We start from the raw sequence: 71,617 nt of genomic DNA on the forward strand, positions 1-71,617 counted from the left end.
CAGGAACAGAGGAGACGGGCACACAAGCACTGTGACCATTTTCTAAGAAAGATCTCATGCTGATTAAACCTTTCAGAGCATATTGAGTTTGCACAAGGAGACCTGGTTGATAGCTAACTCAGAAATCTTGGCATCATGACAGAACCAATATTTTCACAGAGGTGGCACAGTCTTAAACAATGTTGTCAGTGTGCAGGACACAGGCAGCCCTTCGATCGGCATCCAGCAAGGGTAATTTTTCCTCCACCTTTTCTGGAGAAAGGGGCTGATGAAGGGTTTGGGATGGGGGATGAGAGTGAGAAGGGTAGGCAGGGTGGCGGGGAGTTTGAGCGCCCTTCAGCACTGTTTCAATAGACGCAGCCACAGCCACAACTCACACAAAGCTGGCCCAGCCAGGTTCAAACAGGTTCAGGGATCTTGCTGACACCAGCCCCGCAGCTGTTTGGTTTTCCTAATATGTGTAGAAACAGCTACACAGAACTTGGCTTAACCTCAATTTAACCACATAAAGTCAAAAGCATGTTGCATTTCCCCTCAGTGGGAGGCGGGCCAGCAGCAGCATCTTTAGAGCCCCTGGGCCTTAATGGACCAGGGCCGCCAGAGAATGGCCCCTGCCTCTTCCTTTCCACCGGCCTCTGAGTCTCCCATCGGAGGGAGGGGTTCAGATGCTGACCCACAGAGGGAATGGCGCTTACACAACCTGGAGACTGCTCCTGGGACCTGCCAAGCATGAGGAGGGCTCCGTCACACGCCATCTGGGCATAGGCTTGGGGGTCAGGAGGGTTCAGGATCCACCCCAGAGCTCCTCGTTGGCACCTAGAGATTCACACGGTCCTCTTGGCAGTTTCCTCCTCAGGCTGGCAGGTCCTGGCCTGCCTCCCTGGGAGTGGTTTTAGAACAGATCATGTTCGTGAAGCCAACACACTGCTTGCTGAATGGCTGGTACTCAGCAAATAGTAACTGTGAGGGTTGACTCATCACTTCCCATGGTCTCCATCCATCCAAAGGTGTCCGCATCCCCAGCCAGGCCAACGAGCCATCGGGGGCTCCTGACATGTCAACAGAAGCAGAGAACACGCGATAGACATCGGCCATCCCTTTCTGGTGACTCTCACCCTCTCTCCCGGAGCCCACCCACTCCCAGCTGGAAAGGAGCGAGCATTTCATTTCTGACTCCCTCTCTCTCACACTCACAGCCAAGCGGCCTTCCTTTGCAGCAGCCTTCATCCTCCCATCCCTCTCTTTCCCCTTCTTCCAACTTCTCTGGTCCTTCCTCAGCTTGAAGCCCAGCACACTGGAAAATTCACACCCTGAAACGCAGGAGACCCAGGTTCCATCCCTGGGTCGGGAAGATCACCTGGAGAAGAAAATGGCAACCCACTCCAGTATTCTTGCCTGGAGAATTCCATGGACAGAGGAGCCTGCCGGGCTATAGTCCATGAGGTCGCAAAGTGTCAGACACAACTGAGTGACTAATACTTTTTTTCTGCACTTGTACTGAGTCCCTCCCCTGCTACACACCATCAGAATTAGGCAAGGATGAGAGAGCAGTCAGATGTCCAGGAAGCACTATCCAGGGGAGGCGGGCTGGGCAAGAAAGCCCTCACAATGTGGATCTGACATCGCTTTCTACTCAAGCTGCCCTCCTCTCTGCAGCTGAGAGTCACTCAGGGCCCTTTTCACCCATCAGACGCCCTGCCTTGATTTCTGGCCCACATCTCTAAGTGTCCAGGTCCTACCCAGCAACCCTAATGCAGGCTCACCCAGCCCATTTCAGACTTCTTACTGTGGCTCAACCACAAATTGGTCCCTATTGTTACTGACTTTCTATGTAAATAGATCTTCCCTTCCAGCTGGGAGGCAGGGTTGCTGGCATCACACAGAACCTGGTTCTCAGGCTTTGGTCTCAGCTGTGATGGAAAGACAACCCTCTGCAGGAAACAGCCCTGCTCCAACCACTGTGCCCACAAACCCTCAGTTTAGTTTGGATGGATTTCTAGCCGAGTCCTCAACACAGTGAACACCCTTATCGGGCAGGAGGCAGACTGACGAGAGAGCTGCTTCTGCTCCATTTGGAAAGCTTCCCGCTCCCTGTGAAAGGCCTGGCCGGTCCACCAGACCCAGGCTCCATCAGATTTGGAAATCCCCCTGTCACAGCATCCTCTTTCCACTCTCCCATCAGGAGGTCATCTAACTTGTCCTTGAATTTCCTCACGGATGGAGTATTCCCACCCGTGGGGGCAGGTCCTTCCATTCTTAGACGTTTCCCATTGCTAGGAGGAATTCCTGTGTATTGAGCTCACAATGGACACCAGCAAGTCTCAGTGCCTCCCAGCAGATTTTTGACTCATCGTTCCTGGTGTCACCATGGGCCGCCTCCCAGCCTGGCATTACCAGTATCGGTATCATAAGAACAAGCTGTACGCAAAGTCTCACTTCTGCTGAGGTGTCCCTGATACTACGATCCACATGTTTGACCTGGGGCGGAAGGAGACAAAAGTAGGTAAGTTCCCACTGAAGCCCTGGAGGCTGCTTATATTTGTGCCGACACATACCTGGTGAAAAGCTGTGCCAAAGATGGCTCTCGTATCTGCGTGCAGCTCCACCCCATCCACATCACCTGCATCCATAAGACATTGTCCGCACTGGAGCTGATCGGATCTGACAGGCTCCAGACAGGTGTGCGCAGTGCCTCTGGAAAGTGTCAGGGTGCGGTGGCCAGGGTCCACATGGGCCAAGTCATAATGTCCACCCGCACCAAGCTGCAGAACAAGGGGCAGGTGATTGAGACCCTCCGCGCAGCCATGTTCAAGCTCCCTGGCCACCAGAAGATTTTTGTCATGGGGATTTATGAAGTTTAATGTGGATGAATTTTAAAACATGGTGGCAGAAAAAGTGGCTCCTTTGAGATGGTTGTGGGGTTAAATGCATCCCTAATCGTGGCCCCCTGGACAGATGGCAGCTGTCCCTTCCTTACACCTGCCTGCATGCTAAGCTGCTTCAGTCGTGTCTGACTCTGTGTGACCCCATGGACTGTAGCCCGCCAGGCTCTTCTATCCATAGGATTCTCCAGGCAAGAATACTGGAGTGGGTTGCCATGCCTTCCTTCAAGGGATCTTGCCAACCCAGGGCTCAAACCCAAAGCTCCTGCCTTGCAGGGAGTTTCTTTACCATGAGTGTCGTCTGAGAAGCCCCTCTTTACTCATGTCCACCAACAAATCCTACCTTCCTGTCAAAAAAAAAAAAAATTATTGAGCACCAATTGCATGACTGTGAAGGGATAAAATGGAAAATGAGAAAAACTTAGGTTCTGTCTACCTAAGCTTACCATCAAGGGATCATTACAAGGTAAGAAAATTATTGTGTAAAGAAAAAAAATAGACCAAAACAAAATACGCCAAAGACAAATAGCAATGAACTTCTGGTTGTGAAAACACAAGAAGTGCATTTTCTTCTCTTCTTTTTGCTTTGTTTGTGTTTTTAAATATGGAGCGATGATTATTTCTTTTTTCAGACGTAAACTTCTGATTTAAAAGGCATGTGCCCCCCACGTCACCACCTACCCCCACCCAGGGTTTCTGGGAGAGCCTCCTGGTGCCAGGCTGTGGGCCCAGTTCAGGGATCAGCTCTGGTTCCTCTCCTAGCAGGTCACAGGCTTTAAGGAAATACCCCCATGGGGGCAAGCAGTTGAATGAAGAGGGCACACAGCCTGGCAACAGGGCAGAGCTGAGTGTGAGTCCCAGCTCAGCCTATCCCCTAGCAGGGTGACCCTGGGTGTGAGGGTCCCCCAGCTCCTCTGTCCCTCCACTTCCTCTCCCACAGGTTGAGCAGCCCTGCAAGTGGTACAGACCCACAGATGTACCACATGCCGTGGGCTCCCCACTAGCAAAGGTGATGGTTTGCGGGACTTAGTTGAACCCCAGCAACTGCCCTCATCCCATCTCTCTGTTTTTTCTTCCATCTGACAAAGGTCACTAAGCCCATTTATCAGACTACCTCTTAAGGGTAATGCCAGGGTGTTTCAGGGGTGTTTAACGTTTAACGTTGGCCCATTAGGTGGTGTAGATGTGGCCTGTGAGTGGCTGTGTTCCTCTCCAGAGCAGGACAGAGGACAGGGCTGCAGGAGCAAGACCCAGGTTGAGGCGCCCTGGTCCAGGAGGGACTCAACAAAAGCAGGCATTCCAGCATTTTCCATGGCAGGCAACAGTGCTTATCCTACCCTGCCCGCCTCCTGTGACCCTCACTCCACTTCACCAGGAGAAAGTACTGGTGTGATTGGAGCCGCAGGTCCCAGAGAACATAAACAATGCCGGCGATGAGGGTCATTCTCAGATGAGCCGAGATAAGCTCGTTGCCTGTTTTCCTGACCTTCACAGTCATTCACACACAGTGGATGGATGATAACATTTAACTGTTTCTAATCACTGCAGACAGTGACTGCAGCCACAAAATTAAAAGATGCTTGCTTCTTTGAAGAAAAGCTCTGACAAACATTGACAGCATATTAAAAAGCAGAGACATCACTTTGCTTACACAGGTCTGTATAAAGCTGTGGCTTTTCCAGTAGTCATGTGTGGATTTGAGAGTTGGACCATAAAGAAGGTTGAGCACCGAGAATTGATGCTTTAAAACTGTGGTCCTGGAGAAGACTCTTGAGACCCTTGGACATTGAGGAGATCAAACCAGTCAAGCCTAAAGGAAATCAACCCTTAATATTCTTTGGAATCACTGATTTTGAAACACCAATACTTTGGCCATCTGATGTGAAGAACCAATTCACTGGAAAACACCCTGATGCTGGGAAAGACCAAGGGCAGGAGGAAAAGAGGGCGACAGAGGATGAGATGGTTGGATGACACCACTGAATCAATGGACTTGAGTTTGAGCAAACTCCAGAAGATAACGAAGGACAGGGAAGCCTGGCATGCTGCAGTCCATGGGGTTGCAAACAGTTGGACATGACTGAGCAACTGAATGACTGAACAACAACAGCAATGACTCCTCCACACAGCAAAGAGTGAACTTAAGCCATTTCATTGGGAGACTTTTAGGGTTTAAATGTGTTGTGTTCTCTGCATTAGGCATTTGTGAATACAAAATGAACCTCTTCTTTTCCTTTCCTATTCTCCGAATGAGGACAACCCCAGGAAAGCATCACCAGCGATGTTCAGATGGGTAGCCTACAGTTAGCCCTGTCTTGGATAAGTCTCCTTTCCTCTGGGGCCCCAGTTCCCAGCTGTGAGATGCCTGGTCTGGACCAGCTCACGGCTCAGTGCCCTTCTAACCCCACAGCAGTAACCTCATTCCCCTCCCTTCACTGTGGTGAGTCCGTCTCCAGTTTTTCTCTTCGCTCTGTCAACGCCACTTAATAAGTCACCAGGCGCTCCTTCCCGTCATATTTACCTGCTCAGTAGACAAACTCTGCTAAGAACGTACAGTGCCTGGGGCAGAGGAAGCCAGCAGCACGTACTCCTCCCCAAAGGCAGACCAGAGAACGAGGTTGTGAAGACAGCGAGCCAGACAAGTGCTAGGTCCCAGACCACAGGCTCCAGACCCCTCTCGAGACCCAGCTCTATCTGCCTAACTCCCAGCTGCCCCAACCCTGGGTAACCAGCAGCAAGAAGTGACATTTCTCTACCTAGAGATTGACATCTGTATTGATGTGCCGGGGCTGCCACGACAAAGCACCACCGACCAGGCGGTTTAAGCAACAAGAATTTATTCTGAGACTGGAAGTCTGAGATCAAAGCGTCGGCAGGGTTGGTTTCCCTTGAGGCCTCTCACCTTGGCTTATAGACGCTCTTCCTCTCCCCGTGTCCTCGTGTGATCACCCTTCTGTACGTTTCTATGCCCTAATCTCCCCCCACTTATGGTGGGTTAAGCCCACCGTGTGACCTCACGTTACCTCAGTCATTTCTTTAAAAATTCTGTCTCCAAATACAGTCAGGTCTGAGGTCCTGGGAGTTAGGATTTCAGTCTGTGAATCTGGGGGAGACAACTCTGTCCATAATATCATCCACATTATTACTTTACCCATGAGGAAGCTGAGGCTTTCCCCAGATCTCAGAGCAAACTGGGAAGGAAGGGACACAGGAAGAAAGGAGGGAGGGAGGAAGCAAGAGACAGGTATTAGTATATTTTTTAAATCCTCCATTTGCACCTTGATGTTCTGTTTTCCAGGGCTTCCCGGGTGGCTCGATAGTAATGAAATCCCCCTCCAATGCAATAGCTGCAGGAGGCCCAGGTTCGAGTGCTGGGTCAGGAAAATCCCCTGGAGGAGGAAATGTCAACCCACTCCAGGAGTCTTGCCTGGAGAATCCCATGGACAAAGGAGCCTCGCGGGCTATAGTCCATGGAGTCGCAAAGAGCTGGACACAGCTGAGCACACACACATGCACGCACCCGTGCTGCTTTCCTGTGTCTTTAATGCAATGTGGAGATAAACTGAGTCACCCCTTAAGATAGTCAAAGAAAGGCACCTGCAAGCAAAGTTCCCGGGAGGCGGTGCAGATGGCGTCTGCCGGGCAGAGAGGACCCGCGGAGCTGGCTAAAGTCCTTCCCGGCCCGCATTCCACTTTGTGAGTCAGACCCAGCCTTCCTGTGGCTGGAATGTGTGGGCCTGCGGTGCTTATTCCTTCTCCACTTTGTGATGAGGCTTCTGATAAGGGTGACCCTCCCTCCGACAGGTGCGATCCTACACCCTGGCTCACCCTCTCCTGTGGGTGTCGGACCCAGGACCTCGCACGTGCCAGCCGCTGCCCCCCTTTCCAGCCTCCCAGGACGACTACGCCCATCTCCTCGTGGCTGGGAACTCGGCAACTGGGCACTGCTGGTGTTTGTTCGAAGGTTCGGCATCTGAGACTCATGACTAAATTCAGTAATAACACCACAATTTCACCAAAAAAGCATTATAGTGATTACTGAGTTATATTAGGAGCTTATTTAAGATAACATCTTATTTGCACAATGTAGTTCAAATAGATGGTTAGAGCAGAGAGTGCAGTTGTTAAACTCCTGTGTACATTAGCATAATCACACTGGAAGTGTGTGCCACTTTTAAACATATGAACAGCTAAAAGCGAAAGCATAAATATATGTCTTTTAAGGTGGTGGCACAGTTAGAATAAGAGGGTTTAGGTTTATATGTAAACAGGAATTTAGTTGTCTCTTTAGCACAGAACAGTAGGATGTAAAAATCTCTCCCAGACAGGTTTGTTAAAGAAGCCAAATCTCTCATCCCAAACTGCTGCATTTCATTAATAGTAGTTTCCGTTTATCAGATACTTTCTCTGTGCCAGGCACAGTGCTGGGCACCTTACATAACTCTCTCATGTCATTTATTCCTCCTTGCACGATAGCAATAAATATTATTATCCCCATTGGAAAGATGGTAAAATCGAGGCTCCAAGAGGTGAGATGACTTGTCTGAGGCCACACAGCCAGAACAAGAATTCAGACCTCACTCCCTGTACCTCTGCTGTTGCAGTTGTTCAGTCGCTAAGTTGTATCCAGCTCTTTGCGACCCCATGGATGGCAGCACGCCAGGCTTCCCTGTCCTTCACCATCTCCCAGGGCTTGCTCAAACTCTGGCCCATTAAGTCGATGATGCCGTCCAACCATCTCATCCTCTGTCACCCTCTTCTCCTCCTGCCCTCAATCTTTCCCAGCATCACGGTCTTTTCCACTGAGTCGACTCTTTGCATCAGGAGGCCCAGATATTGGTGCTTTAGCTTCCGCATCAGTCCTTCCAACGAATATTCAGGGTTGATTTCCTCCTGTGTTACCTGTCAAAAAATGGGCCATGGCCAGCCAGGTTCCAGACAAGGCTCAGGGGTCTCCATCAGCCCCCAGGGCTCTCTAAATGACCCGGGTTGCAGAACCCTCACTCAGCTTCAGAGCATGGAAGGAAAGCAAACCCAGAGCCTAGCCAGAGAGGGCAGCCTTCTGCACTGATGCTCTGCCCCACCCTGAGACCCAGGCAGCGCTGGGGGTGCTCCATGACGGAAACCAACGGCCCTCAGGGCACGTGGGAACTTCCAGGGAAAGATTGAGGGCGGGAGGAGAAGTGGGTGACAGAGCCCCTGTCCCCTCAACTTGCTGCCGCCCACAATCATCCCACTCAGAAGCCTGCACGCTGCTCTCACCTGGTGGAGAGTCATCCCTGCTCCGTGTCGCTCATCACAGCCTAGCAGACAGCTTTCTGTGCTGGACTTTGTGTTTCTTAAAAGAAAAGCATGACCTGTGACCCCTGAGCGGCTCAGGTCAGCTCCAGGCCACACGCACACCAGCCCACCAGCCTCCTAGCTCCAATGCTGTGCTTGAGCTGCCTTCAGACCAGCACATCTAGGACTTCTTCCCCAGTCATTCAAAAACACAGTCATTCTCTCAGTATCTCCAGGGGATTGGTCCGAAATTCTTGGGTGCTCAAGTCCCTATACAAAATAGCGTAATACTCACATATAACCTATGACTCCTGTCTTAGATGTGAGGTCACCTCTAGATGACCTGTTGTCCGCATACAATGCAAATACTGTGTCAACAGTTGCCCTCATGGCAAATTCAGGTTATGCTTGTTTGACACTTTCTAGAATTTATTTTTTCAAATATTTTTGATCCAAGATTGGTTGAAAACACAGATACAGAATGAAGAAAATGGAGGCTGACTGTAGTCCAAACTAGTGTAGTCTAAACCCTAGGCTCACCTAGGATTCCTTCCAACAACAGCTTCCACGTGGCTCCTCCCTGAACTTATGAGGAATGGTAATTAGTCAGCTCCATGGCGGAGCCTGGTGGGCTGCCATCTATGGGGTCGCACAGAGTCGGACACGACTAAAGTGACTTAGCAGCAGTTGCAGCTCCACTGACTAATTTGAGTTCAGCTCTGACCCTCTGGTTAAGAAAGCTGTATGACTGGAAACTTACCAATATATGAATTATACAGTATATACTTAAGCATGTACTATATGACACATATAGGGCTTCTCTAGTGGCTCAGACAGTAAAGAATTTTCCTGCAATGCAGGAGACCCAGCTTCAGTCCTTGAGTTGGGAAGATCCCCTGTAGAATGGATTGGCTACCCACTCCAGTATTAATAAGCATGCATGAGTGCTAAGTTGCTTCGGTAGTGTCTGACTCTGTGCAACACCAAGGACTGTAGCCCACCAGGCTCTTCTGTCCATGGGATTCTCCAGGCAAGAATACTGCAGTGGGTTGCTGTGCCCTCCTGCAGGGGATCTTCCTGATCCAGGGATTGAACCCCACTACATCTACCTGCATTGGCAGGCAGGTTCTTTACCACTAGAGCCACCGGGGAAGCCCCAGTATTTTTATATATATAAAAAGTATACATATAAATGTATATATATACATATACTTACTTGTGTTCTGTGCTTAGTCATTCAGTCGTGTCTGACTCTGCAATTCTGTGGACTGTAGCCCACCAGGCTCCTCTCTCCATGGGATTTCCCAAGAAAGAACACTGTAGAGGGTTGCTATTTCCTTCTCCAAGGGATCTTCCCTACCCAGGGATCAAACCTGCATTGCAGGCAGCTTCTTTACCCATGGAGCCATTGGGTAAGCCCATATACTTACTTAATCATGTATTGTACATAACATAAATTCATGTCATGTCACACATTGATTTATACTGCAGAGAAGGAATAAATCTGCTAAAGTTTCTTTCAAGTGTTTTCTTTGAGCATACAGAACATGCCACAGTAATGTTAATCCTGCTCTAGAAATGGAACTGCCATACGACCCAGCAATCCCACTGCTGGGCATACACACCAAGGAAACCAGAATTGAAAGAGACACATGTACCCCAATGTTCATCACAGCCCTGTTTATAATAGCCAGGACATGGAAGCAACCTAGATGTCCATCAGCAGACGAATGGATAAGAAAGCTGTGGTACATATGCACAATGGAGTATTACTCAGCCATTAAAAAGAATACATTTGAATCAGTTCTAATCAGGTGGATGAAACTGGAGCCTATTATACAGAGTGAAGTAAGCCAGAAAGAAAAACACCAATACAGTATAATAATGCATATATATGGAATTTAGAAAGATGGTAACGATAACCCTGTATGCTGCTGCTGCTGCTAAGGCGCTTCAGTCGTGTCCGACTCTGTGCGACCCCATAGACGGCGGCCCACCAGGCTCCCCTGTCCGTGGGATTCGCCAGGCAAGAACACTGGAGTGGGTTGCCATTTCCTTCTCCAATGCATGAAAGTGAAAAGTGAAAGTGAAGTCGCTCAGTCGTGTCCGACTCTATGCGACCCTGTATGCGAGACAGCAAAAGAGATACAGATATATAGAACAGACTCTTGGACTCTGTGGGAGAGGGCAAGGGCAGGATGATTTGGGAGAATGGCATTGAAACATGTATATTATCATATGTGAAATGAATCGCCAGTCCAGGTTTGATGCATGAGACAGGGTGCTCGGGGCTGGTGCACTGGGATGACTCAGAGGAATGGGATGGGGAGGGAGGAGGGAGGGGGGTTCAGGATGGGGAACACATGTACCCCCATGGCGGATTCATGTCAATGTATGGCAAAACCAATACAACATTGTAAAATAAAATAAATAAATAAAATGAACTGGGAAAAAAAAAAAATCCTGTTCTGTCTCTGCACACACTGCCCCAGTGGATCTTGGTAAACTGAAGGAACACCAAGATCTCTCTTCAGGTCCCAGCTCCACCCTCTCTCAGCTGTAGGACCTGGGCTGAGGGGCTGGCCCCAGGTGTAAACTGAGACGAACAGAGTGGGGACCCCACAAAGTGAGTGTGAGGATGAAAGCCCCGAGCAACGTGCCCAGCACACACAGGACACCAAGCTGAGAGGAGCTGGAGTTCATATTAGACACACTGGAGTATTTCTCTTGGAATGTAACCTACTGTGCACAGCTTACTCTAAGGGGCCGTGTCTACACAGAGCATACCTGTAAAAACTCCCTCATCAGCTGTCCCAGGCTTTCTAATATCACTGCATCCCAGGTGTCCTGGGACAGTGACGGACAAAAGCCATCCTCACAGTCCCCGAGCTGATCGAGGTGAGCCATGGCAATCATCTGTGTCTGTCTGCAGTCATTGGTGTTGGCCCTGGACAGAGTGCCCTACCACAGCAGTGTCACACTCCTTCCTTTGTCTCTGGATGCTCTCACGGGGTAGCACAGAGGACCCTGGCAAACACTTATTACTGGATAGACATTGCCAAGTTTGCTGATGGCTGATGACTTTTTTATTTTCCTTATTTATTGTTGTTTGTTTGTTTATTTATTGGCTGTGCTGGGTCTTCTTGCCATGCAGGCTTGTCTCTCTTTGCAGAGAGCCACTTTCCCATTGCCCTGGCTTCTTTTGTGGAATATAGGCTCCAGGACACGTGGGCTCAGAAGTTGCAGGGCATAGGCTTTAGCTCCGAGGCCTGTGGGATCCTTCCAGACCAGGGATCGAACCCATGTCTCCTGCATTGGCAGGCGATTCTTCACCACTGAGCCACCAGGGAAGTCCAGCTAATTTAAGAAGACAGACAGATTTAAATACAGGTTTCGCTTTGTTTCCCCCAGTAGCCAACCAAAGGTAGATTCTAACCTGGTAGACACACCTGTGTGTAGCAAACGGGCTAGTGCACCCAGTCCCCATGCTGGCCTTGGACCTGTCAGCCTTATAAAAATAATAAGAGGAACTGTGAGTGTGTTGAATGCCCACAGGCACTGCACACTGCAGTGAGGAGGGGGGGAGAAAGTACACATGGTCTGCGGGCCCATCCTTCCCCCATGAGATAGGCAGTGTTAGCCCCATTTCACAGATGAGCAAACTGACACCCAGCAAGTCTCATTTGCCAAAGGTCACACAGCTGCTCAGTGTTTATCTACACTTGAAAGGAGAAAGATACTGATGTCTGTTCTAGGAATTAGGAACATCGATGCTGAGAACACTTAAAAATAGCCCTGTGCATGTTCCCATTTTTGAGACAGGTTTACTAATCAGGGACACGGCTCAAAAAATCCAGCAAAATGACTCAGTTCCTAGCAAAATGTCACGGCTCCCCATCGCTCTGGGACAACCCCAGCAAAGCCTGCGAGGAGAGACAGAGAGAGAAGAAAAGAACGCATCGGCGCGACGGCCAGAGCCATTTCCTCACCCTGCAGCAGCCTGTCCATCAGCTGAGTGGGAGGGGCTCACAAGGTGAGAACGCCCGCAACGTAAAGGCAAGGGCAGGCTGGAGGGCTCACTTCCTGTCTTCTAAATATATTCTCGTTCTGATGGTATCTCGCCCCCTGCGTCATGGAGCATGATCGCCCTTTATGGTGCAGATAGCTCAGGGACTCCTCAGCCAGGAGGAAGCCAGACTTTCTAAAGGCCTTCAGGAACAGTATGCTCAGGCCCACTCAAGCACTGGGCAGTCTCTTCCCCTGCTCCTCTCTAGCTCTTTTTCTCCCTCCTGCTCCTCCCCATTCTGCTCCTCCCCCCTCCTCCCCCCATCTTCCCCCTCTTCCCCCCCATCTTCCCCCTCTTCCCCCATCCCTCCTCCTCCTCTCCACCCTCCTCCTCCTCTCCACCCTCCTCCTTCTTCTGTCTGTCCTCCCCTCTCCCCTCCCCCCTCCTCCCCAGCCAGGCACTTCCAGCCTCAGGGTGGGCAGCCACGTCCAGCAGCGGTGCGCTCCGTGAATGTTATCAGAGGAAACACTTGAGACCCAAGAAGCAAACAGAAACCATCCACACCTGGGGCTCTCCGCCTCCGGACGCCCCAGCCTCCACCCAGGTGTCCTCATGGGAGAAAGGGCCCATTCAGGTCTGCGGCTGGCCGTTCGTGCGCCGCAATCCTCAAACGCAGCAGAAAGAAAGGGAACACGCAAAACAGGAGGTGGCAGAGCTTCCCAGCAGACCAGGAGCGAAGACCGGCCAAGCCGCGCGCCTGACGCCCGGCCCTCGGCCTCGAATCATCGGTCCACTGGGACCTGCGGCTCCTAAGTGAGGTGAAGTCCTGAACCAAGTAACACGTGCTCGGCACTGGGCTGGGAGAGGCTGGGTCCCCACAGGTTCAGAGTGGGGATCTCCTTCAACACTGACAACTGGGCTCCTTCCTTCTCACGGTCACTATCAGTAACTGCGTCCATTTCATTGTTCCAGATGGGAAATCAAGGCTCATGCAGGTGAAGGAACCTGGCCAGTATCACAGAGCTTGGAAGCGGTGGGTCTGGAATTCTAATCCGGTGAACAGAGGCCCATCTGCGTCCTTCTGCTGCTCAGCATCTGCCCCCAGGCAGTCCATGCCCCTGGCTAGTCACAGAGGCAATATTCTCAAGGGTGCGATGGGGAAAGAGGCTTAGAAATGGAGGTCGGGCGCCTGCGTGTAGAAGGACACACGTGACTGCCTCGAAGCCTGCACAGTGCCAACACCGAAGAGACGGGCCAGGAGCGGGGTGACCAGCATGGATGTTCCCTTCCCGACAAGCCAAACTCCCCAAATACTTAAAGACACCTCAATATTCAGAGACCACCAACTTTAATATAAATAATACTGCTACTACTAAGTCGCTTCAGTCGTGTCCGACTCTGTGAGACCCCATAGACGGCAGCCCACCTGGCCCCACCGTCCCTGGGATTCTCCAGGCAAGAACACTGGAGTGAGTTGCCATTTCCTTCTCCAATGCATGAAAGTGAAAAGTGAAAGTGAAGTCGCTCAGTCGTGTCCGACCCTCAGCGACCCCATGGACTGCAGCCTTCCAGGCTCCTCCATCCATGGGATTTTCCAGGCAAGAGTACTGGAGTGGGGTGCCACTAGGTAGCTTATATTTACTGATTTCCTGTTACATGCCAGGGGCTGTACACATGTCAATAATATATTCAAGTATCCACAATCACTTAATCCTCACCACAGCCTTCCAAGGTAGGTTCTAGTGACCATCATCATTTGTATTTTGTAGGTGCTGGAGAAGACTCTTGAGAGTCCCTTGGACTACAAGATCAAGCCAGTCAATCCTAAAGGAAATCAACCCTGAATACTCACTGGAAGGACTGATGCTAAAGCTCCAATACTTTGGCCACCAGATGCAAAGAGCTGACTCATTGGAAAAGACCCTGACGTTGGGAAAGATTGAAGGCAGGAGGAGAAGGGGGCGACAGAGGATGAGATGGTTGGATAGCATCATCTATTCAATAGGCATGCATTTGAGCACACTCCAGGAAGTCGTGCGGGACAGGGTAGTGTAGCGTGCTGCAGCCCATGGGGTCACAAAGGGTCGGACATGACTTAGGGACTGAACGAACAGCAAGTGAAGAAACCGAGCTAGAGAACAGAGAAGAGACGTGGTTAATACCACCCGGCTGGGAACTGGTGCGGCCTGGGGTAAAGTCCAGCCAGCTGGGCTCTGGCATCTGTACTTTAATCCATGTGCTATTTTTCTTTGTAGGATTGTGTTTTAATTTTTCAAAGGATGACGTGGGGATGGGCTCCCAAGGGCATCCATCCCACTCTGGTGGAGAGTCATTTCCTATAGGAGTCCTTCATGACAGGTCACCGAGGTCAGAGGCCAGGGGTCACCCTGCTTCCTCCTCAGGCTCACCCCGCTCCCTAGGGCCGGTGCAGCTCAGCCGCACTGATAAGAGAGGTTTCTGTGGTACTTCTCCAGTACTCCAGGGACCACCCTGAACGCCCCCTGCACGACCTGGACAGCAGCTCCTTCCTGGGTCGGGGAGAAGGGAAGGGGGCAGGCTGTCCCTGAGGGAGAGTGGGGCGCAGGGGGATTTCTCCATGAAGGCTGGGGGTTCGGGGTCCTCTCCACGTCTGAGGCCAGCACCCCTTCTTGTCCCTCTGGCCCATGCGGGGAGGAGAGCGGCTGAACGCCATGCTCTCTGAGGTTCTGAGAAGTGAGAGCTTGTTCTCAGAGCTGAGGCAAGAGCCTCGGGTGGGCAGTCACTTGCTGTGTGACCTTGGATGAGTCCCCGAGATCACTGGTACTGATAGGAAGTGGTTAGGGTGACACCCTAAAACCATGCCTTCTGGAAAACAGTCAACTCAGAGCACCCACCTCAGGGTGACTTGACTGGGCCTCCTCAGGGCAGGACCACTGAGTCACGCAGCCCATGTTTCCCTGGTCCCAGTGATCCTCAGGCTGCTCCGTCACCTCTCCCCTCCTCTCTCATGAATGATGGGGGACTGTCACAGATCGGTACGGCCGTGGACCACCCCAGTCAGTGTGTATGGAGCCAGGCCTCACCCCATCGCTGTGGCCATAAGTGAGCATCTCTTCCCAAATGGGCACTCAGAGATGTCTCGTTGGTACCTTGGAAGCAGCTTGGTGAGAGTATTTACACCACAGAAACGGGCAGACGAGGACTTTGTTTTTGTCTTTCCTTCGGTCAATTGTTAAACATTTGCCAGCATGTGGTTGCCACTCACTAGAGCCCATGAGTGGACAGGCAGAGGGGACCCTGCACTAAAGGCTCCATTCCCCTCTCTATGACTCCCAAGGGGACAAGACCCTTTGCTACTGCTGGTCGAGGGCACAGGACCTGTACAGCGGCACACAGGTTCCCCTCCCAGCCCCACCGTGCCCTGCAGTCCTTAAAGTATCATCCTGAATGTCTCAGAGCTGACGGAGCAGTCAACTGCCATCTGCAGAAGGAGGTCACCACTAGAAACGGCAAACGAGACAGGGCCTTCCTAGACACCGTTGCTCCAGCAACAATCCACTGTTGCTTGGGTTTTACCAAGCGTTCTGCAAGTTTTCTTTCTCCTAACTTGCTTTGATCTTCATGAGCTCTTAGAAACCTCCTCCAGAGAAGGGCACTCAAAGTCTGGAAAACCCAGAAACAATGGGTTGCTGTTCACAGAAGGGCTCGTTAGACTTGCCCGACTCAAGACCCAAAGCCTGAGCTGAATACTCTGAGCGAGTGTGCTCAGTGGCTCAGTCGTGTCTGATTCTTTGCAACCCCGTTGACTGTAGCCCGTGAGTCCTCTCTCCATGGGATTCTCCGGGTAAGATTACTGGAGCGGTCGCCACTTCCTCCTTCAGGGGATCTTCCCAACACAGGGATCAAACCCACGTCTCCTGGGTCTCCTGAATTGACAGGCAGATTCTTCACCATCAGCACCACCCGGGCAGCCCCTAAGTGGAGTTACCCTCAGGAAAAGCAAAACCACATGTTCCTTCACACTCTTCCAATCTCATCCGAGTCATCTGATTCAAGGACTGATTCAGATCCTCTTCCCATTTCTGCTTCGCGTCACGTCGTCAATGACCACCTCCAGTTTGTGAACATTATTAGAAACATACGTCAGTTTCTATAGCAAGACAGGGAATGATTTTCCTGAGAAGTCAGTTTCAACACTGCCCTCTGGAAGAAGAGTCAGCAAGAGAATCATGAATATTCACCAAGTAAATGTTCTGAGGATGGGATCTGGCCGTCCCAGCTCCTGCCCCTGCCCACACTGGCACTTCCCTGGGTGAGCCCTGCCTCCACCCTCCATGCCCAGAGTCCAGGCACTAGGGTCTTCCCACACACTCAACCTTCGACTCGGCTACAGGTACCCTGTAAATGGCCAGGCCCCCCACAAACAGAAGCCCCAGGGCTCTCCCCAGACTATCTCCTGAATCAATTCTCTCATCTACTAATAGCAAATTGCATCCCCTGCTTTATTTGATTTTAATTAAGTTTTTTAATGGAAAAAGTCACATACACATGTGGTAACAAAAAAAAAAAGAGTAGGAAAGGATATACAATAAAAAACGGAGCTACTCTCCTCTCTAAGATCCCACATCTTATTCCCCAGAGGCAATTACTATCACAAGTCCCCTGGAAACTCTGCCTATGGAGTTCTTTACATGCAAGGGGCAAACGCTATTTGCTAGCTGACTTGACAGCATTGTTAGACTCTTTCCTTGCTCTCATGCTGCAAAGCCAGATACTCACTTTCCCAGCCTTCCCTGCAGCTGGGGATAAGCAGGTGAGACCCTGTCCTGGACAATGAGATATGGGGGTGAGATGGCCCACGGAGGGGGAGGAGGAGCCAGGGGGCAACTTGGAGTCTCTCAATTCCCAGATTTAAAAAAAAAAAAATACAATTGTATCTGGCAATGACCAGCACCCCCTTCTCATTCTTTATACTTAGACGTGATCTTCAGAGCCACAGCAGCCATTCTGGGGCCGTGAGGAAACTAGTGTAAGGCTCTAAAAGCCAACACCTTTCATGAAGGTGACATGGGAAAGAAGGAAACTGGGTCCCTGACAACCCTGGTAAGCAGCAACTGCTCTCCTTCAGACGCGGGATTATATAAGAGAAACAAACATGCAATTTGTTCCCACTAGTGTTAGTCCATTGGATCCTACAGGCCTGTCTTCTTTTCAATATCGCCAGAGTACCCCACGGTATAGTATGTATTTCAGATAAACCCTGATCCCCTTCTAATAATGGACATTTTTGTTGTTCCGATTTTATCCCATTACCCACAATGCCTCTGCAAGCATCTTGGTAGGTGGATCTCCATATGCATGTGAACACCCATCTGTGGTCATTTGTGCAATGGATCCTGTTCTTGCTGCCACTGCCTCCCTTGACTGGACATTCCGAGCCCCTCTTCCTCTCCCAGCCCATCACCAAGGGTTCACACTCAGGGTCCCCTTTTCCTTCATTCACCCCCCTGCCCAGCCCTGAATCCTGGGACACCCACGGCCTTGGCCAGTGTTCTGAGTTCCCACAACCCAGTGACCCAGTTTGGGTAAATACCTTTAGCTTTCCTCCTCTGGGATGAAGACCCAGGCTTGCTCTAAGCTGGCCCTCCTTCCAGCCAAACCCCCATCCACCCCCCTCCCTGTTCTAGACCAGAAGAGCTGCAGACGCCCAGGTCGGCTCCTCTAGCCCTACCCCGGAGCCCTTTCTGGAGTCCATCTTCCCCATCGGACCCTCTCCTGCTCTGGAGAAATGGCCCACGTCCAAGTCTGAGACCCGGCTCCCACAGGAAGCACCCTGAGCAGCCACACCCCACCCCCAGCCAGGCCCTGGCCCCAGTTTCAGCACCTGTACCCAACCTCAGAAATTCACACCAGAAACCCAACCTCACACCCCAACCCAAATCCCACTCATCAATAGAAGCTGACAAATACCACTGTGGGTGGAAATGGACGCACAGAGATGGGAGACCAGATAACTAAGAACACTCAAAACGCCCATGCGCCTTTGGTACCAGTGACTGCAGACACACTTCACATTCTATGAGATCAGACTGGCTTGGGATCTCCAGCCTGTGTCCAGCCAGCCAAGGCACACTAAGAGCTGAAACATATCTGAGGGTGGCAGGGGCCAGTTGGGGCTTAACCCAGACATGCTGATAACATGTTTCAGTATAATGTTTTGTGTTCTAGGGCAAAAAGCCATCTTCTTTGATGGGCAGATTTGCAAAGCTGATTCCAATATGAGGCTAGGGTTGGCCACAGGCCAGGGTGCTGGGCTCCTAGGGCCATGCCTGCTGACCCCTCCCCCATCACCCATCCCCACCCATCTGGGACCACAAGGAACATCAGGAAGGGGGGGTGGTCTTCCAAGATCAGCAAGTCCAGTGCCCTGATGTTGTAGTTAGGGAAGCAGGGATCAAAAGGTGACAATCACGTAGCAACAGCGGGAGGGGCAGAAGGGACAAGATGCTTGTCTGAGCATGGCTATGCTGTCTCTACGGCTACACGGGTCTAGAAGGCTTCTGCGAGATACTCAGGGCTGTCTCCCTCCCACAGCTAGAGACTGGAGGCTGGCAGAGGTGAAAGTACTCATTCTAGCTCACACATCTGGTGAGGAGCAGGGCTTGGACATGAACTCAGCCGCCCAGCTCTCCATCCAGGCGCCTTCTGCCATGGATGGCCCCCTGATGCCACTCCTGGCACCCGAGTGAAAACTGGGGGTCGGAGAGCAAGAGAGTGTGTGTTAAGGAGAGAAATGAGTGGTTATGATTAAACAACGAAAATGCAAATAAAACACCTAAAACCATCCAGCAGGTGTTCGTAAAGCCCTGCCCTGCCTTTCTTCTTAAGTAAGCAAGAACCTGAAAACCAAAACGACGGGGCATTTCAGAGAAAGAGAGAGAAGATACCCTGAAAGAGCTCCCACTGCCCAAAGCTGGATCGTTTGTGAGCAACAGTGTAAGGAGCACGGTACTGGATCATAATCCGAAGCTTAAATATCTCAGAGTCTACACCAACATAAATAAAACATACTAAGTAAAGTCAGACAGAGAAATAGCCTTGTATGTGGAATCTAAAAAGAAATGATACAAAAAAATGTATTTAGGAAACAGACTCACAGAATTAGAGGACAAAATTATGGTTGCCGGGGTGGGGAAGGATGGGAGGAAGAGATGGGTAGGGAGTTTGGGATAAACAGGTACACACTGCTATATAAAAAATGGATCACCAACAAGGAACAACTGAACAGCACAGGGAACTCTGCTCAAAGTCATGCAGCAGCCTGGATAGGTGGAGAGTTTGGGGGAGAACAGCAACATGTGTATGTATGGCTGAGTCGACTTGCTTTCTACCTGAAACTATCACAACCTTGTTAATCTGCTATGTGTGCCTGAGTGCTAAGTCGCTTCAGTCGTGTCCAACTCTTCGCAACCTCATGGACTGTGGCCCACCAGGCTCCTCTGTCCATGGGATTCTCCAGGTAAGAAAACTGAAGTGGGTTGCCATGCCCTCCTCCAGGGATCTTTCTGACCCAGGGGTCAAACCTGTGTCTCTCATGTCTCCTGCATTGGCAGACAGGTTCTTTACCACTACCACAACACCCAGGAACCTGCCATATACCAATATAAAACAATAAAACTTTTTTTAAAAAAAAGATCCATGGCGAATAAATAAATAACTGAAAAAATAATCAATGGGGAGAAACTATTTACCCTGACAGGAGAATTCCACAGACTTCATGTAGATACGCCCCCTGCAAGAGGAGGAGGGGGACCACCTGCCGTATGTGGGTTCTGCTCTGCGACGTGCCTCTGAAGAACACAGTATGACCAGAGGGGTGACATGACCGTGGAGGAGCCTGGCGGACTCTGCCTCCGTCAGCCAGGTGATCAAGGCCAGTGTGGCCGTGATGAGTCATAGGACAGGAATGAATACAGACTTCACCTTTGTGGTCTTCCTTCCAAAACGCATACCCTAGTCTAAGCATGAGAAAAATATCAGCCAAGACCAGAGCACGGGGCTGTACAAAATAACCTGCCCTCAAAACCATCAAGGTCACACACAACAAGGAGAGTCTGAAGAAGCAGCAGAGATCAGAAGAGGCCGAGGAGGTGTGACCGTTAAATGTAAGGAGGTTTCCTGGAGGGGACCCTGGGACAGAAAAAGAACTTGGGAGGGGGGAAACCCCAATAACCCATAGAATCTCACTGATAGTAGTGGACGGATGCCGCTGACTTCATTGAGACAAATGACTACAGCTTTGTCAGCTGCCAACAAGAAGGGGACAGGTGTGGGGGGTGGATGCTCTCTGCACCCTTGCGATTGCTCTGCAAATGCACAGCTCTTCTGAGCAAAAAGCTTATATTCACAGTAAATAAAGATGCAGAGATGCCTGGCAATCCTAACAGAAGCTGGGCTTCGCTCACCACCCATTCGATGGATTTGGGGATTTGAACCCAAATCCCCACTGGGGATTTGGCTGGACCACTCCAGCTCAAGTAAACCAGGGTCTCCGAGCCTGGGGCCTGAAACTTGGACGTCCACAAGGTCCCGATGAGTGTCCCGTGCCGTTTGGGGGTAAAACCACTTGCCAGGGTGAGACAGGAATCAAGTCCTAAGGGCTGCCGTGGAGGCACATGGAATTCTAAACAAATACTGGCATCCTCGACGAACGAGAAAGGACCGCACTGAATGCGTTTCCTCCCCGGCCCGCCAGACCTCTAAAGGTCTCATTGTTGCATCTCCTCCGGCAGCTACACCCCCAGCCCAGGGAGTGCTGTACGGCTGTGGAAATCAGGTGGTGGAGGGGTTCAAATTTCTGCTCAGTGTGAAAATGCAAAGTGACCTGGGCTAGCGAGGAAAAGAGCAGGTGTCCTCTTTCGTCCAGCTGGGGTCACTGTCCCCTAAGGGGCCCCCTGGCCGGCCCTTCCTGCCACACCGAGGTCTCGGACTTGACTGGCTTGAGCTCCCAGAGGGGGACCTCAGGAGCACTAACACTGCAGCAGGCCCCGGGAAGACCTGAGCTCCGAGCCCCGAGTTTCTCGGCGAAGAGGGGAGCCATTTCCGACTGGGGAGGGCTGGCCCCAAGCCAGCAAGTCCCCAGATGCCTTGCAATGCACACCTGAGCGGGGTAAGAGAATAGGTGTGTGTAAACAGTATTTGAAAGAGAAAATAGCTGTACAAATACAGCACTTGTTAACACAGGTGTTTATAGGTGGAATTATTTTTCCAGGGCTGCTGTCTCCCAACCTTCTTTGTAAGTCACAGATCACACCTGCAGGGACTTTCCTATGAAATGAAGCCACAAAGGGGAAATGGATAGTCCATATCGACTTTACGAAGCAGGAGTCCAGTGATCGGCAGCAGGCCTGGCTTGTTTTCAACCAGTTTCTCCCTTGCTGGAGTTACTTTCTTTTTTTTTTTTTTTTTTACCTGCTCTAACAGGATCCGGCCTGTTCAGGGCTTCCTGCTCAGCTCTGAAGCTGCCCATGACCACCCGAGGGCAGTCTCAGCGAGATGGAGGCTTCCCCAGGGCCAGCGGGCACTGGTCGCTTCCTCGGCAGTATTATCTTATTCTACTCTCTCTCTCTCTCCCCCGGGGAGAGCCTCATTGTTCCTATTCTGTGGACAATGAAACCAAAGACACTTGTCCGAAGTCACTGAGTTGATAAGTGGAGGACTCCAGGGCAGACATCACCTCCAATGGGAGCTGAGTCCTTAGTTGCCAGGACGGGATGCCCCTGGGGACAGGGCTCTCTGGAGAGGCAGACTCATTCAGCTCAAAAAGTAGAGTTTATTGGTTTGTTCCTCCTCTTAGAAGGAGGGCTTCCTTGGTGGCTCAGACAGTAAAGAATCTGCCTGCAATGCAGGAGTCCCAGGTTCGATGCCTGTGTAGGGAAGATCCCCCTGGAGAAGGGAATGGCAACCCACCCCAGTATTCTTGCCTGGAGAAATTCCATGGACAGACGAGCCTGGAGGGCTAGAGTCCATGGGGCCACAAAGAGTCAGACAGGACTGAGCGACTAACACATTTTCATAGAAGAAGGCAGTGCTGGGCAGTGCTGTCAGGTGGCGATGGGTTTACAAAGCATTAAAAGTTACAGAAGGTGAAGGTGAAGTCACTCAGTCGTGTCCGACTCTTTGTGACCCCATGGACTCCGTCCATGGGATTCTCCAGGCAAGAATACTGGAGTGGGTTACCATCTCCTTCTCCAGAGGATCTTCCCAACCCAGGGGTCGAACCCAGGTCTTCCACATTGGAGGCAGATGCTCTAACGTTAAAAGTTACAGAAGAGAAACTTAATACCACCCAACGGCACCCTCAAAAACAGTGAACTGAAGTGAAGTGAAGTCGTGTCCAAGTCTAACTTAAAACTGAGAACATCCTATTCTGCATGAAAATCTAACCCAAAGGAGGTGAGTTTGGTTTTCAGTGAGTCCGTTTCTGGTAACACCCAGATTTTGTATCTGCACCCAGCTCTGTCCCCTGGAAAGACTTCCTCTTAGAGGAGCCTCTTATTCATGCAGATGTGAGGTGAGAATTTCCCCCACTGTTGGGGGGAAGCCCTCAAAGGTGAAACAGCGCAAATGCAGATGGTTCAGAATGAGGTGTGAAGGGCTCCAGTTCCCAGTCTCAAAGGCCGGGAAGGGTGAGGAGGGAGGTGGGGGCGGCAGGGCTGGGGGGGGGGGGCGGGGGGGGAAGGGAGGGCGGGCCGCAGCACACTTGGCTTGGAGGAAGGAGGGCAGCCCTGGGTACAGGATGATGGGCGTAAGGAGAGTGAGCAGCAAGGGGACCGGGAGCAGCAGCAGCCACGGCGCGGGCCCTCCCCTAGCCCTGCTGTCCAAGGAACGTGGCAGCTCTGGGGACCCTGGGAGGCTCTGTCTCTCTTGGAGAGGGACAGGGAGGAAAGAGCAGGCCAGCAGACGCTGTGGCCAGCTGACCAGAGGCCACTGGTGAGCAAGCCCACGCGGCAGCCTGGCCGGAGGTGCCCAGGGCTGAACAGGAGGGGATGGGGAGGCCTGGGAGAGGCTGTGTCTCCCACAAGCACCCAGACAGGGCTCAGACAGTGCTGGTGGGACTCAGGATGTGTGATCCCCGTGGCGAGGGAGGAACTGGGCTCCTTTGCCATTAGTAGCTTTTGATGTCACTGCATCTGCAAATCAGGGGAAACTTTATTACTTATTAAACTTTATTACTTGGTTTTAGCAGCAAGGGCTTCCCTTGTGGCTCAGCTGATAAAGAATGTGCCTGCAGTGCAGGACACCTGGGCTCTCTCCCTGGGTTGGAAAGATCCCCTGGAGAAGGGAAAGGCTATCCACTCCAGTGTTCTGGTCTGGAGAATTCCATTGACTGTAAAGTCCATGGGGTTACAAAGAGTAGGACACAACAGAGACTTTCACTTTTACTTCAGCAGCAAAGCCCTTTGACTCGCCTTAAGGAAAGAAGAGGCTTCTGGAAACTTTACGAACCATCACTCTGCTCCAACCTCCCTCTTTGACCTCTACTCTCAGGCCAACTCCATTTTACAGATGAAGAAACAGAGGGTCAGAGAGACAGGGGCTTTCACAAGTGGCCCTGGTCCTGGAAGGCTGTCTGGGGCTAAGTCCAGCTGTCCTGGTTTCTACTGTGGCTCTTTCACCCTCTGTGACACTCTCTCCCAGAAAAATGATGGAGCCTGGCCTTCCCTACAGAGTCCTCCAGGGTCCTCCCTGGACCATCTCCACCCCTGCCTCTTCTTCTGCCTGCAGTTGGTGCCAAGGAGGACCAGCACACGGGCCTGAGCACCCCCTGAAGGCCAGTGGCTAGTCTCACCTGACACTTGCCAAAGGGACAGAGAGAAAGAACACCAACGGAGGTTTTCAAAAGTCACCACCGAGAAGCTGAAAGATTTTCCATTTGAATCTATGACAAGTCTCGAAAAGATGGGATGATACCTCGTTAGTCTTTGTTTTACGCCATTCTAATTAAGATGACCTCATAGGATAATTACAGACCCGCTCCTCCATCACTTGGAAATAACTGGGATGCTGGGCCATACTCTCCGCCCACCACACTGGAAGCTCCAGGCTTCACACTGACACCTGCACCTCAGTGGCCTCTTAAAGGCGACCAGAGTCAAGGGCATCCAGCGGGCATCTCTGTCGTCTCAAACACTAAGCTGATGTTTAGTGAACTCCATGGGCCAAGAAGAGGGTCATGTAAAAAATGGATTTTCATCACCGCTGAGCACTATTCCTCTTATCTCTGTCAGTTGAGCAGCTGCCACCATTGTGCAAAATGCACACGTGCACGCACACACACACACACACACACACACACACACACACACAGGGCCAGTAGTCTGATATGAATGCCCAATCCCAACCTTTAAACAGAGACCACACACACACCAGGCCCCGTCTTCTGACCCTTTTCTCCAGTGCTAGTTGGAGCAGCCTGGTTTCCCTGTGGATGCTTGTTCAACCATGATCACCTGGAGCGCAGCATCTTCTGGGGCTTGTCATGTACGAACCATCTCTGACTCTGTGGTCCTGAGGGAGCATCTCTCCTGAGCTGCCTGACTGGGAAGACCACCTCCCTTCCCTTCCACCCGGGGCTGCGGCCCGCACACCAGCCACAGCCCAGAGGTGCCCCTGGGAACAAATGAGCCACTCCTGAAAGTTTACAGTGAATGATGTCGGATTCCTGATCTCCCAAGAAGAAGATTTAGCTTTGGGACCAGGGACCAGGCTCGATCACTCAAGAGCTTTTGTATAGCAGAGTTTTATTAAAGTGTAAGTAAGTAAGGGAAGTCGCTCAGTCATGTACGACTCTTTGCGACTCCGTGGACTGTAGCCTACCAGGCTTCTCCGTCCATGAGATTCTCCAGGCAAGAATACTGGAGTGGGTTACCATTTCCTTCTCCAGGGGATCTTCCCTACCCAGGGATTGAACCCCAGTCTCCCACATTGCAGGCAGACGCTTTAGCCTCTGAGCCACCGGGGAAGATTATTAAAGTGTAAAAAGGACCAAGAAAGCTTCTGACAGAGAGTGCCCCACTGGCTAGTCTTAGCAAGGGAGCTATATACGCTTCAGTTGGTTATTAACAATAAATCAAAAGAATGTCTCAAGGGTGTAAAGCTCTCACCAGAACTACTCCCACAGTTTACATTTTAAGATGACAGAATTAGAACGAACAATAGAAAGATCTTACCAGACCCACTCCCATAATATACATTTTAAGATAACAGGATTAGTCAGAAGGTTCTCAAGAAGGAGAAACATGGCCTCAAACAGGGTACATTGTTGTTATATAATCCTTGCTGCTACTGCTAAGTAACTTCAGTCATGTCCGACTCTGTGCGACCCCATAGACAGCAGCCCACCAGACTCCCCCATCCCTGGCATTCTCCAGGCAAGAACGCTGGAGCGGATTGCCATTTCCTTCTCCAATGCGTGAAAGTAAAAAGTGAAAGTGAAGTCGCTCAGTCGTGTCCGACTCTTCAGGACCCCATGGACTGCAGCCCACCAGGCTCCTCCATCCATGGGATTTTCCAGGCAAGAGTACTGGAGTAGGGTGCCATTGCCTTCTAGAGTTACACTATTACAATCATTGATCATATATCGAACTATACATTTGATCAACTGCTTCAAGTATAGTCATCATTTCTGTTGATGGCTCAGTCATATACTTGGTAATACAAGAAATAATAATCTCGTGAAACAAGCAAAATACAAGTGGTACAGTTAATAACATTTGTGGAATTAAAAGTAAATTTTTTTTTTGAAGATTGTCAAGACTAGGGAATGGGTCACTTAGAGCAGAAATCTGATTTTTCATGTGGTTCAAATGTGTGACATTAAAGGATTTATCAGGTATAAAAAATACAGCATTCAGTTTGAATTATAGCACAGATACCTCCCTGAGATGCTGTAAGGTGTCAAGGGTCTTGCAGTTATGTAGCACTGCCTTTCTCATCATAGAGATATGAGAATTCAATAGGCTAATAGCCTGGTTACTATCATTTAAAGCTTATGAAAGTTGTCAAGGCTTAGATATGGTCAATTACATCCTCCAACCCCATCGAAGGTGCGAGCGCACACACACACACACACACACACACACACAAGCTGCTAAATGGTCATACCAGTAGAATACAGATCTTTGACCCACTGGGATCATATCAATGGTAGATTGGTTGGGGTTACCTGTAATTTGTTAACATGTATGACCTTAAATTCATGGGAATCCCAGGCTACACCTTCGTATCATCCCTGTAGATGTCAAGGCCATAAATTAGTGCTACAAATCCACTGAGTTCCATGCCAATCACTCTCTCTAAGGGTGATAACAGGCACAGATCATAAAGCACCCAGCCTTGTCTCATAATTACCAGGTTGATCATTTTTGGTATGATTTTAACCATTTCCAACATAGAGGAGCCTTTAAACTTAAATGACCATAGCCTGGTGTTAACCATGTAGATCCTCCCCATAATTGTAGGAGTTTTCCTTTTAATAGATGAGAAGTTAATTTTTTATTGAGACTTAGCTCATCACTCCAATTGAGTTTAAATGACCCTAAGAGAAAACTTAAATCTATGGCCAGCCTCAGAGCAGGTATTTTTAATTGGCCAGGTGAGAGGATCCCATCTAGAATTATTATGAATAGATAGAACAGGACTGAACACTCATCTAAAACAAATTTTTAGGGGGTATCCAATCAGAGCCCTAAAGAACAGAAATCCACCAAGGTAACCCAGAAGTAATAGTAATAATATAATCCTTAGTACAGAGTTTAAGCCGAGTTGCTTTGTTGTGTAATCAACTCTGAGCTTAAAGAAAAAAAAGTTTGTCCTTTTCTCCTTCTTGAGAGCTCCAGACACCTTTCTCCTCCTTGGGGACCCCGGACTTCTTATCAACCTGCCTAGGAACTGACTCTCTCACTCCCTGGGCGACAGCCATCTCTCCCGTATTTCAGGGTCGAGGGCAGCTCACTCCAATTTATCCCTTTTTTTCGTATCTCTGGGCACCAACTTCTCACTCCGTGATGTGGTGACACCCCGTGTCCATGAAAAATCATGACATAAAGGGAGGCAATTAATATTCAGCCTTGCCAGACAGAAGCATTTGGGAGGAACCCATCCTGTCATCAGAGAGGCCGCCACTTGTCAACCGGAGGGCAGAACTAATGAGATGCATCAGCTGCTCGGCTCCAAAGCGACTTCCACGGGATGACCAATGCCGTGTGGCACAGGTAGAGACAGCCCGCACACAGGCAGACCTTCCATTCTGCACGCACATCCTGAGCACGGTCGGGCCACGATCAAGTTCAGGGCCAGACACAGCCAGGCCATCCAGCTAGTCCTTTCCCCCTCCTCGGAGTCAGCCAAGTGAGATCAGTCTTAGCATAGCGACAGGGTAGTGGGGACCACATAGGCTTGTCCTCCCTCTGCACCCCAGAGCTGCATCAGCCCACCCCACCTCAGACCCTAGCCCTTCTCAAAGCTTAGCTCCACTCAAGGGTTGGGGAGGACTCCACAGTCAATAGGCTGGGGGACTGATGCTGAAGCTGAAGTTCTAATACTTTGGCCACCTGATGTCAAGAACTGACTCGTTGGAAAAGATCTTGATGCTGGGAAAGATTGAAGGTGGGAGGAGAAGGGGACGACAGAGGATGAGATGGTTGGATGGCATCACTGACTAGATGGACATGAGTTTGACTAAACTCAGGGAGTGGGTGATGGACAGTGCTGCAGTCCATGGGGTAACAAAAAGTTGAACACGACTGAGCGACTAAACAGCAACAGCAACAGGCTGAGGATGGACCAGCAGGTCCAGCTGAGGGTGGGAGAGGGAGGGGATGCCGAAACGAGGCAGGAGTAGTGGGGACCTAGGCTGGAGGCTGAGAGTGGGCATCTGGCTTTGGTATAGGTCAGCCGGCATCAAGACTGACATATGGAGGCAGGTCCATGGACTGAGTCCTCAGGGGTGGGTGGGATCCTTTTAAAGCCCGTGAAGTAGAAGCTGGTACAAGAGCTCAGCAAGCCACCAGCAACAGCTGGGGGAAGGGTCTCAAATAGGGCCTCCCTCATCGGCCTCTGAAGGAAACAGCCCTGTCGACACCTGGATCCCGGACTCCAGCCTCTAGAGCTGGAGTTTAAGCCCCCCTGTCTGGGACATTTTGTTACGGCAACCTGGGAGCTATGACAACCCCTGGTTCGCAGGAGAGGAAACCGGGGGAAGGGGATGAAGGACTTTGCCAAGATCGTACCGCCAGAGTGGGGCCTAGCTTTGTGCCCCCGTCAAGAGCCTGTGGGTTCCCAGGTGGCACTAGTGGTAAAGAACCTGCCTGCCAATGCAGGAGGCAGAAGAGATCTGGGTTGGGAAAAAAAGAGACCTGGGTTTGACCCCTGGGTTGGGAAGATCCCCCTGGAGGAAGAAACGGCAACCCTCTCCAGTGTTCTTGCCTGGAGCATCTCATGGACGGAAGAGCCTGTTGGGCTGCAGTCCACGGGGTCACAAAGAGTCAACACCACTGACCCGGTGAACTTCGGCCTGGTACTTGTCTCTTGACCTCCCCGAGCAGGAGACATCCAGTCCCGAGCGGCCTGGCCATGCAGCTGACCCCTGACCATGGTCACCCCTGTGGTGGGAGCTGAGTCAGGGGTGTCATGCCCTCCACCGGGTGGAAGGGCACCCAGGGGCTCACAGCAGGAGAATCGGGAACTGGGGCCCCAGCTGGCAAGTCCTGGGAGGGTTCTCTAACCGCTGCCACTTCCCCACTGCTCACCCTTCTGTAACTGCCCTTCTGTCCTGTGTGGCTGTGAATTAACCCTTCACAGAGGCAGAAACCTGCCTTAGGGGTCAGCCAGGGCAGGAGGTAAAGGAGGGCTCTGTCCTCTGTGAACCCAGGCCCGCCCGGAAGGGGAGGGAGGTTGGAGAAGGCAAGGCAGCCTTTGCAGAGGGATTTAGGGGTGAGGGGGGAAGCCCACGCTTGGAGCCACTGCACCAGAAATTCCCTGGGTCCCCAGCACCCTCTGAGCATGGCCTGATGAACCAAGGGCGTCAATGAAGTCTCCCTCCCTGGGGGACCCAGGGGCTACTGTCCACCCTGGTGAGCTATAGAGGGAGGAGGGGATCTCCAACCGTGGACACCGTTCTACTGCTGACCTTCTCCCCCTGTGAAGCCAGCTGTGCCCCTTCTCCTCCTGTTCTATGAGAAATCCTCTCACTCTGTTCACAGGGGTGAGACAGGGCAGGGCAGGAGACCAGCAGGGACCCCAGCAGGCCGTCCTCCGGGCTCTGGACTCCAGGAGTTCAACCCAGGCCAGGTGGGCTTTGCTCCACACCAGCAGGTGCACTGGGAAGCAGGGATCACAGGAAGGAACAGAGCGCCCCCAGAAACACGAGTAGTTCACCCGGGCCAGAGCCATTGCTCGTGCACACGCGTGTGTGCTGGAGCAACAGCATTCACCTGGAGTTTCTGAACTAAAAGCATGCCTTTACATACATGGGCTTCCCTGGTGGCTCAGATGGTAAAAAGTCTGCCTGTAATGTGGGAGACCTGGGTTCAGTCCCTGGGTTGGGAAGATGCCCTGGAGGAGGCAATGGAAGGTGCCCTGGAGAAGGAAATGGCAACCCATTCCAATATTCTGGCCTGGAAAATCCCATGGACAGAGGAGTCTGGCAGGCTACAGTCCATTGGGTGGCAAAGAGTCGGACACGACTGAACGACTTCACTTACATACATGAATCCCTCTGATCCCACGAGGCCGATGTGGCTGTGTTAATACACTGATGGGAAACTTGGGTCTAGACTGGCTGGGTGACTGGGCTGGCACTCAGACCTGTGGGCAGCTCAGGTGGTGCCCTCAAGTGAAGGGCACCCCCATCATCTTCAAGGTACAATTTACAGCCACAGAGAGCACCTGCCCAACTCTCAGAGTTTCTGCAGAGCTAAGCCCTGCTGGAAAACCCTCTTCCTTGCCATTAACACAGCCCTTCAATCTGCATCCGAACCTGTTTCCAGGGTTCTGTCCAGAGCAGAGGAGAGAAGCCCTCATACTGTAAAAGCCCTCTTGAACCTGCAGACGTAACACCCACCTGAAGTGTCAGCGTCTCCCAAACGCCCCTCGTGCTTTAACTAGGGCTTTCCCTCTCTAGGGGGATGGGTTCAGAGTGGGAGGCCTGTGGTTGGCACAGAGCTTGGTGCAGAAGTCAGGGGGCATCCCTGGGCTCCTTTCTCCCCTTGGTACCAAACCCCGACTTTAGACAACACACCAAGATGACCTAGAGCCCAGCCCAGAGCTGGCCTGGGAAAGGCAAGCAGTGGACAGGCCTGCTCACCTCTCTCACTCTCCCACCACGTCTGCCATTCCCCACAACCAACGTGGACTCAGGGCCTTTGGCCCCCAGGCCACCCCACCCACACGGTGGTTCTCAGCAAAACTTGACAAGGTTCCATCTGTGGTCCCGGGTGTGGTGACACCATCAGTGGGCCTGGGCCCTGGGAAGTCCCACTGAGCCCTCTGGGCATGGCTGGCCCTTGGAAGGCCCTGGTCCACCCAGCTCAGAACCAGAGATCAGGGGCAGGGAGACTGTTGCACAGGGGCAAGCAACGGCCTCACGGAGCTCCAGATAGATGCCATCTATCACTTCCCTGGGATCTGCAAGCCTGTCGCTGCCTGGGAAAATGAAATCGGGGAGAAGTCCAACCAGATACGCAGTCTCTAGCTCGCTTCTGTCTGCAACCCGTGGGCACAACGTCAAGTGCGGAAACAAGCAGGCGGGCCTCCCTGTGCCCGGCTCCCTCCCCATCAGCCTCAGCTCTCCCCTCAGCTTCCCAAAGTGGCTGCCCAGCGGGGCTTCGGGGTCTGCTGTTGTCCAGTCATGGTCACCACCCCTGGGTTTTCTGGAAAGAAGCTCAGTCCCATCCACGAGTCTCTCACAATGAAAGGCCCCACACAGCAACGTGAGCCCTGCCCCCGGTCCTGAACTTTGCTCCCCAGAACAGGTGATTCGATGGAATAAGAAGGATGAATGCTTCCTGTCCCGTTTGCATTTCACCCAGCTGGGAGAAACTAAGAAAGAAAGGGTCAAGTGCAAAGCATCTTTGCCTGGGGTCTGATGGCCAGTTCTCGCCTCTGGAAAACCTGTGTCTCCTGCCTGTCAGCACCTCGGGAGCAGGGCTGGGACTTCAGCCTTAGAGATGATGGAACCCCGAGGGCTCACCCAGCCCCTCAGCTGTCCCCCCGCACCCCTGCCAGTTCCAAGGCCCAGAGTCCCCCACAGAAGTTTCCATTTCAATCCAAGCTCCAGGAGCGCCAGGTCGGGATTTGCTTCCTTAGCTGGCACTCCTCCAATCAGGCCGAGTCTGCAGGGAGTAGAAGCTCAAGGGTCCAATGACGCTGAGCCCTGCCTACGGGGGCACCAGCCTGCCCGCACCCTGACCTGTCCCTCTCCCTGGCTATGAAGTCACCAGGAGTTCTTCGTCTCCAAACCCAGCCTGAGATGAAAACACCCAGCTCGGGCAGAGGTTGTCCTCTCCCAGGGGGCTGTCATCTCTCGGGGTCCTCCCAGTAAAAGTGGGAGAGACAAAGAAGGGCTCCCATAGTGGGGAGGGGTGGGTGGAGATTAACGCTGACAGTATTTCCAGCCAGGTGACCCTCCAGGGAACCCAGAGAAAGATGTGCAGTAACCACCCAGCCCTCTCCTGCTGGCCATGACCCAGGGCTTCCTGGCCGCCTCTGATGAAAAAAAGAATCCAAACTCTTTGAGCAGAGAAAAAACTGAATCCAAGTGGGCTGGAAAAGTCCACGTGTGAAAAATACCCAACTCCTTTCATCCTGTGCTTTAGTTTGTGACGTCTTCTCCTGCCCCAAACCTACTGCTGCCGAGTATCTGGAATATTTGGAAATTCTCAGAAAATATTACAGCCCTGCTCCCTCTAAGGGCTTCCCTGATGGCTCAGCTGGTAAAGAATCTGCCTGCAATGCGGGAGACCTGGATTCAATCCCTGAGTTGGGAAGATCTCCTGGAGAAGGGAAAGGCTATCCACTCCAGCATTCTGGCCTGGAGAAGTCCATGGACTGTGTAGTCCACGGGGTTGCAAAGAGTCGGACAGGACTGAGCGACTTTCACTCCTTCCTCCAAACACACGTTCTCATCTCTCTCTTCCTCTCATTCTGTCGGTCTTGCTCTCCTTCCTTCCTGTCTCCTTATCCTCGCCCCATCCCCACCCCAGATACTTCGCTCAGTGTATACTTTTGTCTGTGTGTGTCTGCTGCCTGTCTCTGCCTCTGGCCTCCATCTCTCTGTGTCTAACTCACTCCGTGTTCATCTCTCCACCACTCTCTGCTGTGTATGTCTGTCTGTGTCTTTCTCTGGCTCTGTTTGTCTCTCCATCTGTGTGTGTGAATCTGTCTGTCTGTGTCTGTCTCTTGCTCCGTGTTTGTCTCTCCATCTCTCACTGTGTGTGTGTGTGTGTCTGTCTGTCTGTCCCTAGCTTTCTCCTCTTCTTTTTGGGTATCTCTCCTACTCTGCCTGGAGGGAGTGCTACTTCTGTGGCCCCTGTCCCCAGATGAATGTCTCAACATCTACAAATATTAACTTCATTAATTTGGGAAGGACTTATCGGTACAGAGGTTAATTGTCTTACCCTGACATGTTTTTACGGAATACATCTGGGTGACAAAATTAATTTCCTCATTAGCTATTTTTAAAAGTGGAACAAGCTAGGGTGGGGGGCGGGGATCAGTGCACAGAGACTCTGCAGTGTGAGCTGTTCTAGCCTGTGCCCAGGCCCCTTCCCCGGGGCACCAAGGTCAGGGATCAGAGGGACCCTGGAGGCAGGGCGGGCCTGCAGGGAGACCTGAAGGCTGAGCTCCGGGGTGAAGCTCCAAGGAGCCCACACCAGGTCCAGGCGTGCTTACAATGGGGCCCTGCTCTAAGGGGTGGCCCAGGTGAGTGGGCAGAGTGCCAGCCTCCTCAGGTGCCCAGGCCCAGATCCAGGGCAGGGTATCTGGGACTCCTTGAAGGAAGGTCACCAGCTGGGAAGCTGGGGAGTTCAGCAGGTGAGCGCCATGGGTGCTGGACCAGCCAGTCAAGGCCTGAGGCCTCTTTCCTGGGCTGTGAAGGCAATAGCAGGCCCCTGCCCCCACCACTGGCTCCCAGCTCCCCCTGCCTTGAACTCTGGACCCTGAGACTCCAGCTCCAAGGTCCCGATCCTCCACGCTGGAGGGCTCCACCTTCCCAGCCCCTCCGCGTCCTCTGTCATCTGCTCCCTTCAGAGCCACCCTCCTGGCCCTCTCACTGATCGCCTGGGAGAGAGGTGACCAGAACATGCAGCCCCGGCAAGACTCAGAGCTTTCTTGAGCCAAGGCTGCTCCCTACTTGGCTTCTTCCAGGCAAGTACTTGAGCCTCCTCTAGAAGAAAAGAAAGCGGACACCCAGGGGCCAGACGCTGCCCTGGGACAAAGCCAGGCCACGAGCCCCTTCCTTCTGGTCAGGCCCCGTGTTATCTGCCCCTCCTTTCTAGGAAGCAAGGCAGCCTGGGATGTGGTGCTGATATGAATCCTGAATTTCCTGTTTCCCTAAACAGAGACAGCACACACATACTCACACACATGTACACATACGCGCACACACACATGCACGTATACATGCACACACACACATATACACACACCCATGCACATGAGCAACACTCCCCAGCAGCCACTTCTGACCTAGCCCTGCATAGTGCGGAAACTTCAGGAACAGGAAAAACCAGACCCAGGGAGCTATCTGAATGTCACCAGTCATCAGCCCCGGGCAGGAATCGGATGGGCTGCCAGCGCCTCCCTCCCCGTCTTTATCTGCTGTTCAAGAGGGCCTCTCCTTTCTCACGGCCTCCTCGGCTTCCTGAAGGCAGCAGCTCAATGCAGGCATAGGCGCCCTGGCGTGAGGTCACAGGCAGGCCCTTCCCTTCACTCCTGCTTCTCCAGCTAAGCCCCCACTGGGCAGGCTTGTGCTTGAAGTTTATTGAGGGCCCTGCAGGCACCCCGCCCCCCGCCGCCAGCACCCTCCTCACCTTCAGAGAACACTCCCTGGGCTCCTGGAGACACCAGCAGGGGCTGAGCACACACACAGAGCAGGGAGCACACACAGAGAGCGGGGAGCACTCACACAGAGAGCAGGGAGTACTCACACAGAGCAGAGAGCACACACTGAGAGCAGGGAGCACTCACACAGAGCAGGGAGCACACACAGAGCAGGGAGCACACACACAGAGCAGGGAGCATACACACAGAGCAGGGAACACTCACACAGAGCAGGGAGCACACACACAGAGCAGGGAGCACACAGAGAGCAGGGAGCACACACAGAGAGCAGGGAGCACACACACAGAGCAGGGAGCACTTACACAGAACAGGGATCACACACAAAGCAAGGAGCACACACAGAGAGCAGGGAGCACACACACAGAGCAGGGAGCACACACAGAGCAGGGAGCATACACAGAGAGCAGGGAACAGCTGAACCACAGTCTGACTGGCTTGTGTTGAACTCCCCGTGATCCTTCCTCTCAAGCCCCAAACTGATGTAAATCTGAAGTCATCTCCACCCGCCTCCAGCCTCCTGACAGCTGTCCTTCCTGCTTCCAACCTTTCTACCCCGGGTTTCCTGGGACAGGGACTCCAGACCTCCCTCTGAGAAGGGGGAGCCTGGGAGTAAAGTTGGATGAGGCACTTTCACTCCTGCTCTCCCAAGTAGAGATGCACTCCAGCCAGTCTGCCCTGAGAGATGATGAGGAGCAGGCCTTGGGGTGCCCCACACCCCCTGATGTGGAGCCTGAGGATGGGGGAGTACAGGGATCAGGGAAGGCTCCCCGATGAGGATGATCTCAGCACTGGGTTCTGAAGGATGAAGAGAAGTTTGCTGAGCTGGTTGGAGGGAAAGGACAGACGAGGAAACAGCATTTGCAAAGGCCCTGGGACTTGAAAAAGACCTGGCCTGACCAAGGAACTCGGAGCTGCCACATGCGGCTGGTAAGTATACATCAAGTCAGAGTGAGTGGGACAGAAGGAGACCTGGATGTCTCTGCCCATCGGTTCTTAGTAGGAGTTGAGCAGGACACTGGCAAGACCCAACTGGGGGTTGGGAAGGGCACCTGGGAGGCCAGACAGGAGCTGTGAGAGCCACAGGTTTGCTTTCACTAGAAACCAGGAGCACTTCTCCTAGTGGGATCACCTCCTCTCTACATAGTCAAAGCTATGGTTTTTCTAATCGTCATGTAGGGATGTGAGACTTGGTCCATAAAGAAGGCTGAGTGCTGAAGAACTGATGCTTTCGAACTGTGGTGTTGGAAAAGACTCTTGAGAGTTCCTTGGACTGCAAGGAGATCAAACCAGTCAATCCTAAAGAAAATCAACCCTGAACATTCATTGGGAGGACAGATTGAAGCTGAAGCTCCAATACTTGGCCACCTGATGCGAAGAGCTGACTCACTGGAAAAGACCCTGATGCTGGGAAAGATAGGGTAGGAGGAGAAGGGGGAAGCAGAGGATGAGATGGTTGGATGGCATCACTGGCTCAGAGGACATGAACTGGAGCAAACTCCAGGAGAGAGTGAAGGACAGGGAAGCCTGGCATGTTGCAGTCCAAAGGGTCAGACATGACTTAGTGCAACAGCAAGAGATGGCATGAAGACAGTGCCAGATGGATGCTCAGAAAACCTCAGAGAGGCAATAGGAGGGTCTGGTCCCAGGGCCCAGTAGACAGGCCAGGTTCCTGACCAGTGAGGTGGTTTGCCCATGAGTTTTGTGGAACCAGGAAAGTTTGATCTTGCCCCGTTTTGCAGATGGTGCAGCAAGATAGCGGCAGGCATCGTATCACAGCCAGTCAGTGCCTGGGCCAAGAATAGCGCCCGCTCCAGTGGACTCCCACACTGGGCCTCACGCCTTTGATGTGGGCGCAGCAGCTGCACGCGCCTTCCTGCACACACACCTGCTGGCCTGCGTCACCTCCAAACGTGGGCATCCGGGCGCGTGGAGGTGCCCCACCTGAAACATCCCCCTCCTTCCGACACTGCAGATAGAAAATCGTCCAGGAAGAAAGCCCTAAGCCAGAAAGGAAACCTGTCGGGGAGCCAAGGCAGCCCTGTCGGGCTCTGCAGGGTCCAGGTGAGAACCTTGGCTCACTCTAGCCAGTTCTCATCCCTGCCTTGGAGCCAGGACCTGCCGAATCCTGCCCCTCCCACCAGAGAAGCGCTCTGAGCAGAGGCATGAGAGTGCCCAGCGGTCACATGTAGAATGCACCAAGCACTTCTGTGCAGAGGCTGCCTTCAGATGGGAGGGAATTGAGATGGAGTGGCCCCAGAACATCCTGGGGGGTGGCAGTGGCTCCCCAGGGCTCGCCTCCCTGGAGCCCACTTCTCTCTTCTCTCCAGGTGTTTTCTGTCTTTGAAAAGAACCCATCCTGGCCAGCCATCCACTCAGCATTGCCCAGAGCCACTCCGGCCAGTGTGTGCAGAAAGTGGGCCATGGGTGTCGGGATGTCCAGATCCAGTCCTGCCTGAGGACAGCGGGGTGTGTCGGCTACCCCGAGAGGCACGGGCTTGGAAAGCCAAGGTTTTCTTGTAATCTGGGCTTTGGGACTTTTCAAGAGGGAAAAAATGAAAAAGTGTTGTCTGCGGTTTTGTTCTCAATCCAAAGGCACGGTGCTTTGGAGAGTGCTCAGATTCTGCTTTTGGCGGATCTTAGGATCCAAAAATATGATGATGCATGGAGGAAGGGCAGTACTTTTTAGGATTTAACATATTTTCTCAGACACATTTTAAGCTTGATTATAGCTTGAAATACTAATGGTGCGTGTGTCTTAAGCTCAACAAAGAGCTTCTCTCTGCCTAAAGGTACTAGGCCTTTCTAGGAATGATTACAATATTCTTCTCATCCCACTGTCCGGCTAAAAACCTGCACACCTGAGGGTGCCCCATTGCCCGCAGATGCAATCATTGTTATCATCTTTATAGAGATTAGTGAGGGCCGTGCTAAACAAGTGGCATCTATTACCTCATGTAAGTCTCAAAACAAGCTTAAAAGGAAATAGCATTCGGCCCATTACACAGAAGAGAAAACCAAGGTTCAAAGAACTGTCAGGACTTGTCTGAGCTCACTGCACACACAGTATCAGTGCTGGGATGAGCCCCAAACCTAGCAACACTGTCTTCTATCCAACATCTATGCTCCCCTTCATCTACTTCCTATCCTGATGGAAGACTTTAGGCCTCACCCCCTGCTCCTGAAGCCCCTCCCAGGCACCCTGCCCACATCTGACTAGGAAGCATCTCCAGAAGAGGCAGCATCCTTGCTAACTTTACCTGCCTGATGCTAGGTGGTCCCTTGCCATGTCCAGCACAGAACCTGGTGCCCAAAAGGGGGGCAGTAACTATGTGTGAGAGCGAAAGTGTTAGTCGCTCAGTCGTGTCCGACTCTTACAATCCCATGGACTGTGGCTCACCAGACTCCTCTCCGTGGAATTCTCCAGGCAAGAATTCTGGAGCGGGTTGCCATTCCCTTTTCCAGATCTTCCCAACCCAGGGATCGAACTGAGGTCTCCCACATTGCAGGCAGATCCTTTACTGTCTGATTGTGGAGTGAATAATTTAATTCTGCACTAGAGCATTGTTTTCACTCTTGACAACTGTGTCTATCAAGAAAATTAATAGCATCTACCAATGGGCTCTGCATCTCCCCAGGCTTGACGGTGAGAAAGATGACCTACAGACGCAGGTAAAGTTGAGACCAACACTCAGAGGGTGGGCTCAGCAGGCCAGTCTGGCTGGAGGTTTTGTTTCTGTTTTGTGTTTTGGTTTTGGGGCCATGAGGCATGTGGGATCTTAGTTCCCCACCCAGGGAATGAATCCTCACCCCTGCCCTCACCCAATTTTAACCACTGGACCTCCAGGAAGTCCCAGGCTGGAGGTTTTACATTCAGACAGTCTCCCAGGTATACTGCCGCTGGCCACCCTGGCCTCACCGTGCTTGAGAAGTGACCATCTAGCCAATTAAAAACACTTAACATGAGGCTCACCAACGTTTTGGACAACTTCAAAACTCTGGCTCAAACTTGTGGTTACCAAGAGGGGAACGGGGAAGTGAGATCACTTGGGAGATTGGGACTGACGTACACACACCACTGTGTATAAAATAGATAACTAATGAGGACCTTGCTGTTGTTCAGTCGCTCGGTTGTGTCCGACTCCTGGTGACTCCATGGACTGCAGCATGCCAGGCTTCCCTGTCCTTCACCATCTCCCGGAGATTGCTCAAACTCGTATCCATTGAGTTGATGATTCCATCCAACCAACTCATCCTCTGTGTCCCCCTTCTCGCATCAGGAACCCTTCTCAATACTCTGTAATGAACTATATGGGAAAAGAATCTTAAAAAGAGTGGATAGATGGACACATATAGCTGATTCACTTTGCTGTACGGAAGAAACTGACCCAACATTGTAAAGCAACTATACTCCAATGAAAATTAATGAAAGAAAACCCTCTGATCACAGCCTGAAAAAAAAAAATGAGTGAGCACCTTCTCAGTTTCCTACTTGAAGGAGTCATTTGCTACGGTGGGGGATTTTTCTCTGCACTTTCTGAAATGCCAGGAAATACAATTTCAAATGTGACTACTCTGTCCTCATCCGGGCACTACAAGCTCACCTGGCTGTACCTCAGAGGGCGCCCGGGGCTCCCCGCCAGGGCGCCAGCACCCAGCTTAGAGTTACGTTCTGACTCCTCTGAACATGACACCCCATCCTTCGGCACGGGTGCACTCAGAAAAATTCCCGTAGATCACACGCACGCACACACATGCCGGGCCCCACACACGTACACACGCACACACACAGCCTCAGCTTCCGGTTGGCGATGAATGTGCGGGTGTTTCTCTGCTTCTCACTCGCAGGAACAGCCCACGGGGACAGCGCAGGTGCTGTCCCTCCGCGAGCCAGGGAGATGTCCACTGGCACCAGGGCAGCATCCCCGCAGGCCCGGGGCCAGTGAATCACGCAGCCTGGTCCTTCCCCAGTTCCCAGAGCTGGCAGAGCTGACTGAAAAACCAGTAGCAGCTGGCAGGAAATGGGTGCGAGCACTGACCACAGATAAACTGTAGGGCTCCACAGAGCCACAGCAGAGAGACCCTGCGACAGGAAGTCGAGCCGTCAGGCCGCAGCCCCATGCCTGCTCACGGGGCACCCCGGGGGCCACGGAGGACTGCAGGCCCCCGATAACACTGGGGGACACAGCTGTGGGGTCACGACCACGGGAGGCGCACGGGCGGCCAGACCGGGAGGGCCCGCGGCCCCGGAGGGAGGGGAAGAAGTGGCCAGGAAGGAGGAGGAAGCAGAGAAAAACCCCTGACTGGGAGTTCCAGGCTCTGCCTTCAGCAGCAGCAAGGGCAACGGTCCTGGCTGGCAGGGTCGGTGATGAAATAACAGCCGGCCTTGGGCTACCCTGTCAAAGTCAAGGCTGCGAAGGCCCACGCGCATTTCTTATCCAGGGTCCCTGCTGCAAAACAACCCACTCCCGGGAGTAAAGGGCCCCACTGAGCACAAGAAGCAAAGAAGCACCGCTCTGCATACAGTGTGCAGACTCAACACTTGCAAACACTCTCAAAGCTTCTCGGCCAATTCAGGGGACAGACCCTCTCAAATACATCATGACAGAGGGATCAATGGCCAGGCAGCACACAGATCTTTCCATACATTATCCAGCTTAATGCTCACAGACATCCTAGGAGATGGGTCGGATCACACCCCCATTTTACAGATGGGTAAACTGAGGCTCGAGGAATTAGCCCACCTTGCCCTGGGTCGTGAGCTTATGAAGGACAGAGCCCTAATTCAAGGTCTGACTTCAGTCTCCATGCTGGGCACCACGTTCAATATCCTCCACTCACAGGGAGAGCCTGTAGGTGCTGGAAGTGTGGAAGAGAGAGACGGGGAGGCTAGCAGACCTGAGAGTGGGGGCCTGCAGTTAGCGTCCAGTAACATCCTCCCACAGCCCGGGGGGGACGCCAGGCCAAGAGGCCCAGTGAGAGGGGACCAAACATCTTTGCACCCCAAAGCAGACCCAGGGGTCCATCCACAGACAGCCAGAGCAGGGTGACGCTCTGGCCACTGGCTCCTCGGGGATATTTTTGGACAAGCTCTAGCTCTGCACTTGAACTCCTGAACCGGGTATCCGACTCCCAGGGAAAGAGAGGCTGGGTTGAGAAGAGCCGACGTGGGCATTCCCAGGCCTCTGTCTGCCTCTCCTGCGGGTGGCACGCTGCAAGGGGCGGGGGTCGCCTTCCTGGCTCTGAGGAGCAGCCCAGGGCACCTGCCCCAGGGGTGAGAGCGGCCCCCTCTGCTGGCCCCGATTCGGGCCCGTCTCCCCGTCTCTAGCGAGACGAAGTTCAGCTGGGCGACTGACTCACCCTTGTTCCTGGAACTGTCTGAAGGCGGGAGAGGATGCTGTGGGTAGATTCTAACTGTATCATCTGGGCTGGGGCCGGTAGCAGATGGTCCTTAGGAAAAAAAAAAAATACTTCCATGTGGGCTTAAAATAGCTCAGCACTCACCATCAGCTGAATGGGGAAATGTACGAGCTCACGGGTCACGTGGGGGTGGGCGCTGCAGGTTGGGACACGGAGCCCTGGGGCACAGCCACAGAGGCAAGGCCCAGAAGGCGGAAAGGAGAGGCCACAGCACCCCAACCCCCCGCAATCCGCCCAGCCTGGAGGAGGAGGCGGCGGCCCCCTGACAGTTTGGAGTCCACGTGACCCACGGCCACAGAGAGGACCAGGGTCTGAGACCCACAGCTGGGGCGCGGGCACGAGGCCTGGACCTCGGAGCCTGCCCGGGTTAAATCTCAGATCTGCCACTCGCTGTTTCGTGCGCCCTGGGGCAGGTCGCTTCCTCTTTCTGCGCCCCAGTTCCCCCATCTCTGAAGTGGAGCAAACTCAGCAGCCTTCTCTGGGGCAGGCTGGTGGGGGGAGTGGTGTCTGCAGGAGCCCAGCCCCCCGGGAGGGGCTCTCTAAGCTGGCTCACAGCTCGGAGGGCTCACCCAGAGGCAGGAGCAGGTCCCCTCTTCTTTTCCTGTCCTTATTTAAACAGCGACAAGGGACAGCTCTGACAGTCTGAGTCTCAAGTTACACCCCGGGGGGCCAATGCCTGTGCCCTGGGAGGGCCAAGTGATGACAGGAAAGACACCCCAGGCTGGGACAGGCAGAGGAGGCCAGCTGCCCCAGAAGCGGGCAGCAGGCAGGCAGTCCGGCTCAAGCCAGCAGCCCAGGACCTCCAGGGCTGTCTCCTGACCCCCCAGAGCCCAGCAATCAGAGTCTCCCTGTCCCATGGTGGTCTCTGATGAGTAGATCAGATCAGATCAGTCGCTCAGTCATGTCCGACTCTTTGTGACCCCATGAATCCCAGCACACCAGGCCTCCCTGTCCATCACCAACTCCCAGAGTTCACTGAGACTCACGCTCATCGAGTCAGTGATGCCATCCAGCCATCTCATCCTCTGTCGTCCGCTTCTCCTCCTGCCCCCAATCCCTCCCAGCATCAGAGTCTTTTCCAATCAGTCAACTCTTCGCATGAGGTGGCCAAAGTATTGGAGTTTCAGCTTTAGCATCATTCCTTCCAAAGGAATCCCAGAGCTGATCTCCTTCAGAATGGACTGGTTGGATCTCCTTGCAGTCCAAGGGACTCTCAAGAGTCTTCTCCAACACCACAGTTCAAAAGCATCAATTCTTTGGCACTCAGCCTTCTTCACAGTCCAACTCTCACATCCATACATGACCACAGGAAAACCATAGCCTTGACTAGACGGACCTTTGTTGGCAAAGTAGTGTCTCTGCTTTTGAATATGCTATCTAGGTTGGTCATAACTTTTCTTCCAAGAAGTAAGCGTCTGTTAATTTCATGGCTGCAGTCACCATCAGCAGTGATTTTGGAGCCCCCAAAAATCAAGTCTGACACTGTTTCCACTGTTTCCCCATCTATTTCCCATGAAGTGATGGGACGGGATGCCATGATCTTCCTTTTCTGAATGTTGAGCTTTAAGCCAACTTTTTCACTCCCCACTTTCACTTTCATCAAGATGCTTTTGAGTTCCTCTTCACTTTGGGCCATAAGGGTGGTGTCATCTGCATATCTGAGGTTATTGATATTTCTCCCGGCAATCTTGATTCCAGTTTGTGTTTCTTCCAGTCCAGCGTTTCTCATGATGTACTCTGCATAGAAGTTAAATAAACAGGGGGACAATATACAGACTTGACGAACTCCTTTTCCTATTTGGAACCAGTCTGTTGTTCCATGTCCAGTTCTAACTGTTACTTCCTGACCTGCATACAGATTTCTCAAGAGGCAGGTCAGGTGGTCTGGTATTCCCATCTCTTTCAGAATTTTCCACAGTTTATTGTGATCCACACAGTCAAAGGCTTTGGCATAGTCAATAAAGCAGAAATAGATGTTTTTCTGGAACTCTCTTGCTTTTTCCATGATCCAGCAGATGTTGGCAATTTGATCTCTGGTTCCTCTGCCTTTTCTAAAACCAGCTTGAACATCAGGAAGTTCACGGTTCACATATTGCTAAAGCCTGGCTTGGAGAATTTTGAGCATTACTTTACTAGCGTGTGAGATGAGTGCAATTGTGCGGTAGTTTGAGCATTCTTTGGCATTGCCTTTCTTTGGGATTGGAATGAAAACTGACCTTTTCCAGTCCTGTGTCCACTGCTGAGTTTTCCAAATGTGCTGGCATATTGAGTGCAGCACTTTCACAGCATCATCTTTCAGGATTTGGAATAGCTCAACTGAAGTTCCATCACCTCCACTAGCTTTGTTCGTAGTGATGCTTTCTAAGGCCCACTTGACTTCACATTCCAGGATGTCTGGCTCTAGGTGAGTGATCATACCATCGTGATTATCTGGGTCGTGAAGATCTTTTTTGTACAGTTCTTCTGTGTATTCTTGCGATCTCTTCTTAATATCTTCTGCTTCTGTTGAGTAGAAGACCTCCCAACTGTAGGGCAGAGGAATAGTACCCTCCAAGGGAGATAGAGGCCTTAGGGCCATTTGTCCAAGACAGAATGTCGGTCTGGGAATGGTCGGCTTCTATACCAGTACACCTCTGTGTCCTCGGGGTAAGCAGTGTGCTGCACTGGTAAATGTTGAATGACCAGCTCCGCAGGGGATTAGAAAGTGGCTCTGATTTGTGCCAGTCTTCACGGTGTCAATACCCCAACCCTGCGTAGCTTGCACACTGAAGGTGGACTTTGGGAAGACACGGCAGGGGGCTTCCACCAGCTCCCACACCCGGCCACGATCGCTGAAGCACCGAGCAGCGTGCTAAGGGAGAAGACAGTGCTTTCAGTCAGACTCTGGGTAACCACCGTTCACCCATTGAACTTGGTTCAGTCCTGACTGCTCTTATTAGGCTGGGTGGCCTTGGGCAAGTGACCCACTTACGCTGGGCTTCCCGTGTAAAGCAAGGCTCAGAAGCGCCACCCTCCATATGAGGGTAAGGGGGGCGTGGTAACGATGCCTGCGCAGTAATAGTTGTTACATCGGGCGCACACCTGAGGACCCGCACGTGGCTCTCGGTCATCAGGAGCACTTAGAGCCTCGCCCACCCATCGCTGCTCAAGCAGCTGTCTCCCCGCAGCCCTGCATACCCTCCTTCCCCTCATATGCTCCTTCAGAGTGCTGCCAGACCGGCCCCCACTGCCCCTTCCTCCTGCCTCTGGGTCCACCCAGGGCTACAGCCTCAGCCCCTTCACCAGCTCCCGCCAAGGTCCCTGGTGACCTCACTTTCTAAATCTGTGAGATGTGCCTCAGTCATCTTCTCTTCCACTTTTCAGCAGCACCAGGGGGGGCGGGCAGGGGAGGATGCTGCGGACCACCCAGCTCCCCTTCCGTGGCGGCTCCCTCTCCTGCCAACCCTCCCCAGGCTTCTTTCTCTACTCTCCCTGCCTGGGCATTTTTTTTCCTCTGCTGTGGACAGTCAGGCTGCCTCGAGCCTTAGGTGGGAGTGTGCCTCTCCAGAGACGGTTTCGCCAGCCCGCTCCAGGGGCCCCTGTACCCTCTCCGCATCTACCAGCCTCTCCCAAACTTGCCTCCACCCAGGCTGCTGCTCTGCCCACCTTGGCATCGAACCCAAGTCCGCTCCACACACCTCCTCGGTTCTTCGTCCAGAACCCAATGGACCACTCCCTGCCAGACCTGTTCTGCTCCCGGCATCTGTAACTTAACGACTGCCACCCCCCTTAACCCTGCTGTCACCTGGTCCTGTTTGCCACTATTCTCCCCCTTGGCCCCAGATCGAATCTCCTCCAGACCTGTATCTCTCCAGGCATCTGGCCAGCCCATCCCCTTGGTCTTCTCTCTTCAGTACAATCTCCCAGTGCAAGCGAGTGCCACTTCTGGGGACCTGGCCATGCTGCCCCATCTCACTGGCCTCTCCTCCAGCCTTGCCCTCAACTCCATCCTCTGTATCCTTCCAGGGTGATCTTTTGAAATCTCAGAGGGGGTCAGGCCACCCTCAAGTAGGAAGTGAAAGTGAAGTTCGCTCTGTCGTGTCCAACTCTTTGCGACCCCACTGACTGTACAGTCCATGGAATTCTCCAGGCCAGAATACTGGAGTGGGTACATTTCCCTTGTCCAGGGGATCTTCCCCACCCAGGGATAGAACCCAGGTCTCCTGCATTGCGGGCAGATTCTTTTACCTGCTGAGCTACAAGGGAAGCCCAGGAATACTGGAGTGGGTAGCCGATCCCTTCTCCAGGGGATCTTCCCAACCCAGGAGTCGAACCGGGGTCTCCTGCATTGCAGGCAGATTCTTTACCAACTGAGCCACCAGGGAAGCCCCAAAATCTCAGAGGCAGTTAAGCCACCCTCAAGTAGGAAGCTCAGAAAATCTCAGCTTGGCTTCTCGGGACCTGGGGGACCAGCCTCAGCCTACTTCTCTCTCTCCCCGTCTGTCTACCTGTCTGTCTCTACTTCCTCTTATCACCCCCTCCTCACCCCACACTCCTGCCTTTTGATTTCAGCCCAGTCACTGCTCCCACCTTCCTTACATCACACGCCCCTGCACCCCACGCGGGAGAGGACTGAGTCCTACACCATTGTCTTCATAGCAGTTAACGCGCTTTGTGATTATTCACCTCCTTCTGTGGTTAATTGATTAACATCTAAGTCTCCCACTGGGCCAGTTATTCCCAAAGTGGAATTGGCTGAAGTTTTGAGCTGGGTAATGCTTTACCCTGCTATTGTCTGTGGCTGGCAGGAGGGCCGAGCCCCACCCACTAGATGCCTGCGGCACTCCCAGCCGTCGTTCAGTTCAGTTCAGTTCAGTAGCTCAGTCCCGTCCAACTCTTTGCGAACCCATGGACTGCAGCACGCCAGGCCTCCCTGTCCATCACCAACTCCCAGAGTTTACTCAATCTCGTGTCCATTGACTCGGTGATACCATCCAACCATCTCATCCTCTGCCGTCCCCTTCTCCTCCCGCCTTCAATCTTTTCCAGCATCAGGGTCTTTTCAAGGAGTCAGTTCTTCCAATCATGTGGCCAAAGTATTGGAGCTTCAGCTTCAGTCTCAGTCCTCCCAATGAGTATTCAGGGTTAATCTCCTTTAGGACTGACTGGGTTGATTTCCTTGAAGTCCAAGGGACTCTCAAGAGTCTTCTCCAGCTCCACAGTTCAAAAGCATCACTTCTGCAGCACTCAGCCTTCTGTATAGACCTGAGACTGTCTCAAGTCAGAGGGTTTTAGATGAAGAACTAGGGTCTAAAGTGTAGACAAGATGCCATAAAACCCTGAGAAGAGAGGCCAGTGTGGGTGGGAGCAGCACAACAGAAACTGTAGGGGGCTTAGCATCAGGTTGGCCCTTAAAGGATAGACTAATAATAGCAATAATAATTAATAATTGAAGCTAATGTTTACTGAGCACTAACACTGTCTTGATCGATTTTTATGGATTATCTCACTTGATTTTCACCATCATCCCAGGACACAGATGTTAGTCATACTCCCATTTTACAAAGAAACTGAGGCTCATAGAATTAAATAATATGCTTAAGTTTGCACAACTCACTATTGGCAGAGTCAAGATTTGAACCCGTGTGCTCTGGCTTTGGGAACAACGTGCTCAGACACTGTCAAGAGGATTTGGGTATATCAGCTCCTCTACACCTGTGGGGCACAGGTCCCCAAGTCTGGCAGCCTAACCCAACATAGATTTATCACCTCACAGTTCCGATGGGTCAGGAATCTGGGAGTGGCTTAGCTGGATCTGGCTCCCAGGCTGTCAATCAAGGTGACAGCCTGTGGTCACCTCAGGCTCCAAGAGCGGAGGGTGTGGCCCCAAGCTTGCTCACGTGGTTATCACAGGCCTCCACAGGTGTCTTGGCTGGCACCCTGGTGGACTCCTTGCCCCGTGGGCCTCTGCACAGGGCCGCCAAGTCATAGTCCCCGCAGAGCCTCATCACCCTGGAAATGACATCCCATCACTTCTGCCAACATCGATTCTTGAGAAGCAAGTCCCCAAGCCCAGCCCACACACCCTAGGGACGAGCATTGCACAAGTCACCGGCTCCGGAAGCGGGGCCCACCGCGGGGGGGGGGGGGCGGTGCTCGTGGAGGAGCTGGGCACCCCCAAACAGCATGGGGTGTAAGCCCATTGTCTCCCTGCTTGATTCCCCAGCCCAGGAATTCTACGTGTGCTTCCTTAAGTAACAAGAATAGCCTCAAAGCGAGTTAAACTTGATTCCCAACCTGAGAAAACGCTTCCTCCCATTCTTCTCAGGAAGTGAAGTGAAGTGAAGTGAAAGTCGCTCAGTCGAGTCCAACTCTTTGTGACCCCATGGAATTCTCCAGGCCAGAATACTGGAGCGGGTAGCCTTTCCCTTCTCCAGGGGATCTTCTCAACCTGGGGATCGAACCCATTGCAGGCAGATTCTTTACCAACTGAGCCACAAGGGAAGCTCTCTTCCAGGAACTGAGTGCCAAATAAGACAAGCACTCCTTAAAGCTCCTGTGCACTGGCGGCTGTGTCTTTGCACCACGGTGGCATGAGCCTGAAAACTGGGCACCGCCAGTCCCTCTGCCTGATTCCTCACCACCTGACTGCGGGCAGCCCCCAGCGCCTCTCAAGTGCTTCATGTTCCATTGTCTCCCTTCCCTCCCCAGGGCCCCCCATGAAGAAACATCCCTGAAGATGTTTCTCCAGGCATCACTGCAGACGTCACTGTGGACAGCACCTTCTGAGAATCCCTACACACACAGGTCAGGCCGCCTCTCAAAGGCCATCCACGGCTCCCCATTGCCAAGGGGCAAGGCCCTAACTTGAGCCTGGCACTCAAGACCCTCTGTCTTGTAGCCCAAACCGGCTCCCCACCCAGCCCCCCTGCTCGAGCAAAGATGATCCACAAGCTCTGACCCTTCCTGCTTGTCACCCCATCTCTAAATCTCGAAATACTTTTCCTGCTCCTCTTCCTTTACCCAAACCCTAGTCTCCCTTCAAGGTCAAGCAAATTAATGCCCAACCTTCTCAGTGAACCTTTCCAAGGCTACTCTGAGTCTCTGAAGATGAACTTGGCAGGAGACAGTGTGTGCTCAACAGGGTCAATGAAATAAAAATACTCACCAGAGCAAGCAAACTATTCTAGAAAAGCTGTCTGAGTGCCCTCCCTAAACCCACAGTCCTGCCCTCGTTTTCGAGACCTGTTTACTCCCTATGGTCACCCTGGGCTCGACCTTCCAGCTCTCCTGAGCAAAGTTTCCCTTATCCTCCCAGCTGAACCCCTGCACTCTCTGAGCCCTGAGCATCTCCTGCCCCCAAGGTGTTCCTGACCGAGTCTGAGTACTTTTCATGACAGAACTGTGTTCAGTTCATCTCTGAGTCCAGAATGGAGCTGAGAAACTGGGATAAATGTGGTTGGGAACGAGGAAGAAGGTGGAGACTGCTCATTGCAAGGACTCACCTCTAAAAAATACATTAGAGGCGCTTTACTCTCTATTTTTTGGGCTCAGAGACACAGGCTTTCTTTCCGATCTGAGAATATACACTCAACACTGTATGGACAAGGAAGAAAGGATGAGGCTGAACAAAGACCAATCACCCACTGCAAGTGCTTCAGCTGAAGAGGTGCTAAGCCCAGACGACGCGCGCCAGAGGCCTCTCGTGAGATGCAGAGGCAGGACCAGGGAGAGGCAGGCGAGGAGCATCGCACCCCAACACAAGGGCGGACCCAAAGTCTCCCCAGAATAGCCTCCCGTCCCGCGGGCTCCACCAGATGACACCCACATTACTCACTGCACATCTACTCTCGAACTTCACTTTCTGCTCTTCTCTTTTCACACATTGTTCAGAAATATATACTGGTGCCCACATTACATTCTGCTTGTAAACAGCTTGCCAGAGAGGCGACAGGCCCAGGGCTCTCTGAGACGGGAACGGAGGGGCGGGGGAGGGCAGGCCATTTGCATAGAAGGTGGAGTTCGATGTGAAAGTTGCCCGGTGCGGCACGTGGAGCCCTGCCTGTCTCCTGGCACTGCGGCCTTGGAGGCAGGGCCTCAGCTGTTCTCAGTGAAGGCTGGCTTTTCTGAAAAGCACCTTATCTCAGATTTGGGGGGTCTGAGGATCACTTTGGACCCTTAAAAAGAAACAGAGCTTTTTTGTGTGGGGGGTTGCATTTGAAGATATTTACTGTTTTAGAAATTAAAACTGAGAAAAATGTTTGGACGCTTATCAGTTTGTATCAAAAATAACAGGCGGTGCTAATGGTAAAGAATCCACTTGCCAATGCAGAGACGCGGGTTCGATCCTTGGGTCAGGATGATCCGCGGGACAAGGAAATGGCAACCCACTCCAGTATTCTTGCCTGGAGAATCCCATGGACAGAGGAACCTGGCAGGCTACCATCCATGGGGCCACAAAAGAGTCAGACACGACTTAGCAACTAAATACAACAAACCGTAAGTGACCTCCACGAGCGAGGAAAACGCAGCGGATGAGGGCTGTGACTATGACAGTCCAGTCGGATAGGATGGGCCGGCATCATGCTGGGGTCAGGAGTCTCGGGTTCCAGGGCCAGCCCTGCCTCCAATGTGCAGGGGTCTATGCGCAAGCCACCAAAAGCGGGGTCTGTGGGCCTTGCCAAGTGGTGAGGGGTGGATGAACCCTGGCTTCTGAAATTGTCTTCTTAGAAGCACAGATATAATGAAACATCCGCAAGTGATTACACTGTGTGTATTCACCCTAAAAACTCTATTGAATATGAAAAAGCCATCATTGCTTACAGATAATATGACTTTCCAACCAAAAATGTATAAAGAAGTCATCTAACAATATTATCATAACCAAGAGTTCTATAAGATGACAGGAGGAGAGTATAAAAAACTCAATAGCTTTCCGCGGAGCAATAATCATTAGAAGGCTTTTCAGTTCCCATTCCCAGTACAGCTCTTAAAATTAATATGTCAGAATAAACTAACAAAAGAAGTGTAAGACCAATATAAAGAAAAATGTCAAAAAAGCATCAAATATTTCTTATGAAAGATCCTACTCCTGGATGGGAAGTCTCCATTTTTAAAGATGTCAGTTCTTCTCCAAATTAATCTATAAACACAAGCTTAAAAGTTGTCGTGGAACTTAGCAAAATGATTCTAAACATCTTATAGAAAAAATAAATGTGTAATTATAAATAATTTATAAAATATAAATTAATAAATATAAATATATATAGCTTATATACATATGAATTATATACACATATATATATATATCCATCCAAAACTGGGAATATATATATTCATCCAAAATTTGGAAGAGGGTAAAACTTAGGGAGGACTTGCCCATAAGTATCAAATATATAATAATTAAAACATAATTAGTTCAGTTCAGTTCAGTTCAGTCACTCAGCCTTGTCCAACTCTTTGCAACCCCATGGACTGCAGCACACCAGGCCTCCCTGTCCATCACCAACTCCCGGAGTTTACCCAAACTCATGTCCATTGAGTCCGTGATGCCATCCAACCATCTCATCCTCTGTCGTCCTCTTCTCCTCCTGCCCCCAATCCCTCCCAGCATCAGGGTCTTTTCCAATGAGTCACTCTTGGCATCAGGTGGCCAAAGTATTGGAGTTTCAGCTTCAGCATCAGTCCTTCCGATGAATATTCAGGACTGACTTTCTTCAGGATTGACTGGTTGGATCTCCTTGCAGTCCAAGGGACTCTCAAGAGTCTTCTCCAACACCACAGTTCAAAAGCATCAGTTCTCCAGCGCTCAGCTTTCTTTATAGTCCAACTCCCACATGACTACTGGAAAACAAAATAATAACAAATAATAAAACAAAACATAATAATGTATAGTAATTAAAGCACTTGGGATATATGTGCATAATAGACAAATACACTAGTGAATATATTAGAGTCCAGAAATAGACCCATTGCAAATGGAAATTTAACATATGGTAAAGAAAGCTGAAACTCCAATCCTTTGGCCACCTGATGCAGAGAGCTGACTCATTTGAAAAGACCCTGATGCTGGGAAAGATTGAGGGCAGGAGGAGAAGGGGATGACAGAGGATGAGATAGTTAGATGGCATCACCGACACAATGGATGTGGGTTTGGGTGGACTCTGGGAGTTGGTGACGGACAGGGAGGTTTGGCATGCTGTGGTTCATGGGGTCACAAAGAGTCGGACATGACTGAGTGACTGAACTGAACTGAACTGAAAGGAAGGTGAAGCAGTTTTAAACACATGGCCACAAATCCTTTGAGGTGTCTTCCCTCTAGGGGTGGGGTCCATGTCCCTTGAATCTGATTGGACAGGTGACTTCCATCCAGTTCAGTCAGTTCAGTCAGTTCAGTTCAGTCACTCAGTCGTGTCCGACTCTTCAAGACCCCATGAATCGCAGCACGCCAGGCCTCCCTGTCCATCACCAACTCCCGGAGTTCACTCAGACTCACGCCCATCGAGTCAGTGATGCCATCCAGCCATCTCATCCTCTGTCGTCCCCTTCTCCTCCTGCCCCCAATCCCTCCCAGCATCAGAGTCTTTTCCCATGAGTCAACTCCTCGCATGAGGTGGCCAAAGTACTGGAGTTTCAGCTTCAGCATCATTCCCTCCAAAGAAATCCCAGAGCTGATCTCCTTCAGAATGGACCTGTTGGATCTCCTTGCAGATCTCCAAGGGACTCTCAAGAGTCTTCTCCAACACCACAGTTCAAAAGCATCAATTCTTTGGCACTCAGCCTTCTTCACAGTCCAACTCTCACATCCATACATGACCACAGGAAAAACCATAGCCTTGACTAGACGGACCTTTGTTGGCAAAGTAATGTCTCTGCTTTTGAATATGCTATCCAGATTGGTCATAACTTTCCTTCCAAGGAGTAAGCATCTTTTAATTTCATGGCTGCAGTCACCATCTGCAGTGATTTTGGAGCCCAGAAAAATAAAGTCTGACACTGTTTCCACTGTTTCCCCATCTATTTCCCATGAAGTGGTGGGACCAGATGCCATGATCTTCATTTTCTGAATGTTGAGCTTTAAGCCAATTTTTTCACTCTCCACTTTCACTTTCATCAAGAGGCTTTTGAGTTCCTCTTCACTTTCTGCCGTAAGGGTGGTGTCATCTGCATATCTGAGGTTATTGATATTTCTCCCGGCAATCTTGATTCCAGTTTGTGTTTCTTCCAGTCCAGCGTTTCTCATGATGTACTCTGCATATAAGTTAAATAAGCAGGGTGATAATATACAGCCTTGACGTACTCCTTTTCCAATTTGGATCCAGTTAAGCGATGCCATGTGCCTTCCAAGGTGACCCCCTAGAAGGTCATGCACCTTCCCCTGGTTCTGCTCCCTTGAGGTGCCCTGAGCTTCCATCAGGATGGCAAGCCACCCTAAGCTCCATACTATGAGGAAGCCCAGGCCACACAGAAGTCAAGTGTAGGTGCTCCAGGCAGCTTTTGAAGTGAGTCCAGCTTTTGAGGCAACCCAGACCAGGTTGCAGTCATGACAGGCAGCCCAGATCTGAGGTCAAAGTCAATCATTAGCTGGCGGGTGGGTGCCTAGGTCAGGGCCAACATGCTGATGGGGGCCCAGTAGATGATGGTCTCCTTTTCTTGCGCCTCAAGAAAGCTGAGCACCAAAGAATTGATGCTTTGAACTGTGGTGTTGGAGAAGACTCTTGAGAGTCCCTTGGACTGCAAGGAGATCCAACCAGTTCATTCTGAAGTATATCAGCCCTGGGTGTTCCTTGGAAAGACCGATACTAAAGCTGAAACTCCAGTACTTTGGCCACCCCATGCGAAGAGTTGTCTGATTGGAAAAGACTCTGATGCTGGGAGGGATTGGGGGCAGGAGGAGAAGGGGACGACAGAAGATGAGATGGCTGGATGGCATCACCAACTCGATGGACGTGAGTTTGAGTGAACTCTGGGAGATGGTGATGGACAGGGAGGCCTGGCGTGCTGCAATTCATGGGGTCGCAGAGTCGGACACGACTGAGAGACTGAACTGAACTGAACTGAAGGGAAACTGACACAGGGAAGACCCAAGGCATCCCCTGCAGACGTCACATCTTGTGTTTCTTGCAAATACGGCAGTAGGAGTCCTGAAAAATGGGTCATCCCAGTGCTGCAGAGCGGCTGCCTTCAGAGGGTGGCTCCCTCCTTCATCAGTGGGTCTTCACATCTGTGATCAGGAGAGCCAGAGGCTGGATCAGAAGGGCAGTGCCTGCTCTAGACTCTGGAGACAGTGACGGCCTTGCTGGGCTGTGCCAGGGAAACAGCAGAGAAACAGCTGGAGAACGACCCTAGGAGATGAGCTCAGAGCCAGCACCTCGGAAAGCTCGTGGGACAGTGATGGGAACGGCTTGCTGGACGGCAAAGAGACGGCCCTCGATGGTGTGCCAAGAAAGGAGTGGCACTTCTTCCCGCTGCCTGGTCCTTTCCGTTCTCATAAGCAGCGGCATTTTTTTTTTCTCAAGCAAAAGCGACGAGATCTGAAAAATCAAAGAACAGACACTGAGCCCAGAAAATGCAGGACAAGGACTCATGTCTGCTTGAGGGGAAGCACAGTTGGACCTGGCCTGAGCAGATGGCATGCGTTTATCTAGAATAAAAACACTGCCTACGACACTGTATCTCCTATTAAAACTGTGCAGCTCAAAAGGCAGAAGAACACAGCACAATCAAACAGCGTGGCACTGCTCACATAGAGAAGACTGGGAAGCAACCTAGAAAACATGGAAGAGGAGAGTCACTGAATCAAAGGTGATACACACACACAGAAGGAAATTCTAGGCAGCCATGCAACTGATATTGTATGGGTAGGTTTATCGACAAGGAGATATGTTTAGAAGATGCAGCCAAGTGAAAAAGAAATATTTTCAAAGATGTGCATAGAATATGATCCAATTCTGGCCAAACGGTATAAAAAGCAAAAATTTATATACAGGGGTAGAAATAAGAATGGCAATTAATATTGCAAAACAGCAAGCACATCTGAGTGGTAGCAAGCATAATGCATGGTTTTATTTTCTCTTTTTTATTTTGCATTTTGTGAACATGCATCAATTTTATGTTCTGGAACAAAATACATGTTTGCTTTCATTTTTCAGATCCCAGGGAATTGAACCAAATTTGTAGTTTACCAGTCCTTTGTTATTGAACAGTCCTGCAGTGGTGCGCTGGGGTCATCCGAGCAGGTGTTACTGTCTCCACTTCACGTCTGGGGAAGCAGGGTTCAGGCTGGCCACCTCCTGCCTAGAACAGAGGGAACCGAGGCTGGAGCTCCAGGGCTCGCTCTTCATCAGGCGGACCAAGAGGACACGGAATCTAAGGCCAAGCCCTCCAGGTGCCCCCAAGTCTCTGTCCTCCCCCAGTCAGGCTGAAGACCCCAGACCGAGATGGCTGTCAGCTCCTCTCAGCTCCAGCGTCACCATCTTTGTGCTGTGTTTTGTGTGTCCTGTCCCTTCCGGTCACATCGGAAGTGGCTGCCCGAGCTCTGGGCCTCAGCGGAGCCTCCAGAGGACACTTTTCTGGCGGTGAATGGCCTGGGCTCCTGCAGACACTGAGCTTTCCTCCCAGCCTGTTCTGGGCACGTTCCTGACCGCCCTGTCCAGGAAGCATGACATCGTGGGGTCAGTTCCAGACATCTTGGGGCGGCAGGGGCAGGGGGCTCCAGGACAGATCAGACCAGCCTAGGTTAGAGGATCAGCAACTAGGAAATTTGCTCCTTGGAGGGGCTGACCAGGACCCCAGGGAGGGGAAGGACAGTGCCCCGTCAGAAGCACAGGAATCTCTGGCCCAGAAGCCAGCAGTGTGGAGAGCCACCCCCCAACACCCCACCCCATCCTATGGCAGGGAGCAAAGACTCTGAGCCCTGGGGCAGGAGCCCTTCACCCTGAGCCAGGACTCAGAGGAGACAGCAAAGGCCTGGAGTTTGGAGACCAGCTGAACCTGAGCTGCCAGCCAGTGAGCCCGTGGCCTTGCCGGGCAGGCCAGCATTCTCATTGCTCGTCCTGATGCTGAGGGGTCCTCCCCAGCCCCTGCCTCCATCTCTCCGTGTCATTCCACCCTCATCCACTGACAGCAATGGGCCTGGCCAGCAGCATCGCCTTCCTGGTGAAAAGTCTTCCATGGTACCAGCCCGGACTCCCTCGCAGCACTAAAGATGCCCAGACCTCCCTCCCAGCACTAGAGATGCCCAGACTCCCCTCCCAAGATGCCCAGATCCCCCTCCCAACATTAGAGATGCCCAGACCCCCTCTCAGCACTAAAGATTCCCAGACCCCCCTCCCAGCACTAAAGACACCCAGATCCCCCTCCCAGCACTAAAGATGCCCAGATTCCCCTCCCAAGATGCCCAGAAACCCTCTCAGCACTAAAAATGCCCAAACCCCCCACCCAGCACTAAAGACACCCAGACTCCCCTTCCCAAGATGCCCAGACACCCCTCCCAGCACTAAAGACGCCCAGACCCCTATCCCAGCACTAAAGATGCCTAGAGTCCCCTCCCAAGATGCCCAGAAACCCTCCCAGCACTAAAGATGCCCAGACCCCTCACCCAGCACTAAAGACACCTAGACTACCCTCCCAAGATGCCCAGACCCCCCTCCCAGCACTAGAGATGCCTAGACCCCACTTCCCAGCACTGAAGATGCCCAGACCCCCCTCCCAGCACTTAAGTTGCCCTAGCCGCAGTCAAGTGTTCCCAATTCATCCACTGCAGACCTCCCTGCACAGCCCTGGTGTTCCAGTCTCCCTGGCCACTGTCTCTGCCCAGCGTCCCTCATCCTCCACCCAGCCTGGAGGCCCTTCTCCTGCAGCGATCCCACTGGAAGCCTGCTCTGCCTTCATCAACCTGCTGAGATTCCCCTCCACCACCACAGGGCCCACCCTGGACCAGACCCCCAGCCCTGGAACTAAACCCAGTCCTCCCAGTGCACACTCACTCTCCTCCCCTTGTGCTTCCGTAGCACAGCCTCTGCCTCAGTCCCCCTATATCCACATGGTCCACCCCCACCAACTTCCGGAGGGCAAAGTCCGCTTCCTGTTCCTCTTGGAATCTCACCACCCCAAATCCCCATTGCCTTCCAGGGCAAGATTCAGTGTACACAGTAGGCACTCACTGAAGGCTTGTAACATTGACATAACTTCATGGCTAGCTCAAAATCCTGCTCCTAATCTAGCAAAATGGTAGTGTGCTTGGTACAAGGACATCTACAAGCTGGTGAAACAGTCTCAGAAGATTCCAGCACATCTGAATCTTCGATTCTCTAAGCTCTTCATGAAATCTTTTTTTTTTTTTTAATTTCCTTCAGTTCTTGAAAAAAACCTCAACATTTTATCCCCATGCTATGCATAGATTCTGCCCTTCTGAATGTAGGCAATGTTTTCCCCATCTTGCCCGGTCACCCAGGGCACAAAATAAAATCACTTTAGGAAATCAGAATCCAGAAGAAGACCCATCACTAAAATTTCCCAGGAGGGGCCACCCTAACCTTCCACGAGCACAACTTGTAGGCCAGCCGTCTGAACCAAGGTGCCCTGTGCTTCTAAACAGATGACCTGTCACCATAGCAACACCAACATCTGTCATTGCCTCAGAGAGAGAACACCCTTTAAGAGAAACCTACCTAGCAACACGTCAGGTTTACTTCTATGCTTCTTACGCATCCTCTCAGGAATCCAGGCCCGAGTACCACGGGGTTCACAGCGCTTCCGCGAACAGTCTAGAAAGGACTGCCACAGCCAAAGTGGCCTCTTCCCTGACCTGCCCCACCTGTCCTGGATGAGTCAGGTGCTGGGGCCTCCCCAAAGCCACAGCCTATTGGCCCTGCACTAGGGCACTTACACAAGCCGATTGCTATAAAACAATAGCTGCTGCTCCAGTGCTTTGCATGCACTTAACCCTTAGGACAGCCTCTGCAGCAGTGTCAGCCCCACTCAGCGACGAGGGGTGCCTCCAGCACGAGGCCCACCCATCCCCTGCCACCGTGCAGGCGAGGGCCACGCCTGGCTCTTGACACACCATCCACACCCATTTTCCCCCAAAACCCCACTTTATAGAGGAGGAAACCGTCTTGGGAAACTGAAGTCGCTGGCTCCTTCAGAAGCCGTGGAGGTAGCGAGTGGCCAGCTCTCCTCCCTGGGGCAGCCTTGGGGCACACACGCCTCCCCAGCAGCTCAGGCACCACGTGAGGGGCCCAGCTGTCTCCCTCTGAGCCCAGGAGCGGGTACCCAGGCACCTACCCTGCTCAGCTCAGGGAAGAATTTCAACCTGGAACCCTCGCCCAAGATCTTCCTCATCTAGGCTGTCGGGCCTTCCAGATCTTACAGAGGGGGTGCTCCTCTGTGTACCTGAGGGGAAGGAGGGCCACGAAACACGTGTGAGACTTTCACCCACAGGAATCACCCCAGGATCTCGGTAAGACACAGGTGCTGTTGGGTGGGGTCGGGGTGGGGCCCAGGAGCCTGCATTTCCAACCAGCTGCCAGGTGAAGCCACTGATGCCCCAGCTTTAGAACCTGGCCCCTTTGTGTAGAAGCAAAGATATATCGTGGGAAGATGCAGTGTTCCCCTGACTCCCACCCCCACCCTCCGCCCCCCACCACTCACCCCCACCTCTCCACTCCCCACCCTGACCCCCACCACTTCGCAGGATTACTGCAGGCTGCCTGTTCAGACCACAAGTTGCTAAGGAAGCTTTAGAGAAGGGGAGGGGTCCTGACCGCCATCCCATCCCAAGGCCTTCCTGGGCTCTGAGTTCACTGATGGGAGCAGGATGGTTTCTCCATTTCTGAAGCCCAAAGGCCCTGGCCTAGGACCTTCTGGAAGGTGCAAGATGCCCAATAAACACTGACTGAATAAAGCAAAGGGAGAAGGAAGGAGGGCAGTGGGGAGGAAGGGATGGAGCAGGAGCTCTGTCCCTGGCCCAGTCTTCCCGCCCACTGCATTTGCCACCGGCCTCCCGCCTGGAGCCACCACTGCAAGGTCAATTCCTAGCCCAGCAAGGATCCAGTTCTCCCCATCTCCTCCCTAGAGCTGCTGCGGATCCAACCATGACCCGTGGCTACTGCCAGCCACCCACATGAGCCGAGCCTGGCCCCCACCTCTCCCAGCCCCCACAGCCTGTAGATTTCTAGGCTGCAACCTCATGCTTCAGCTGTTGCACCCACTCTGTGCTGAGTGGGACAGAGGGGTAGACAGAGGGGCCTGTAAGAGGCGGAGAGCACCACACTGCCAATGGCCTCTGCGCCCTTCCTGAGGCTGCATGCAGCAACCTGGGCCCGCCCGTGGGCGCTGGCCGCCTGACCTCAGCCCCCCTTGCTGCCCGCAGGGGCCTTGTCAGCCCCCCTGCAAAGACGCCCCCGGGATGGCGAGCCCCAGGCCAACCCACCCCAAAACACACCTTCCTCTCTGACAAGAGGTGACTCCACCAGCCAGGATTCAAGGTGAAAAGCCCTGGAAGAGCAGCAGTGGAGGAGGGGGCAGTGACGGGGGGAGGGTGTAGGAGGAGAAAAGCCCCCTGCCCAGGAGCCCAGAGGAGCCCACACCCCCTGGGAGACCCACCCCTAGTCATCAGAGCAGCCACAGAAGGAGTCATCTAAGGAGCTAAGAACCCGACGCTTTGCAACCTTAGCTAATGACTGTTAAATGGGCAAATATTTGTAAACAGCATCCCTACACAAGACTTCCCTTTGGTTTTGTTCAATAATTATTGTTTAGAGAAAGTCACAACCCCCACCCCCACCCCCAACACATACACAGTAAATGCTACTTTTGACTGGTGTTCCTAAGGAAATTCGAGCTTCCCTGATAGCTCAGTTGGTAAAGAATCCACCTGCAATGCAGAGGCTGGGTTTGATCCCTTGGTTGGGCAGATCCCCTGGAGAAGGGAATGGCTACCCACTCCAGTTTTCTGGCCTGGAGAACTCCATGGACTGTATGGTCTATGGGGTGGCAAAGAGTCAGACACGACTAAGCAACTTTCACTTTCAAGGAAATTCAAGTCGTGGAGAAAAGGGAGGTCACCAGAGAAAAGAATCAACTTTTTATTCCCCAAATTGACTTAAAACCGCTCAAATCTCAGACACAGCATCCTCAGAGTGGCTACCAAGACTGACTCCCCAGGGACACACAGGTGGAGCCACCATCCTTTGGGGACAGGGGCGGGAGGGTGTGCTCTGTGGACATGATCTAGCCTCCTTTGCTTTACTTTCCTGAAATAGAGGCTCAGCCGGCAGGTTGGTCCACAGGTGAGTTAACTCACTCCAAAAGGGATGCGACAGCAAAGAGTGTGTGGGGACAGATGGACCATGCGGGGACCACGGAAGAGCCATCGGCCGCCCCACCCATCAGAGGTGGGGCAGTGCTTCTCCTGCTTCTGCACCTCGGAACGCTCTTTCCAGGAAAGTCCACAGAGCAAATGTCATCACAATTGCCTGCCTCCCACCCAATGCCCTAAATGATGGATGTCTGCTGTCCCCATGGCTCCAGGATGACCCCCGAGTCTGGGGTGGCCAAGGCAGAACTGACCTGAGGGCCAGGGGCCTCCAGGGCCTGGGAATCTCAGGTCAGGTCCAGAGGCCAAGGCCTACCGCCAGCTGTCTGCATTCAGTAGCCAGGAGCCCGTGTTGACGGGCACAAAAAGTCACCGGCAGCAGTTCGACAATGTGGCCGGGCGGCCAGGCTTTCTCACCACCAGACAATGCCCACTGGACATCGTGCGCCTACTAAGAAGCACAACATTTCATTAAATAAACCAAGTACGGATTTGGTGGCTCTAGCTTCTATAGAGATGCGAGGCTTTTCTCAGCGGAAGGAGTGCTGGCAGCTTAAACCCTAATCCGTCACGCAGACCACAAAGTAGCCGTAAACCCTGAAAGCAATGAGAAGGGGTTTTTAAGGGGAGTGACAGCCAAGATCACTGAGTGTTATTCTTCTTCGCTCTACTTTGTCTCCTCCTTTGTTTTTCTATCTTTTTTTTTAACCCCACTTTTCATTTATGTTATGTTCATATATTTTTATTCCCTTATAAGCCACCCAAAACCCCTTCTTGAACAAGGAAGGATATAGTAAAAAATATCTGAAATGAAATGGGATGACATGGGATGAGGTGAGATGAACGATGGGCCGTCAGACTGTCAGACTGTCCCTGGACCAAGCAGGGGGATCGGGGCCCGCATGTGACCTGCCTGCCCGAATCCTCCAGGGCGTGCTCCCAGCAGGGCCAGGAGAGAAAGCGCTCCTGCAGAAGCAGTCGTGTTATGGACTTTCAGGGGTTTCCAGCTTCTGTGGCTCCTGGCTCCAAGAAAAGAGTTTCTACTGTCGAAGGACCAGCAGTGCCAGAATTTCCTAGGCGGCCAAAAACACACTCACAAAACTGAAATCTGGGTTTCTGGCCCCATTGAGCCCAACTATCTGGGTGGATGGAATGGAGGACGGGTACTCTGACCAGGTAAGTCCTGGCTCAGGGCATGAGCACCACTGCCCTGGAAACATCAAGCCCCCCGACCAGACTCCACAGGGCACCTCCAGGGCCCTGCCATCCTCCGCCCATGGCTCCCTGGCACCCAGGTCCAGGCTCCCGCAGCATCCACCTCCCATCTTCCGCCCATGGCTCCCTGGCACCCAGGTCCAGGCTCCCGCAGCATCCACCTCCCATCCTCCGCCCATGGCTCCCTGGCACCCAGGTCCAGGCTCCCGCAGCATCCACCTCCCATCCTCCGCCCATGGCTCCCTGGCACCCAGGTCCAGGCTCCCGCAGCATCCACCTCCCACCCTCCGCCCATGGCTCCCTGGCACCCAGGTCCAGGCTCCCGCAGCATCCACCTCCCACCTTCCGCCCATGGCTCCCTGGCACCCAGGTCCAGGCTCCCTCAGCATCCACCTCCCATCCTCCGCCCATGGCTCCCTGGCACCCAGGTCCAGGCTCCCGCAGCATCCACCTCCCATCCTCCGCCCATGGCTCCCTGGCACCCAGGTCCAGGCTCCCGCAGCATCCACCTCCCACCCTCCGCCCATGGCTCCCTGGCACCCAGGTCCAGGCTCCCTCAGCATCCACCTCCCACCCTCCGCCCATGGCTCCCTGGCACCCAGGTCCAGGCTCCCGCAGCATCCACCTCCCATCCTCCGCCCATGGCTCCCTGGCACCCAGGTCCAGGCTCCCGCAGCATCCACCTCCCACCCTCCGCCCATGGCTCCCTGGCACCCACGTCCAGGCTCCCGCGGCATCCATGCTGGGTCCTCCTTCCCTCTCTGACACCTACTCTCCCTCGAAGCCACAGCCAGGCAGTGCCTCCCTGCTGCCCCGGACCTGAAGCCCCCTCCCTGATGACGCACACCCCGGCTCCAGTGGGGGCCTGGAAGGCTCCTGGGCGGGTCTCCCCCAAGCCAGCCAGAGCCTCCCACTGCTCCACGTTGGCCTTCACTGAGCCTCAGCTGGGGCACCCAGCAGGGAAATGTTGACACAGCAAACACAGGGATCGTTACGACTTCCCTCCAGAGACGCACTAGCCTCGAACACACACCTCGTGACAAAGCACACCCCGCCGGACCCCTCAGTCCGGGACAGTCTGAACACCATGCGTCTTTCCACGTCTCTGAGCCCGGCCCCTGCACCAGCTCCCACTCCTTTCACCCTGATCAAACAGACTCAAGTTTTAGCCTCAGCTTCAAATGCAACTTCCTCTAGGAGGAGGATTTTTCCTTCTCTATGATTTTTCTCTTACTCATTCAACAAACATTTCCTTCATGTGCACCCTGGCTCAGGCACTTCACTGGGCTGAGAACAGGCAAAGAGGTGATCTCTGTCTGGACCCTCGAGGGGCAAATAAATGTCATGGTGATTCAAGGTGTCACCCCTCCCAGTGCCTCAGCCAGAGCCCTTTTCCGGCCCTCTTGTTTCATTCCTACATCTTTGCAGTGTATCAAGGGCACACACACACATATGCGTGCACATGCGTGTGCCCTCCAAAAGTGAGTGAGGGCTGAGTCTGGCTCATTAGCTTGGAGACTTACAAATAAAAGTTCATCCAGAAAGTTTAATTGAAAGAAACCAAGCCAGGGCCAGGGGAATATAAGTAAGGCTAAAAGTGAAATAAATAAGCAGGGTGACAATATACAGCCTTGACATACTCCTTTTCCTATTTGGAACCAGTCTGTTGTTCCATGTCCAGTTCTAACTATTGCTTCCTGAGCATACAGGTTTCTCAAGAGGCAAGTCAGGTGGTCTGGTATTCCCATCTCTTTCAGAATTTTCCACAGTTTATTGTGATCCACACAGTCAAAGGCTTTGGCATAGTCAATAAAGCAGAAATAGATGTTTTTCTGGAACTCTCTTGCTTTTTCCATGATCCAGCGGATGTTGGCAATTTGATCTCTGGTTCCTCTGCCTTTTCTAAAACCAGCTTGAACATCTGGAAGTTCACGGTTCACGTACTGCTGAAGCCTGGCTTGGAGAATTTTGAGCATTACTTTACTAGTGTGTGAGATGCGTGCAATTGTGCGGTAGTTTGAGCATTCTTTGGCATTGCCTTTCTTTGGGATTGAAATGAAAATGAAAACTGACCTTTTCCAGTCCTATGGCCACTGCTGAGTTTTCCAAATTTGCTGGCATATTGAGTGCAGCACTTTCACAGCATCATCTTTCAGGATTTGAAATAGCTCAACTGGAATTCCATCACCTCCACTAGCTTTGTTTATAGTGATGCTTTCTAAGGCCCACCTGATTTCACATTCCAGGATGTCCACCTCTAGGTAAGTGTGAGTGATCATACTTTCATGATTATCTGGGTCATGAAGACCTTTTTTGTACAGTTCTTCTTTGTATTCTTGCCACCTCTTCTTAATATCTTCTGCTTCTATTAGGTCCATACCATTCCTGTCCTTTATTGAGCCCATGTTTGCATGAAATGTTCCCTTGGTATCTCTAATTTTCTTGAAGAGACGCTAGTCTTTGAAGCACAAGCTGGAATCAAGATTGCTTTGAGAAATAGCAATAACCTCAGACCTACAGATGACACCATCCTTATGGCAGAAAATGAAGAACTAAAGAGCCTCTTGATGAAAGTGAAAGAAGAGAGTGAAAAAGTTGGCTTAAGGCTAAACATTCAGAAAACTAAGATCAGGGCATCCGGTCCCATCACTTCATGGCAAATGGATGGGGAAACAGTGACTGACTTTATTTTTCTGAGCTCCAAAATCACTGTGGATGGTGATTGTAGCCATGAAATTAAAAGACACTTGCTCCTTGGAAGGAAAGTTATGACCAATCTAGACAGCATATTAAAAAGCAGAGACATTACTTTGCCAACAAAGGTCCATTTGTCAAAGCTGTGGTTTTTCCAGTAGTCATGTATGGATGTGAGAGTTGGACTATAAAGAAAGCTGAGCACCAAAGAATTGATGCTTTTGAACTGTGGTGTTGGAGAAGACTCTTCAGAGTCCCTTGGACTGCAAGGAGATCCAAGCAGTCCATCCTAAAGGAGATCAGTCCTGGGTGTTCATTGGAGGGACTAATGTTGAAGCTGAAACCAATACTTTGGCCACCTGGTGCAGAGAGCTGACTCATTTGAAAAGACCCTGATGCTGGGAAAGATTGAGGGCAGGAGGAGAAGGGGACGACAGAGGATGAGATGTTTGGATGGCATCACCAACACAATGGACATGGGTTTGGGTGGATTCTGGGAGTTGGTGACGGACAGGGAGGCCTGGCGTGCTGCGAGTCATGGGGTTGCAAAGAGTTGGACACAACTGAGCAACTGAACTGAACTGAACTGAAAAGTGAAAACTAGCAACCTATTAAAACCACAATGAGATACCACTCCCCACCTATTGGAATGCACGAAATCCAAATGAAGCCGCCGGGATTCTCATACACTGCTGGCGGGAACACAAGGGTAGAGCCACTTTGGAAGACAGATTTGCATGCTCCTACCATCTGTGATTCAGCAATCATGCGCCTTGGTATTGACCCAAAGGAACTGAAGGTTTGCGCCCACACAGTCCTACACATGGATATCTAGAGTAGCTTTACTCATAACTGCCAAATCCATCTTAAAGGACAACCTAGACATCCTTCAGCAGGTGAATGGATAACTCAATTGTGGGATATCCAGACAATGGAATATTACTCTGCACTAAAAAAAAAAAGAAAGAAATGAGCTATCATATCAAGCCATGAAAATATATGGAAGGACCTTAACTACATAGTCTAACTGAAAGAAGCCAATCTGAAAATGCTACTTATTGCACGATTCCAACCATGTGACCGACTCGATGGACGTGAGTTTGAGTGAACTCCAGGAGATGGTGATGGACAGGGAGGCCTGGCGTGCTGCGATTCATGGGGTCGCGAAGAGTCGGACACGACTGAGCGACTGAACTGAACTGAACTGAACTGAACCATGCGACATTCTGAAAAGGGAAAACTATAAATACAGTGAAAAGATCAGTGGTTGCCAGAGGCTAAGGAGAGAGGGGAGGGGCAGGACGAATGGGTAGAACACAGAGGACTTTGAAGGCAGTGACAATACTCTGTATGACATTAAAATGATGGACATTCCATTAGACCTTTATCCAAACCCAGAGATGTACAACTCCAGGAATGACCCCTAATTAAACTGTGAACTTTGGGTGATGATGCGTCAATGTAGGTTCATCAGTTGTAAGAAATGCCCCACTCTGGTGGGGGATGCTGGTAATGGGGGAGGCTACACGTATGTGGGGACAGAGGGATATCTCTACCTTGCTCTTGATTTTGCTGTGAACCTAAAACTGTTCTTGGGCTTCCCTAATGGCTCAGACGGTTAAAAATCCATCTGCAAGTAGGAGCTGCTGCTAAGTCGCTTCAGTCGTGTCCAACTCTGTGCGACCCCATAGACGGCAGCCCACCAGGCTTCCCCGTCCTGGGATTCTCCAGGCAAGAACACTGGAGTGGGTTGCCATTTCCTTCTCCAATGCATGAAAGTGAAAAGTGAAAGTGAAGTCGCTCAGTCATGTCCGACTCTAGTGACCCCATGGACTGCAGCCTACCAGGCTCCTCGGTCCACAGGATTTTCCAGGCAAAAGTACTGGAGTGGGTTGCCATTGCCTTCTCCGGCAAGTAGGAGACCTGGGTTCAATCCCTGGGTTGGGAAGATACCCTAGAGAAGGGAATGGCTACCCACTCCAGTATTCTGGCCTGGAGAACTCCATGGACAGAGGAGCCTGGAAGGTTATAGTCCAGGGAGTCGTAAAGAGTCAGACACAACTGAGCAAACTTCACTCCACTTAAAATTGCGCTTAAGAAATTATCTTAAAAGAGACTCCCCTAGTGGTCCAGTGGTTAAGACTGCACTTTCACTGTAAGGGATGTGGGTTTGATCTCTGGTTGGGGAATGAAGATCCTACTGGCCATGCAATGAGGCCAAAAAAAAAAATTCTTTTTTAATTTTTTTAAAAAAACCTACCTTAATATGTTTTTTAAAAGAATATCCATAATAAGAGCAGCCACTCCTTGCTACTTATTCTTACTAGCGACAAAATCAAGGTCGCCAGCTGTGATGGTCAGAGCTGAGAGCAACTGGTGCCCCTCCACACACACACACTCCCCACCCCTTCGACCACCACCCCCTGCAGCACCAGCGGTTGTGACAGCAGGGCTGGAGCTGCCCCCGCCCGCATCCCGGCCTGGCTGAGCTTCCCATATGTAACACGGAGCCCAGGGGCCCGCCAGGCCAGTCACCTGAGACCATGGGGCCATCCAGAGACAGGAACCCCTCTGGGCTTGGCAGGCGCAGCTCAGGGAGCATTGGCCGGCAGCCTCTGAGGCCAGCCACGTCCTGAGCTGAATGAGGAACAGGACAGCACAGGCCTGGAGCCCAAGTGCCTGGGAGCAAATGCCCACTTCTGCTTCATACCAGCTCTGTGACTTTGGGCATGTTACTTTGCTTCTCTGTGCCTCAGTTTTCCCATCAGTGATATGGGGAGAATGATGACCATGGTCTCCATGTTACAAAATGTCTATGCCATCTACGTGAGGTGATACTACAAAGCCCTCTCGGAGCCAGATGGAGGGAGGCCACAGGGAAAGGCTGCCGTGACTATTAGTATTGCCACTGTCCAGCAGGGCACCCAACCCTTTCTGTCTCCTGGTTTATTCAGTCCTCACCCCGACCTCCAAGGAAGTCTTTTCATTCCTGTGCTCAGACTTCTTTCCCAAAGCCACCAGACCAAGGCTCCCTGCCTCTGAAGCTCTGCCTCTGGCATCAGGAAGTCCCCAGGGAGGGTGTGCCCCAAACTCCAGGGGCAGCAGGGCCCGCCTGCCTGGCACATCCGTCGCTCAGGTGGACCTGGCCTGGGCCCGTCAAGTCCCAGCTGCGAGGGGGGAGGGGAAGCAGCACAGAAAAGCCCCAGGTAATGTAAATGGAAACTCTAACCACCCACCCTGCACCTGGCGTTTTTGCATTTCCCAAGACTGCTGAAGAGATGGTGTGAAAGCTCTGAGCCACGGAGGAAATAGGCCACATCCACAGGCATCGGGGGAGTAGGCCTAGAGCCCAGGCCACTTCTCATCCCAGCCTGGAATCTCCGTGATGGAGCTTATTTAAAGGCCACCCCTCAAGGCAACCTGGAAAATGCCTGGTCTGAGCCAGACCCCTTCCCAGGGGCCTTGGAGCCACAGCCCATGTGCTGGTGGAGACACTCTCTGGTCCAGAGAGGACAATGCTTTATCCCCCATGGACTCCTGGGGATTCAAAGGAAGCCCAGGGCCATTTTCCCAAGTTGCAGGCAAGTTCCCCACCACACCCCCAGATCACATTGCTGGGAATGCCAAGAATCTGGTCCCTGGTGATGTCAAATATGCGGGTTGCATACCCCAAAGACACGGGCAGCACAAGGAAAGCGTGCCCACGGCACTTACATAACCCACGGGAGGTCACATGGAACTGGAGGAACCAGGACTCAGCACTAGGTCTGCGTGCAAGGCTCCTTCACTCTCCCAGGGCCAATCCAAGCAGGAACCATAGCCCCCACGGTTTAGGGAAACCAGCGCCAGCCTCGGCGATCTGGGGGAACCCCAGACACCAGAAGGCAGTGTCCCTGGCTGTGGACCGCAGTGAACTGCAGTGCAGCCCTGTGCAAATGACCAGGGCCCAAGTCCTGGATCAGCAGGGCTGGGCCCAGCTGCATCAGACAGACAGACAGGCACGTGCTGAGTGATCAGGGTGTGGAGAAGCTCCACCTCTGCAGCTGTGTGGTTGGAGGGGGCACACCCCCAGCCAGCTGGCACCCGCCTGTCAGCGCCGATGCCCACCCGTAGACAGGGAAGTACCGGCTAGCCCGCAGCCAGGGCCTGGCCCCAGACGCAGCTGCTGGGAGAAGGTGGCCAGGAGGCCTTCTAGCCCCCGCAGAAGCATTGACGAACTGAGAGGCGGGCGGAGCGCACCCTCCAGAGACCCTAACCACGGCCCAGCTGGTCTGCACCGCACACGTCCTGTCTGTGTCCCTGCAGGGGAGCATGCCCAGGAGGGGCTCGGGGTAGCGCCCACCCCCCGTTCTGGTAGGCTAGCTATAGGGCTAGTCCAGTGGCCCCTTGCCCCTTGCCCCTTGCCCGCACCCCCACGTCCTGAGGACAGGTGCAGCAATACTTGTCTGACTCGTTTTCTTAGCTCTTCCCCAAACACATCCCTCCCCATCAGATGTTCAGATGCAGGAGGCCACTCAGATCTGAGCTACAAAGCCTGCTGTCTACCAAAACTCTTCCTGAGAGGGGCATCTATGACTGACCATGACATCGACAGCTACTCCCCAGGAACCGAAAGTTACAGGGCGAAAAGGCAAATCAAGGCCAGATGCTGACTGAGGGCTCCATGGTGGCGGGAAGTAAGCTCCAATCCCGCACAGAGCCAAGCGCGGACTCATGGGCCACCTGGCCACCTTCTCCGACCCACCACCCTGAACTGTGTGCCTCCTGGCCCCGACAGGAGCGCCGTCCTCTGGCCCAGCACGCTGTCCCTGCACGCAGAGCCCCTGGTCACCTTGTGGATACAGAGGGCATGGCGCCCAAATGAGGTGACGCCAGCTAGGTGAGCAGCCCCGGCCTTTCGCTGTGACACTGCCACCAGCACCATCAGGCCAACGCCAGGGAGCTGCACCTACAGCGGAACGGGCCAGGCGACACGAAAGCAAGAACAAAACCCAAAACTGGGTGGGTTATTTTTTGTCACCCTGTAGACTGGTAGCAAAGATCCAGGCAGCTCCAGAAACATCCAGACGCGAGGCAGGCTTCTCTCACCCTCTGCCCATCCCCTCATCCTCCCGTGCCTCCTCCCTCAGGAACCCCAGAAAGTGGATCAGGTCAGAGTAAAGCATTCCTCGTTCTGCCATCTCCACGGGGAAAACTAATTAGTCGCCAAATATTCAGAGTGGGTAATTGCTACCTGAATTAATAAGGGCAAACAGCCGGCAGGAAAACAGTGGTTTCCTATTCCGGAGTTCCAGGCTCTGCTAGGGGAAGGACTGGCTCAGGGGAGACTGGGCACCTGCTGGCCACCCCTGCTCCTGGACGGTTCACACACTCCTGGGGCCCAGTCACCATTGTGTCCGCTTAAACATGCACACAGACACTGTACATGCATCACACATGTGCACGCTCATGACACGCCTGCACACACATCTACATGTATGTGCCTGTGAGGCACACACACACATACACAGGCACACACAGGCACACATCTGTGTAGACATGCAACACACACATCCAAAGGTTTGAGGAGGATGGATTGCACAGGACCCTGGGGCCCCGGGTTGTCTCAGCTCTGTCCAGGGGGAGCACGGAGACCACACTGCAGGGGCTGCAGGCAGGATGAAGAAGGGGAGGAAGACGAAAGTTGAGACGACCCCGTAGAGAACACAGGCTCCAGGGAGGCTGGAAGGGCAGCCCCTAGGCACAGACTCCGGGGTCACACCACAGTGGCCCTGGGGAGTCTGCTAAGCTGTGTCTCTGCCTTGCTGTGTGACCTCAGATGCGTCACTTCCCCTCTCTGGGCATGAGTTTCTGCCTCTGCAGAAACTGAGGGAGCAGCTCTGAGCCGCTGCCCTCCAGTAAGGCTTCAGTTGCCGTCTGGGGTCCTCAGTTGTGCCTGCCCTTCAGTCCCTCCCTCTCCCCCTGATTAAGGACTGAGCGCAGGACTTCCCCTGAGCTCAGCAGGCAAGTCACTTCCTCTGGGGTGGCCACAGCTCTCAAGATCACGGGCAGCTGGGGCCAGAGCCATCCGGCCCCCGACACTGCTGTCAGAGCCACACGGGACCCTGGGCTGTGTCTGAAAGGGCTGCCCAGGCCACCTGCCCGTTCACGAGAAGCCACTGGGGAAGTTTAGCACGTCTACACGATGCAGACCATCCTTCCTTCGCTTCTTCATTGAAAGGCGCGTTGCTAACAGCCCCTGCTGCTTGTACATGGACAACTGTCTTTCTAACAGCCAAACCCTATCTCAGCTGCCCCCGCTGAGGTTATCTCACTTTGGGTATTTCCAATCTTGGGCTTTTACAAACATTGCTTATATGCACTCCTGTCAAATAAATAAGAAGTCCTGTGTGTATAGATATCTACATGTATCTTTGAAGATTCCTATGTGCTAGGAACCAAATCTGGAAGGCCGCCTGCCAAGTTAACTGTGTGGACTTCCAAGGGACAGGATTAGGGAAGAAAACTCAAAGTCTTGTAAGCAAGGGTCACTTTTTAAGTTTTAAGAAAGAAATGGGTAAAGGGGGGAAATTAAATGCAGGCACTCTTGAGCCTCTGCAGTGGGCACAGAGCTGGAACGAGAAAAGTCTCAGGGACACAGAGGGACGGGAGGAAGGCGGCTCATCCAGGAGGGAGAGGCCAGGAGCCACTGCCTTGCTCCACGAGGCCAACTCTCCACAGGGTGGAGAGGACCAGGCTTCAAACCCCGACTCGCAGCACTGAGCAGGTGCAGGACTTCAGTCTCCTGTGTGCGGGAAATACAGGCATTCTCAGGGGCCAGGCTGCTGCGAGATCAAGTGAGATAAACCAAGACAGCAGAGGGGTCGCCATCAGGGTTCTGTCCTGTGACCACAGCTTCCTTCCTCCTGTGAGCTTCAGAGAAACACCCAACTGATGGCTGCTCCCCAGCTCCCCAGCCTCCCACAGGGCTGACCCAGCAAGGAGGTGGGTGGCAGGTCATACACCCCATCTCCTGCCTCAGGGTTGGCCCCTTTCCAGCTCTCAGCTCCCGGGTTTATCTCCTTAGGGCCTCCCGACCCCACCGCTCGCGAGGAGGGCCGTGCTTCCTTCCAGGTGAGGGACCTGGGCCTTTTGGCTTACATCCCTCATTCCCAAGGGCACACAAACGTGAGTGAGCCAGCCTTGCTCCTGGTGGCCTGGTTGGGTGCTGTGGATTCCCCCAGAGAGGGAACTCCTGACAGCCATTAGCACAAATGAGAAGCTGACTTGAGCACATCTAGATACCCCAAAATGATTAATTATTGTGACAAACCACCCCTCTATAGTCACTAATACAGCAATAGACCCACTGGCTGATGTTTTTTGTTTTGGGGGTTTTTTCTTTCACCTTTCTTTAATTTGTCACAGTACTGCTTCTGTTTTATGGATTTGGGGGTTTGGGGCCTCGAGGCACATGGGATCCTAGCTTCCAAACCAGAGATCGACCCTCTACCTCCTGCTCTGGAAGACAAAGTCCCAACCCCTAGACCACCAGGGAAGCCCCTGGCCAGTGTTTTTTAAGATACTTTTTTCAGGAAAACTCAGTGAGTCCAAGAACCTAGAAAGAGCAGCCCCAGAGCTGAGCAGGAAGGTTTTAGACAACCTCAATGGTTCCCAGGTGGCGCTAGTGGTAAAAGAACCCACAGGTTGGACCCCTGGGTCAGGAAGATCCCCTGGAGAATGGAATAGCAACCCACTCCAGTATTCTTGCTTGAAAACTTCCATGGACAGAGGAGCCTGGCAGACTACAGTCCATGGGGTCACAAAGAGTCGGACACGACTGAGCACACACACGCACAGAGCGGTGCAGACAAAGTTAAATGACTCACCCCTTCACACTAATAGGCCGTCCCCCCACTCCCCAGATTGGGGGTCAGGGCTCCTGCAAATTCTAATTCAAAGGGAGATGCAGCCAGGAGGGAGCGCCCAGAGCAGCAGGCCTCACCTGTCTGTGCCCCCATGGTCGCCAGATGCCCACCCTCCAGGGATCCACAGCACCCAACCAGGCCACCAGGAGCAAGGCTGGCTCACTCACGTTTGTGTGCCCTTGGGAATGAGCGATGTAAGCCAAAAGGCCCAGGTCCCTCACCTGGAAAGAAGCACCGCCCTCCTCTCGAGCGGTGGGGTCGGGAGGCCCTAAGGAGATAAACCCGGGAGCTGAGAGCTGGAGAGGGGCCAACCCCGAATCCGCACGCCTCTCAGACGGTGGGTGTACATCTGTGCAATCTCGTGCAAATGATGACAGCCTGGACTTGTGTGGCTCCAGGCCTCCCGGGAGCCAGCTCTGGGTCCCCCACCCACCAGAACCCCCGGGGCTGGGAAGGAAGCTGTCCAGAGTCACTCAGCCACGAAGGAGCTGCAAGGACATTCCTGCACCCTTGACCGGCTCCCCTCCCCGCCTCCCTCACCTGCCCTCCACCCCCACCCCCCACCTCAAGTGTGCATCTCTCCCAGCCACCCAGGGAAACAGCCTCTGGCTGTCTCCCAGGAGGCACTTTGAACATCTCAAGTGCCCTCTCCAAAAAACATCAAAGACATGGCACTTCCCGTTGATTCTTAGACCCAGTGACCTGTGCGGGGCTGGCCGCACAGTGCCTGTCAGACATGACCTGGGAGCCCGGCTTTGATCAGTGTGCCGCTAGCCTCCCCCCACCCCCAGATGCCCTGTGCCCCAAATTTATTCCA

At 52.5% G+C, this 71,617-nt stretch overlaps 1 long non-coding RNA gene and 1 pseudogene across 1 annotated transcript; one reads left to right on the top strand and one right to left on the bottom strand.

Moving 5' to 3' along the window:
- Nucleotides 1-2,367: 2,367 nt before the first annotated feature.
- On the top strand, nucleotides 2,368-2,788 carry LOC147362677 (large ribosomal subunit protein uL16-like; annotated as a pseudogene).
- A 12,562-nt stretch (nucleotides 2,789-15,350) lies between these two features.
- LOC147362678 (uncharacterized) lies at nucleotides 15,351-34,713 on the bottom strand. Its single transcript, XR_015135770.1, has 2 exons — nucleotides 34,239-34,713; nucleotides 15,351-16,350 (listed from the first exon to the last, which is right to left on the bottom strand). It is a non-coding gene; the product is annotated as an uncharacterized LOC147362678 (long non-coding RNA).
- Between the last annotated feature and the right edge of the window lie 36,904 nt (nucleotides 34,714-71,617).

This window comes from Bos grunniens, chromosome 11 (assembly GCF_055505025.1).
Source record: "Bos grunniens cultivar Pamir isolate PY7600 chromosome 11, Bosgru_T2T1.0, whole genome shotgun sequence".
NCBI lineage: Eukaryota > Metazoa > Chordata > Mammalia > Artiodactyla > Bovidae > Bos > Bos grunniens.